Source organism: Mobula hypostoma, chromosome 2 (genome assembly GCF_963921235.1).
Source record: "Mobula hypostoma chromosome 2, sMobHyp1.1, whole genome shotgun sequence".
Classification (NCBI taxonomy): Eukaryota; Metazoa; Chordata; class Chondrichthyes; order Myliobatiformes; family Myliobatidae; genus Mobula; species Mobula hypostoma.
The window spans coordinates 46,829,279-46,901,367 of record NC_086098.1 but is presented as its reverse complement, the minus strand read 5'-3'; the positions used below and the strand labels follow the sequence as shown (position 1 = coordinate 46,901,367).

Genomic DNA, 72,089 nt, shown 5'->3' with positions numbered 1-72,089 from the left:
CAGCAGAGGCGAGGACACAAAGAGACAAAACCACACAATGATAGACAGTTCTTTTATCTTGGTACGAAGTGGCTCCAAGTAGTGGCAAGCTCTCGACTGGGCCTGGGAACTACAGACTGCGGCTCTAGTCTCACTCCGGCGGGTGAACTCGACAGACCTGCTCTGGCGAGGTAGCATAGCAGGCTCGCTAAGGCGCGGTAACTTGACAGGTTGGCTCCGGCGAGGGGAGGCAACTTACTGGCACTCGCTTCGGGGAGAAGACTTGACTTGCTCCGGCAAGTTGACTTGCTCGCACTTGCTTTGGTGACGTGAGGTTACGTCAGGTGATGGTCTAGCCCCGAGCAGCTGTAAGCCTGACACGATATACTAACCGTTCAGCTGAGAATCAAGTGCCTTTAATTACAGAGCCCAAGAAACATGGGGAAACAATGAATTACAGGAAAACAAGGAGTCAACAGTCCCAATTGTGACACTAAGGACATTTAAAGGGAACCAGGGGATAACCGATTGGAACCGTGGCATTAAGGCTGTGAAATATCTGACTCACAGGCTGGTTGGGTCTTGATTTCTACTTTATTCATTGTTACATAATGTGAGTAAGATATTGGCTTACAATAAAACCTAGATGTCATTTCAGATCAGTACAAAACCAAGAGTGTAGACAGAATAATGGAAGTGAGCAATAAAGAGCTAGGGTGAATGTTGTGAAGAGGATAGTTTTGTGTTTTTGCCTAATGTGTTCTCACAAGGATTCTTCAGATACATATATCATTTATAATCTTAATCAAAAGGTATGATAATAACATGGTAGGGCAGTACTGGAAAGGTTGAGCAGCTTTAAGCCCCTGGGCATCAACACTTTAGAGGTTCTATCCCCGGCCCAACACATAGCAATCACGAAGAAGTCCCTTCTGCAGTTCTACTTCATTAGCGTTGTAGGATATTTTAAATATCATAAAGAAGAGTACATTTCTACAAATGTATGGTGGAGATATGCCAACTTGATGCATTGTGGAGAGGCTCCAGTGGACGGGATTGAAAGAGGCTACAGTGGGTTGTAGACTCATCGCAGGCCATACCATTGAGGATATCTTGTAAAAGTGCTGCCTCAGGAAGGCAGCATACATCATTCGGGCACCTCATAATTTCAACATGCCCTGTTCTCATCCCTATCATAAGGGAGGAGGTATCTAAACCCACACTCAACAGCTTCTTCTCATTTGTTTCTCTTTTACACTATTTATGAATTCTCTAATTTATATTAATTCTATATCTTAGCATTGCACTGCAGATGCAAAACAAATTTCACATCATAAGTGATAATATATCTTAAAGAAATCACAATTCCACAAAAATTCATTTCCATAAATCTCATGTAAACTCTTCCTTAACTAGTGCAATAAAAATGTAATTGTTTGTACTCTCCTATCTATCAAAGGCTACTTTTTTTGCAATATTTTGTAACTTACAGTAATTTCATGTCTTGCATTGTATAATGCTGCAAAACAGAAAAATTCATGACATATGTCAGTGATAATGGACCCGATCCTAATTCTGATTATGTCGGATTTTTAAGTGTACTGAGGGGTGATAATCATAGAAACCTAGAAAACATACAGCACAATACAGGCCCTTCAGCCCACAAAGCTATGCCGAACATGTCCCTACCTTAGAACTACCTAGGCTTTACCCATTGCCCTCTATTTTTCTAAGCTCCATGTAGCCATCCAGGAGTCTCTTAAAAGACCCTATCGTTTCCGCCTCCACCACCGCCGCTGGCAGCCCATTCCATGCACTCACCACTCTCTGCGTAAAAAACTTACCGCTGACATCTCCTCTGTACCTATTTCCAAGCACCTTAAAACTATGCCCTCTCATGCTAGTCAGTTCAGCCCTGGGGAAAAGCCTCTGACTACCCACACGATCAATGCCTCTCATTATCTTGTACTCCTCTATCAGGTAACCCCTCATCCTCCTTTGCTCCAAGAGATCAGAATAGAAAAAGTGAAAAGATTTTGCAGAGTTATAGTTGTGGAACTGATTACACAAATAATAAGGAGCAAGGTCATCAAGGTGATTTAAATTTGAAATTCAAATCTTTACTCAGGGGTTAAAAAGTCATAGTAAAATTCCTGTAATAATTAGTAATAATTAAGTTAATAAGCACAATGTTGATCAACTAACCACACATGATGCAAGTCAGGGTACAGAATGCAATGTTTTGGATTACCATGTTTCCAAAACAAAAAGTGTTTTGGAAAATTTGATTCTAGAGGTTACCAAGACATGCCTGAACATTTCTGTGGCAGCTGTGTTGAGGCAAAGTTGGACAGAGTTATAACAGTGGAAAGAACTAGTCTTAGTGGTGGTTGTTAATAATTCAGAATTTACGTGACGAACAAGTTGGCAGTGCTAGTTCTTCTGCCAACCATGCCCCTCTGCCTGGCTAGTCACTCCTCCTCATTCTGTCCCTGGTCTAACTTCTCGAGTAGATCTCTCACTTTGCCCTCCCGTTCTGCAGTTCTTTGGAGTTCACCATTTATACACCCCAACAGTAAAACAATCGCTAGTTCGGCTAGTCAAAGCAAGCCCTTCAGTTAACATGCTCTACCGGTTTATAACTTATAGAAGTAAGGATTCTAGACACAGGCATTCCAAACAGTTTCATTTATTTTCACTCACCCCGCTACCTCGGTTTGTAGACACAGAACGACCCCAAAAGACCCGAGGGACAGTTTGTGGCATCCTGTATTAGTGGGAGGAAGCGCATTACCCCCTACGCAGGCAGATTTAAACTCAGTTTGATTTTACTGAGAGGTATGGAGGTTGGAGCGAATAGTTATATTGGAACGTTAAAGACAAAGTGTGTCATGAAGAAAGCCTCTGTATATTTGTACATGTGTATTTTCATTTGTCTGTTTGTAATACTTTTTTTCTTCACAACTTTTGGGCAGCCTTTGCACTTTTTCCTCCTGGCACTAAAGAAAATCCCTTTGCACCAACATGCTGCTGTGGCTTACTATCAGTTGTTTTCAACTGGTAACCCTTGTCGGGCCCGCTTAGTCACACCAGATAGTGAGGTGTGACGATCAGTTCATACATTCCAGACAGTTACCAGGGGGAGGAATGGATTTTGTGCCAAAATAACATAGATCATGATAAATGGTGCACATATTGCCCATGAATTTCATTTGAGTCCCTTTCTGCTAACCCAGTACTGGATGTCAGATAATTAGTTTAGAAACAGAGAGGCAACTGACAAAAAGCTGGTTGTTTAAGCTTGTTTGTGCTTTTCGATGTTGCCATTGTGGAGTAGAAAAAGAGGAATAAGGGAGATGTGCCCATGGACTTCAGAGGCAATGGTGCAGAATGGAGGAAGATGTAATTGTGACTCCCTAGCTGTGACTGAATAAATAGTAATACAATCTGGTCAAAATCATACAAACTGACATTGTACCCATCAGACCACAAGACCATAATACAAAGGAGCAGAAGTCGGCCATTCGGTCCATCGAGTCTGCTCCGCCATTTTATCATGAGCTGATCCATTCTCCCATTTAGTCCCACTCCCCCACCTTTTCACCATAACCTTTGATGCCCTGGCTACTCAGATACCTATCAATCTCTGCCTTAAATACACCCAATGACTTGGCCTCCACTGCCGCCCGTGGCAACAAATTCCATAGATTCACCACCCTCTGGCTAAAAAAATTTCTTCGCACCTCTGTTCTGAATGGGCGCCCTTCAATCCTTAACTCATGCCCTCTCGTACTAGACTCCCCCATCATGGGAAGCAACTTTGCCACATCCACTCTGTCCATGCCTTTTAACATTCGAAATGTTTCCATGAGGTCCCCCTCATTCTTCTAAACTCCAAGGAATACAGTCCAAGAGCGGACAAACGTTCCTCATATGTTAACCCTCTCATTCCTGGAATCATTCTAGTGAATATTCTCCGTAATCTCTCCAACGTCAGCACATCCTTTCTTAAATAAGGAGACCAAAACTGCCCACAGTACTCCAAGTGAGGTCTCACCAGCGCCTTATAGAGCCTTAACATCACATCCCTGCTCCTATACTCTATTCCTCTAGAAATAATGCCAACATTGCATTTGCCTTCTTCACCACTGACTCAACCTGGAGGTTAACCTTAGGGGTATCCTGCACGAGGACTTCCAAGTCCCATTGCATCTCAGAACTTTGAATTTAAATAATAGTCTGCCCGTTTAATTCTTCTGCCGAAGTGCATAACCATACACTTTCCAACATTGTATTTCATTTGCCACTTCTTTACCCATTCTTCCAATCTATCCAAATCTCTCTGCAGACTCTCTGTTTCCTCAGTACTACCAGCCCCTCCACCTATCTTCATAGCATCAGCAAACTTAGGCACAAAGCCATCTATTCCATAATCCAAATCGTTGATGTACAATGTAAAAAGAAGCGGTCCTAACACGGACCCCTGTGGAACACCACTGGTATCCGGCAGCCAACCAGAATGGGATCCCTTTATTCCCACTCTCTGTTTCCTGCCAATCAGCCAACGGTCTATCCACGTATGTAACTTTCCCGTAATTCCATGGGCTTTTATTTTGTTAAGTAGCCTCATGTGTGGCACCTTGTCAAAGGCCTTCTGAAAATCCAAATATACATCATCTACAGCATCTCCCTTGTCTAGCCTACTTGTAATGTCCTCAAAAAATTATAATAGGTTTTTCAGGCAGGATTTTCCTTTAAGGAAACCATGCTGAGTTCTGCCTATCTTGTCAAATGCCTCCAGGTACTCTGTAACCTCATCCTTGACAATCGACTCCAACAACTTCCCAACCACCAATGTCAAGCTAATAGGTCTATAATTTCCTTTTTGCTTCCTTGCCCCCTTCTTAAATAGCGGAGTGACATTTGCAATCTTCCAGTCCTCCGGAACCGTGCCAGAATCTATCGACTTTTGAAAGATCATCGCTAATGCCTCTGTAATCTCCACAGCTACTTCCTTCAGAACACGAAGGTGCATTCCATCTGGTCTGGGAGATTTATCTACCTTTAGAATATTCAGCTTCCTGAGTACTTTCTGTGTCGTAATTGTGACTGCGCACACTTCTCTTCCCTGCCACCCTTGAGTGTCCGGTATACTGCTGATGTTTTCCTCAGTGAAGACTGATGCAAAATACTCGTTCAGTTCCTCCGCCATCTCCTTATCACCCATTACAGTTTCTCCAGCATCATTTTCTATCGGTCCTATATCTACTCTCACCTGTCTTTTACTCTTCATATACTTGCTAAAGCTTTTAGTATCCTCTTTGCTATTATTTGCTAGCTTCCTTTCATAGTTCATCTTTTCCCTCTTAATGACCTTCTTAGTTTCCTTTTGTAAGTTTTTAAAAACTTCCCAATCCTCTGTCTTCCCACTAATTTTTGCATCCTTGTATGCCCTCTCCTTTGCTTTAACTTTGGTTTTGACTTCTCTTGTCAGCCACGGTTGCATCTTTTTTCCATTCGAAAATTTCTTCTTTTTTGGAATATACCTGTCTTGCACCTTCCTCACTTCTCGCATAACTCATCTCTGTGATAGTCATAGTCATAGTCATAGTCATACTTTATTGATCCCGGGGGAAATTGTTTTTTGTTACAGTTGCACTATAAATAATTAAATATTAATAGAACCATAAATAGTTAAATAGTAATATGTAAATTATGCCAGGAAATAAGTCCAGGACCAGCCTATTGGCTCAGGGTGTCTGACCCTCCAAGGGAGGAGTTGTAAAGTTTGATGGCCACAGGCAGGAATGACTTCCTATGACGCTCTGTGTTGCATCTCGCTGGAATGAGTCTCTGGCTGAATGTACTCCTGTGCCCACCCAGTACATTATGTAGTGGATGGGAGACATTGTCCAAGATGGCATGCAACTTGGACAGCATCCTCTTTTCGGACACCACCGTCAGAGAGTCCAGTTCCATCCCCACGACATCACTGGCCTTACGAATGAGTTTGTTGATCCTGTTGGTGTCTGCTACCCTCAGCCTGCTGCCCCAGCACACAACAGCAAACCTGATAGCACTAGCCACCACAGACTCGTAGAACATCCTCAGCATCGTCCGGCAGATGTTAAAGGACCTCAGTCTCCTCAGGAAATAGAGACGGCTCTGACCCTTCTTGTAGACAGCCTCACTGTTCTTTGACCAGTCCGGTTTATTGTCAATTCGTATCCCCAGGTATTTGTAATCCTCCACCATGTCCACACTGACCCCCTGGATGCAAACAGGGGTCACCAGTATCTTTGCTCTCCTCAGGTCTACCACCAGCTCCTTAGTCTTTTTCACATTAAGCTGCAGATAATTCTGCTCACACCATGTGACAAAGTTTCCTACCGTGGCCCTGTACTCAGCCTCATCTCCCTTGCTGATGCATCCACCTATGGCAGAGTCATCTGAAAACTTCTGAAGATGACAAGACTCTGTGCAGTAGTTGAAGTCCGAGGTGTAAATGGTGAAGAGAAAGGGAGACAAGATGGGCGGAAATCTGCTTGGAAAGATCCAGGCACAGACTTATGAGACAGACAAAGATGAATTTGGAAGCTAGAAAATAATCAATGACTTTGAAGAGGAGGTGGGCATCAGTGAATGAAGGCAGTTTGCAGGAAATAAGACAGGAGTTAGATTTTTTTCTACTTAATTCTGAAAAGACTACCACAACTTGGTAATATCATGGAACTGGAAATGATATCTTTACAGCTTATTTCAAATACTCCTTTCAAGTTGATTAGAGAAACTGACCCATATAAACTATAATTCTCCATGATATTCATAAAATGATCTGCTGTTTTATAGTTTCAATAATGCTTTTAAAATACTTTGTGATCATCCAGGGATCCTTTCCCATACCAAAACCAAATATTTTAAATCTTAACAAACATCAAAATGTATCCAAGCTCCTTGACCTTTCACAAAAATTATATGTACCTGAATATGTAACTCAAACTGACCTGCACAGCCCTAACCTTACCTCAGAAATGGAACGTGGCAGAACACCTCTTGCACCACCACGGACTTGACTCCAGTAGTGTTCTTTTTTTTGCACAAACTTGTTTTTCTTTCTCTTCACCGTGTTGCATAATTGTGTTGTCTGTACTGACGTGCCTGTGATGCTGCTGTAGGAAAGGTTTTTCGTTGTATCTGTGCCACACCGAAATGCTTCACATGTCCCAGAATGTGATTGGCATAAACTGGACTCCTACAGCATCCCATTGTTACACCTTACTTTACTTAGGCCATTCAAAGTAAAGTTCAAAGTAAAAATGTACTATCAGAGTACATACATACAATCCTGTGATTCGTTTTTCTGTGGCCATTCTCAGCAAATCTATAGAATAGTAACTGTAAACAGGATCAACAAAAGAGCAAGAGCACAGAAGACAACAAACCGTGCAACTGCAAATATAATTAAATAGCAATAAATAATGAGACCATGAAATGACAAGATAAAGTGAGATCATTGGTTGTGGGAACACCAGAAATGGAGCCTGTTCAAGAGCCTGATGGTTGAGGGGTAGTAACTGTTCTTGAACCTGGTGGTGAGAATCTTTGATGATGGATGCTGCTTTTCTACGACGAAGTTTCACATAGATGTGCTCAATGGTTGAGAGGGCTTTACCCATGATGTACTGGGCAGAATCTATTACCTTTCGTACGATTTTCTGCTCAAAGGTATTGGTGATCTGCCTTGTCCACGCCGTCTCTCAACAGAGATTCCCATCAGTTCCATTCCCTCTCCCCATACTTCTCTGCACTCCCATAAATTATTCTCTCCCAAATACCCATAAATCTTCTTTTTGATTACATAGAAACATAGAAAACCCATAGCACAACACAGGCCCTTTGGCCCACAATGCTGTGCCAAACATGTACTTACTTTAGAAATTACTGTACCTAGGGTTACACATAGCCCTTCATTTTTCTAAGCTCCATATACCTATCCAGGAGTCTCTTAAAAGACCCTATCATATCTGCCTCCACCACCGTCGATGGCAGCCCATTCCACACACTCATCACTCTCTGCGTAAAAAACTTACCCATGACATCTCCTCTGTACCTGCTTACAAGCACCTTAAAACTGTGTCCTCTTGTGTTAGCCATTTCAGCCCTGGGAAAAAGCCTCTACCTATCCACACGATCAATGCCTCTCATCAGCTTATACTCATCTATCAGGTCACCTCTCATCCTCCGTCGCTCAAAGGAGAAAAGGCCAAGTTCACTCTACCTATTCTCATAAGGCATGCTCCCCTATCCAGGCAATATCCTTGTAAATCTCCTCTGCACCCTTTCTATAGTTTCCACATCCTTACTGTAGTGAGGTGACCAGAACTGAGCACAGTACTCCAAGTGGGGTCTGACCAGGGTCAGCGTTGCTTCCTATCAATGTCCCGCTGTAACCTCTGACAGCCCTCCACACTATCCATAATACCCCCAACATTTGTGTCATCAGCAAATTTACTAACCCAACCCTCCATTTCCTTATCCAGGTCATTTATAAAACTCACGAAGAGAAGGGGTCCCAGAACAGATCACTGAGGCACATCACTGGACACCAACCTCCATGCGGATTATGACCCATCTACAACCACTCTTTGCCTTCTGTGGGCAAGCCAATTCTAGATCCACAAAGCAAGGTCCCCTTGGATCCTATTGCTCCTTACTTTCTCAATAAGCCTTGTATGGGGTACCCTATCAAATGCCTTGCTGAAATCCATATGTACTACATCTACTGCTCTACCTTCATCAATGTGTTTAGTCACATCCTCAAAAAATTCAATCAGGCTCACAAGGCATGACCTGCCTTTGACAAAGCCATGCTGACTATTTCTAATCATATTATGCCTCTCCAAATGTTCATAAATCCTGCCTCTCAAGATCTTCTCCATCAACTTACCAACCACTGAAGTAAGGCTCACCTTGCCATTTACCTACAGCGTTGATTTACAGTAAATCGGTGGCGTGGAGAGGGGAGACTTGCAGCACGGTCTTCCAGACAACCTTGCCCAGGTCTGCGCCCTGGAAACCCTCCAAGGTGCAAATCCATGGTCTCACGAGACTAATGGATGCCTAAGGTAAATTAAATAACTTACAGTAATCATTCAAACTACTGACATAACTTTGGGATATGGAAAGAAACCAGAGCATGCAGCAAAAACCGATGGAGTCATGGGGAATGCATGCAAACTCTACACAGATATTACCAGATGCCAGGTACCGTCCCGGTTTCTGGATATCTCTGGCAACAATACTAACTGCTATACCACCGTACTCATATAGAGGGAACTGAGTAAAGTTCCTATACACCTTTCACCACATTAATGGCTGTATCAATTTTATTTATTTAGAGATTTATTTAGGGTTACAGAACCGTAACAGGCCTTTTCAGCCCAGTGAGACGGCACCTCCCAATTACACCCACCTGACTAGTTAATCAATAAACCTTCATGTCTTTGAATGTGATTTATTAGAAGTTATTAAAAGAGCAACTGACTCCAAATGAACATAAGTTTTGCAAATTTTTTTACCACTTTTCACCTCCTTGCTGATAATTTTTTTCCATTTCTTTTCAGTGAAGTTTGCATTCTAACAACAGTCTCTATCTCCACATCCCAACCCCAAGATGCTGTCTTTATACTTATGTGGATTTACATTCACAAACATGTGTACTCTGTTTGTTTGTATAAACTACATTCCCCAGGAGTTGAAAAGCCAATCGGTCACACTATATTTCCTTTCTAGAGAAACATTGCTAGGTTAGAGGTGGGGAGGATGAACCCCAGGCAAACATGGGATTCATCCACAGGCCTCCACAAGCCACTAAAAGTATGAGCAAGAATGACATCAGTAACTTCCAGTACCCACACCCCTTTCCTAACTGTACCACAGGTTTGTGTCTGTTCAGCACGACTTAACTGTGCTTAGAACTTCATGTTTAGTACCTCCATGCCAGTGCAGTCAGATTCACCTCCAATATGAATGGCTGGTGTGAGCAGGAAGCAGGAAGCGGACAAGCGAAAGATGTTTTAGTTAGTTTTACAATGAGAAAATAGTCAATACAGCACAACTAACAAGTACAGTGAAATTGGAAAGGTGAGAGCAGTAAGTGGTAGGGCAATGCAGTCTCACAGCTCCGGTAGCCCAGGTGCCAGCCTGGCATCTGCTGTTACCCATGTGAACTTTACATCTTCTATCTGTACCCACACTGGTTTCCTCTGGGTGTTCCAGAATCTCTCTGTACCCACACTGGTTTCCTCTGGGTGTTCCAGAATCTCTCTGTACCCACACTGGTTTCCTCTGGGTGCTCCAGAATCTCTCTGTACCCACACTGGTTTCCTCTGGGTGCTCCAGAATCCTCCGACATCTGAAAGATGTGTGGGTTGGTACGCTAATTGGTCTCTACAAATTGACCTTGATCTGAGGTGACTGGTAGAAAATGGGAGGGAGAGCCTGTTTGAGTGCACATGATCTATGTCTCCATTGAGAAAGCAATATTGAAAAAGATAGGAGATGGTAGAATTTAAAATTAAAACATTTTGATAATTTATTGTTTATTTTGTATTTGTTTTATAAAAGCATGAAAATGAATAACATTATTACTCAATCAATAAGGTTTATTTCAGCTATAGAAACATAGAAAACCTACAGCACAATACAGGCCTTTTGGCCCACAAAGCTGTGTCAAACATGCCCTTATCTTAGAAATTATCCAGGGTTACCCATAGCCCTCTATAGTATTATATATAAACTCCATGTACGGTGAGAAAAGAGAATAGTACAGCACAGTACAGGCCCTTTGGCCCACAATGTTGTGCCAACCCTTAAACCCTGCCTCCCATATAAGCCCCCACCTTAAATTCCTCCATATACCTGTCTAGTAGTCTCTTAAACTTCACTAGTGTATCTGCCTCCACCACTGACTCAGGCAGTGCATTCCACTCACCAACCACTCTCTGAGTAAAAAACCTTCCTCTAATATCCCCCTTGAACTTCCCACCCCTTATCTTAAAGCCATGTCCTCTTGTATTGAGCAGTGGTGCCCTGGGAAAGAGGCGCTGGCTATCCACTCTATCTATTCCTCTTATTATCTTGTACACCTCTATCATGTCTCCTCTCATCCTCCTTCTCTCCAAAGAGTAAAGCCCTAGCTCCCTTAATCTCTGATCATAATCCATACTTTCTAAACCAGGCAGCATCCTGGTAAATCTCTTCTGTACCCTTTCCAATGCTTCCACATCCTTCCTATAGTGAGGCAACCAGAACTGGACACAGTACTCCAAGTGTGGCCTAACCATAGTTTTATAGAGCTGCATCATTACATCGCGACTCTTAAACTCTATCCCTCGACTTATGAAAGCTAACACCCCATAAGCTTTCCTAACTACCCTATCCACCTGTGAGGCAACTTTCAGGGATCTGTGGACATGTACCCCGAGATCCCTCTGCTCCTCCACACTACCAAGTATCCTGCCATTTACTTTGTACTCTGCCTTGGAGTTTGTCCTTCCAAAGTGTACCATCTCACACTTCTCCGTGTTGAACTCCATCTGCCACTTCTCAGCCCACTTCTGCATCCTATCAATGTCTCTCTGCAATCTTTGACAATGCTCTACACTATCTACAACTCCACCAACCTTTGTGTCATCTGCAAACTTGCCAACCCACCCTTCTACCCCCACATCCAGGTCGTTAATAAAAATCATGAAAAGTAAGAGGTCCCAGAACAGATCCTTGTGGGACACCACTAGTCACAATCCTCCAATCTGAATGTCCTCCCTCTACCACCACCCTCTGCCTTCTGCAGGCAAGCCAATTCTGAATCCACCTGGACAAACTTCCCTGGATCCCATGCCTTCTAACTTTCTGAATAAGCCTACTGTGTGGAACCTTGTCAAATGCCTTACTAAAATCCACATAGATCACATCCACTGCACTATCCCCATTTATATGCCTGGTCACCTCCTCAAAGAACTATATCAGGCTTGTTAGACATGATCTGCCCTTCACAAAGCCATGCTGACTGTCCCTGATCAGACCATGATTCTCTAAATGCCTACAGATCCTATCTCTAAGAATCTTTTCCAACAGCTTTCCCACCACAGACGTAAGGCTCACTGGTCTATAATTACCCAGACTATCCCAACTACCGTTTTTGAACAAGGGGACAACATTCACCTCCCTCCAATCCTCCGGTACCATTCTCGTGGACAACGAGGACATAAAGATCCTAGCCAGAGGCTCAGCAGTCTCTTCCCTTGCCTCGTGGAGCAGCCTGGGGAATATTCCCTCAGGGCCCGGGGACTTACCTGTCCTAATGTATTTTAACAACTCCAACACTTCCTCTCCCTTAATATCAACATGCTCCAGAACATCAACCTTACTCATATTGTCCTCACCATCATCAAGTTCCCTCTCGTTGGTGAATACCGAAGGGAAGTATTCATTGAGGACCTCGCTCACTTCCACAGCCTCCAGGCACATCTTCCCACCTTTATCTCTAATCGGTCCTACCTTCACTCCTGTCAAACAACAGGAATTCTGCAGATGCTGGAAATTCAAGCACCATACATCAAAGTTGCTGGTGAACGCAGCAGGCCAAGCAGCATCTATAGGAAGAGGCGCAGTTGACGTTTCAGGCCGAGACCCTTCGTCAGGACTAGTCCTGACGAAGGGTCTTGGCCTGAAACGTCGACTGCGCCTCTTCCTATAGATGCTGCTTGGCCTGCTGCGTTCACCAGCAACTTTGATGTATGTTGCTTCACTCCTGTCATCCTTTTTTCCTTCACATAATTGAAGAATGCCTTGGGGTTTTCCATTACCCTACTCGCCAAGGCCTTCTCATGCCCCCTTCTTGCTCTTCTCAGCCCCTTCTTAAGCTCCTTTCTTGCTTCCTTATATTCCTCAATAGACCCATCTGATCCTTGCTTTCTAAACCTCATGTTTGCTGCCTTCTTCCACCTGACTAGATTTTCCAGCTCACCTACCTATCCAGGAGTCTCTTAAAAAACCTTATTGTATCCGCATCCACCACCATCGCCAGCAGCCTGTTCCACGCCCTCACGACTCTCTGTGTAAAAAACCTCCCCCGACATCTCCTCTGTACCTACTTTCAAGCACCTTAAAACTGTGCCCATTCATGCTAGCCATCTCAGACCTGGGAAAAAGCCACGATCAATGCCTATCATCATCTTATACACCCCTGTCAGGTCACCTCTCATCCTCCGCTGCTCCAAGGAGAAAAGACTGAGTTCACTCAACCTATTCTAATAATGCATGCTCCTCAAACCAGGCAACATCCTTGTAAATCTCCTCTGCACCTTTTCTATGGTTTCCACATCCTTTCTGTAGTGAGGTGAACAGAACTGAGCGCAGTATTCCAAGTGGGGTCTGACCAGGGTCCTATATAGCTGCACGGGAACGGTACCGGAGGATTGGAGGGAGGTGAATGTTGGTCCCTTGTTCAAAAAAGGTAGTAGGGATAGTCCGGGTAATTATAGACCAGTGAGCCTTATGTCTGTGGTGGGAAAGCTGTTGGAAAAGATTCTTAGAGATAGGATCTATAGGCATTTAGAGAATCATGGTCTGATCAGGGAGAGTCAGCATGGCTTTGTGAAGGGCAGATCGTGTCTAACAAGCCTGATAGAGTTCTTTGAGGAGGTGATCAGGCATATAAATGAGGATAGTGCCGTGGATGTGATCTGTATGGGTTTTAGTAAGGCATTTGACAAGGTTCCACACAGTAGGCTTATTCAGAAAGTTAGAAGGCATGGGATCCAGGGAAGTTTGGCCAGGTGGATTCAGAATTGGCTTGCCTGCAGAAGGCAGAGAGTGGTGGTGGAGGGAGGACATTCAGATTGGAGGATTGTGACTAGTGGTGTCCCACAAGGATCTGTTCTGGGACCTCTACTTTTCATGATTTTTATTAACGACCTGGATGTGGGGGTAGAAGGTGGGCTGGCAAGTTTGCAGACGACACAAAGGTTGGTGGTGTTGTAGACAGTGTAGAGGATTGTCAAAGATTGCAGAGAGACATTGATAGGATGCAGGAGTGGGCTGAGAAGTGGCAGATGGAGTTCAACACGGAGAAGTGTGAGGTGGTACACTTTGGAAGGACAAACTCCAAGGCAGAGTACAAAGTAAATGGCAGGATACTTGGTAGTGTGGAGGAGCAGAGGGATCTCGGGATACATGTCCACAGATCCCTGAAAGTTGCCTCACAGGTGGATAGGGTAGTTAAGAAAGCTTATGAGGTGTTAGCTTTCATAAGTCGAGGGATAGAGTTTAAGAGTCGCGATGTAATGATGCAGCTCTATAAAACTCTGGTTAGGCCATACTTGGAGTACTGTGTCCAGTTCTGGTCACCTCGCTATAGGAAGAATGTGGAAGCATTGGAAATGGTACAGAGGAGATTTACCAGGATGCCACCTGGTTTAGAAAGTATGCATTATGATCAGAGATTAAGGGAGCTAGGGCTTTACTCTTTGGAGAGAAGGAGGATGAGAGGAGACGTGATAGAGGTGTACAAGATAATAAGAGGAATAGATAGAGTGGATAGCCAGTGCCTCTTCCCCAGGGCACCACTGCTCAATACAAGAGGACATGGCTTTAAGGTAAGGGGTGGGAAGTTCAAGGGGGATATTAGAGGAAGGTTTTTTACTCAGAGAGTGGTTGGTGTGTGGAATGCACTGCCTGAGTCAGTGGTGGAGGCAGATACACTGGTGAAGTTTAAGAGACTACTAGACGGGTATATGGAGGAATTTAAGGTGGGGGCTTATATGGGAGGCTGAGTTTGAGGGTTGGCACAACATTGTGGGCCAAAGGGCCTGTACTGTGCTGTACTATTCTATGTTCTATGCTCTAACATTACCTCTCAGCTCCTAAACTCAATCCCATGATTAATGAAGGCCAATGCACCGTATGCCTTCTTAACCACAGAGTCAACCTGCATAGCAACTTGGAGTGTCCTATGGACTCGGACCCCAAGATTCCTCTGATCCTCCACACTGCCAAGAATCTTACAATTAATACTATATCCTGCCATCACATTTGACCTACCAAAATGAATCACCTGACACTTATCTGGGTTGAACTCCATCTGCCACTTCTCAGCCCAGTTTTGTGCTCAATATTTGTGCCCAAAAATGGGAATTAAAGGGTTAAATAAAATTCCTTTCTTGCTATTAATGTGGCTTGAGAAAAACACAGCCACCACACCAACTGTAAACTCTCTCCTCTGCTACATTGATTTGTAGGAACATTACCATATCTCTATGACATTTTTTATAGCAAAGAGTTATCACAAAGCTAAGCCATCTGACCCATTGTGGCTATCCTCCACCCGCGAGGAGCTTGCGTTTCACCCATATCATCGCTCTTCTGGATCAATACTGCCCCTTTCGTTCCCCTACTTGTAGCATGGGCAATACAATGGATGGACAGTATAATGATATCTTTCGTCTATCCACCACAGTAATGTAAAATGATACAGCAGACCTTTCATCCTTTATGCCACAGATTTATCCCACAACTTAACCTGGTTTTGGATAGTTGCATGCTGTCCAACCTTATAACTATTTCCAAAGTTTTTAGTTTTTCCTTGTTGGAGCATATTATACTGCTATGTCAAATCACAAGACAAGTTCGCGTTTCCTTTCTTTGAAAGAGGCCACAACAATGTTAAATACATCTAAAAGAAAGACTGGAAACTCTAGAAAACGTCAGTGCTCGCAAGCACACAAGTCCAGACGATTAAGTATTTCGCCTCGTTCATCTTCTTTCAAATGCAGATTGATAATTATGTAATCTGAATGAGCAGGTTTTCATTTCCGAGCCAGGTGACTAAAGCAGTTGCCGCAAGCAGTTCTTATCTCTAAGTGTACAGTGTGGGCGGGTAGTAGGGTGTGCGCAGTGACGCCGGGAACCGGAGACTATATTAGTTCCGAGCTCTAACATTTTAACTCAGTAAAGGCAGCTCTATATATTGATAAAAGGGGATTTCTTTGCCGGATTTACTTTAAAGCTAATAATGAAGATGTCACGTTTCAGTCTTAAATTTCTCCTGACCCTGGTATTTGCCACCGTCGTGCTGGTAAGTGTTGTAGTTTATTGAACTGATTCCACTACGTGTGGTCTTTGATCGAGTGATTACAGGCTGTCGAGATTGGAAAGCATGGTCTCCGTTTCAGTCAGAATGCGCCGAATCGAGCCCAAACGAGGGAACTGACGTTTAATTGTTCTTTTTAAAACACCGAAAACAGGATCGGATTTAATTCTGGGTTGGATTGTACTTTAGAAACGGATCCCGGATCTCGTCTATGTACTCCGTAGGCAACATTCACCCGTCTAATGCAATGTACCCGCGAAGTTTGCCATTCACACACAACCGAACTCCAGCTAAATTAGTGGTATCGTCTGTTTATGATCTTGTAACATTCTTGTCCCTTTTGTTCACTGTTTAGCTGAGGAGGGAAACAACTTGATTTATCCTTTGATTTATTATTGTCATGTACTCTGAGCTCTGAGACATCGTAGACCTAAACCTAACCATTAATGCCAGAAGCCATTGAATGTAATCTGCACGAGGTACATTTACCTGGAGGATTAAGCCCGAGCCAGGTCTTTTTCCGAATGTGGAACATCGTACTATCAATTGCTATGAAAGGTCTTTCTAAGAAAAGTAAAACCATAAGACACAGTATCAGAATTTGGCCATTCAGCCCATCGATTCTGCTTATTCGATCATGGCTGATTTATTCTCCCTCCAACCCCATTCTTCAGCCTTCTCCCCGTAACCTTTGACGCTCTTACTAATTTTAAGATACGAGGTGATTTTCTTTTATCATCCCCGAGATCCTTGGAATAAATGTATTTAAAAAATATATTGCCGCCTATTTTTGTCAACCTCTATTCCACGTTTTACAAAACTAAATATCAATAACACGATTATATCGACAGTTTTCAAATATAATCTAGACTCTGATTTGAATACTTTAATTACCTACTGCTTGAAAATGACCAGAGCAGCAACTTCATGATGGCCTTGTTCCCTCGATGATTAATTATTATTCATGACAGGGGGAATCATTGGTCTGATTTAATCTTGTTTTGCATAGTTATTTTTTGTACTGAGTTGAGCTGAAGTGATCAAAACGTGATATGAAAAATGTGATTGGAACTTCATAAAGATTAACTTCTAGTTCATCCACCTCCTGAAGATCCATTCAAGTGGCTTGACCAGGGTATGAAGCTAACTCCACTGCAATAGCAGCCGGGATAACCGGTAATGGCTCATTATACAAATGCTCTGTGATCTAATTCTAACCAGATCCATCAAGCGAGAGGAATATGGGCGTGAACGGTGCGTAGTAAAGCATTGATATCAACATTGAAATACATTAAAGGTCCGTCACAGAGGGGCGTTTGATAGTTTAGAGATCAGCCTTTAAATTTGCCATATGATAGGCAAGACTATGAACTGAGGAATACTGACAGTCTGAAAATGGCTGCAGGCTGAATCTGGACCTGTTGCACTGACCAAAATGAAGATAATCCTCCAGAGCTGCATTGGTCTCCAAATACCCGGGGATGTTATTGATATTGTTGAATCTGCCACAAGGTGCAGGTTGTATGAGAAAAGCATTCATAGCTCGCCCCTGCTTGCACATGAACAGTTGCCAAAATTATTGTTTTGTGAAAAGATAATAATTTAAATAAGACGTGCCCTAACACTTCAGAAAATATCCAGAAGTTTGGTCGGCATAAGCAGTAGGATTTTTTGATTAACTTAATGACCTGCAGCTGTTTCAGTCACTTTACAAGTGGGACTATGGCCTTTGAAATTGATATTATTGGATATGATTTGAGAATAATTATTTAAGAAAACATATACGTATTGGTATTAGATGTCTACAAGACCCAATAGTTTAAAACAATGTTTTTCCATCTTGGATGACCCACCGCAAATATTTTACTTTCTTAGTTTCTCCAATATGTAAGGGATTTAATTACGAATAGCCCAAATCCACTTCAAAATGTTAAGAAATAGTACGGTCTTATGAGAAATATCTTTACCAATTTTGATCTAATGAAAATCTTCGTGACTTTGATCTAATGATAGATTAGTACTAAATTGCTATTTATTGGGTATCCAGGAAGTGGGCAACATGCAGTTGATGTTCCAGTGACTGCTCGTTTCCAGTTTTGATCTTAGAATGTAACTTTCACCCTTGTATCATTTTGCTATCGGAGGGGAGCTTTTCATGCATTTGGTTGCAATTAGCTAATTAAAACAAGTTCTACAAAACATTTGCGTGGCAGTAGAATTGACTTGGGTGAAAGCTTTTGAATTTGTATTGCATTTTATAGACAATAGGTGCCGGAGTAGGCCATTCAGCCCTTCGAGCCAGCACCACCATTCACTGTGATCATGGCTGATCATCCACAATCAGTATCCAGTTCCTGCCTTATCCCCATAACCTTTGGTTCTGCTATCTTTAAGAGCTCTATCTATCTCTTTTTTGAAAGCATCCAGAGACTTGGCCTCCACAGCCTTCTGGGGCAGAGCATTCCATATATCCACCACTCTCTGGGTGAAAAAGTTTTTCCTCAACTCCGTTCTAAATGGCCTACCCCTTATTCTTAAACTGTGACCTCTGGTTCTGGACTCACCCATCAGTGGGAACATGCTTCCTGCCTCCAGCGTGTCCAATCCCTTAATAATCTTATATGTTTCAATAAGATCCCTTCTCAGCCTTTTCTGTAGAATTCACTTGAAGAAAAAAAATTTCACATTCTATTGTGTTATTGAACACATACAAAAACATGACATATTCATTTAGATATGACCATTAATCATTAGCGTTTGAATAAGGAGCTTGTAATATTTTTGAAGTTAGCCATGTGTCTGATTGCATACCAGGAGTAGAGATAGTTTGTGTCACTATGTTTGCACTCCAGTGACCATTCTTACTGTTTATTTTGCATGAAGCAGAGTTTTTTTAAATCAAAGATTGTTGAAAAAACTTTAATGAATAATTGTTCTTAATTCTCTTTCTTCTCTGCCTTGGTTAATCAGAACGTACAAAACTTCAGAAATAGACCATAAAGCCCCTCCAACCTGCTTTGAAATTCTGTGAGATAATGGAAGATAATGAGATATGGTTTGATATTCCCACCCATTTCCCATTATCCCCATGAAGAAATCAAATCAATCATTCAGCTGTAAATGAAAAAATGCTTACTGACTAGGAGTCCAAAATTGTTTGGATAAAGTGTTCCAAAGTTTTCTTCTCTGACTCATAAAGGGTCAATATCTCACCCAGCCTTTCCCTAGTTCCATGGACACAGCAAACAGCAGTTGCAATCCAGTCAGTTCTTAAACCCTGAGATAACCTTTCATTTATTTAGGTTATAGTGAATCCTATGAAGACATACCCTAGTGAATGTTCACTGTATTGTTCATAAAGGAAGTGCATCCATTCTTTGTTATAGGAACAGAGTTACACAGTTCTAAAGTTATCGATTTGCCATTTGTAGTAAGGCTCTCTTGATTTTCTACTCTACCCCCTTACAATGAAGCCCAATGAGGTTGTGAATAAATAGATCACAGCAGGCCACAGGCCATTCCCACATCCCCACACCAACAAGTTAAATAGATTATAGATGAGCTTGCATATATTTGCATAATTATCATCATTATATATCCAGTATATACAAAGCTTTCAAAGCTCAAAGTTCAAAATACATTTATTATCAAAGTATGTATACAAGTACATTTATTATTAAAGTATGTATACAAGATACAGCCTTGAGATTCATCTTCTTGCAGGCAGCCACAAAACAAAGAAACACAATAGAACTCCTCAAAAATACACACACAAGGACCGTTAAACACCCAATGTGTGCAAAAAGAAAACAAATCATGCTAACAATAAACTATAAACAGATAACACACAGAACATTAACCACAGAGTCCCTGAAAGTGAGTCCACAGGCTGAGGTGAATGAAGCCAATGGCTGCAAGCCACAGCCACGGAGCCAGTTCAGTGCTGTGTCGAGTACTGATGGTCGCAGGCCACAGCTACGGAGCCAGTTCAGTGCTGTGTCGAGTACTGATGGTCGCAGGCCACAGCCACGGAGTCAGTTCAGTGCTGTGTCGAGTACTGATGGTCGCAGGCCACAGCCACGGAGCCAGTTCAGTGCTGTGTCGAGTACTGACGGTCGCAGGCCACAGCCACGGAGCCAGTTCAGTGCAGAAGTGCCTTGATCAGATCATGTAAATAGTAAAAAAAAAAGCAAACGAAAACACATGGAGACTCCCTGAAAGTGAATTCACAGCTATGGAGCCCGTTCAGTACTGAAGGGAATGAAGTCCATTCAGCAGCCCAATGACTGCAGGGCAACAACCGCTCCTAAACCTTGTGGCGTGGACCCAAGAATCTCGCACCTTGATGGTAGTAGCATAAAAAGTCTAACAAACAATATGCAAAAGAAGGCAAATCGTACAAATAATTAAAAAAGTAAATAAATAATACTGAGTTGTAGAATCGTTGAAAGTAAGCCAATAGGTTGTGGGCTCAGTCCAGAGTGGAGGCGAGTGAAGTTATCCATGCTGGATTAGGAGCCTGATGGTTTTAAGGTAATAACTGTTCCTGAACCTGGTCTTAAGGGATCTAAAGTTTCTGGACCTTCTATCGGATGGTCGGAGCGAGAAGAGAGCATGGCCAATATGATGTGGGGTTTTCACTTCATCTGCACAGTCCTGATGCCAACAGAGCAGTTGCCCTACTTACCTGTTATTTGTTATATGTATTCTGTCTCCATCAGTACTATGCATCAACATTTACTGTCACCATTCTATTCTTCCTAGCAGGATGATTAATTTCACATTGCCTATACTGTATTTTCTTTTTAAATTTCTTCTTGCCTACTCATTTTATTTGTCTTTGTATCTTGTTGCTCACTTTCTGAACTAGCATGGATACATTACAGTAAGCTATTGTATTTCATGGTACTCACAAACTTTTTTGAAAAGGTTTTTCTACACAGTCTCCCACTAGAAGAGATGCGGATGAAACCTTGTAAGTAAAGCATTTTAAGGTAACTCTGTATGTTAATATGTGCTGATGTTTTACTGTTTCGTGTTCATTGCCAGAGGCATGTTCTATCCTTTCAATCTTCTATAAGGGTGTGGTGGCTAATATAGCATTAAGAAGTTTCCACGCAAATGAGTATTTATTTCATTGCTACTAGCAACATACAAGTCCTGATAAGTTGACTGAAAAAATTGCATCAAAGTAAGACCAATATTGGCTAATCTATGGTTGCCTAAGAAACTGCAGAGCTCACTTGCATGCTGTATTTGAATATGTTGTGTTTGTACAGATACCCCTGCTGGTATAATTAAATTTTAATACATGTTTTAAAATTAGGTAATGTACTGGAAGGTGAAGAGTTATGGTAAACTATGGTAAATACAACATAGAATGCTTCTGATTTTCTATCTGGCTTTCATACTTGTGCTCCATGTTTTTTAATATCATAATTTACTGTGACTAATAGTAAAATTACTATGTAGTGAAGTATGAAAGGACTCTGTAGGATATCTTTAGCAAGCTGTGCTCCTGGTATGGAGCCTGGCTTAAAAAGAAGATAATTCTGACAATGTAACTTAGTGTCTTAGATTTTTGTCTTCACCGTTTTCACATACTTTTCTCTAATTGCTACATGTTTGTTAACGTTTCAAAAGAATTCTGATCACCATTTTCCAAACTAAACAACCTTACCCAAAGGCTTCTAAATCATGCTAATGAGAAATTCAGGCGAGCAGGTGTTCTGCCTGACACCATTTTCATCTGTCACTGGGATTGGTCAATGATGGTTCCTGCCCACCTTCACTCATTTGGCCCAGATGTGGATGGGTAAACTCAGTGGCCTCCTGCCTTTTCCAGTTAAGTGGCCAATGAGTCTTCAGAGGATGAAGTGCTGAGGCACTAATCTCAAATGTCCCTAATGGGTTTCAAAAAAGAGGAAAATTGGTGGTAGAGTTTTGCTTACATTTTATTTACCTTCTCTTGTACTCTAATGGCCAAGAGCCCCCACTGATTTCAAAGGAGATGAAATGGCATGGATAAGAGAGGTGACCTCACATGTGTTATGTTGAATAATGGACTCGATGCGGAGTCTAGGGGTGGAGTGTGCTGACGGGAGCTGCACCATAAATCACTCAGTAATCTTGAAGTTCCATGTTTGGCAGTGGATACTTGAAGGTCCAAGACTTGTTGAAGTTTCCATGGCTGAAAGCCAGCAGTTCTAATGGAACCACTGACTCCAGCCCAGCAAGAACTGGAATTCAAGTGCTTGTCTAAATGCTTCTCTCTTTGGTCCTGATCCAATACCAGTTAAATGACATGAATCCCGTTTCAGCCACCCCTACAGCCAGCAATTCCAAAATGTGACCACCCTGCAATTCTATTCTCAATGTTCTTTTCCTTTGTCTGTCTTTTGTTCAAATGTTTCAACTGAAGTTTCTGCTTAAATGTTAAATGTGGTCACTGTCAGAATATTTTAAATTTTAAAAGAGCCTGATTGATTTGCAAAATGCTTTGGTAGTGATAGTTGAACAATAAATGCAACTATTGAATCTCCTGTCTCTAAGATTTCTTAATTAGCAGTAATGAACAATTAACATGGAACAATCAACATAATTATGATGAAACCATAGACTAGTTTGGGAGCAATTCTTCATAGTTAATTGTTCCCATAAGTGCTTTTTATGCAACGTTATAGTTATAAGACTAGTATTAAGGTCACTGAATAGACAAGTACAGCTTTATGTGGCACTTCACTTTTTAATTTGAACCATGTTTCAACACGTTTCAGTTATACAATGTTAGCGATCTGTATCTCACAGGATGAGTCAAGCAGAATTTTACCTTGGACATCGGTGGAAAAAAAGATACTCTTATAAATGAACAGAGTAGGACAGAGAAATTCCATCCAAGAATAATCCCATTTAAATAGAAACCTAGTTTTCCACTATGAGGACTTATTTTCTGAATAGGCTTTTGCTGGATCAAAGGATGGCTTCCTCCAAGTTATTTGCAGTGCACAGTTGTTAAGAATCTAAGGAATTCTGGGATATTAGATCAACGCAGGATGGTGCAAAAAGTACAAGATCAACTGTGATTTGTTTAATTAAAATCTGATTCAAGGAGATGAGGTCTTTTTTTTACTTCTTACATTCTTACATTATTATATTGTAGATTAATTCTGAATCACCAACAGCATTCTTAATAAAAGATAAATTTTACACATGCAGATGTATATTTTATGCAGTCCTCAGTTTTCTTTTATTTGGTCTTTCCAAGAGACTTCTCAGAATCAATCCACATTGGGAGCAGTTGGAAACGCATAAAGGACCCCATTGTCCCTTTAATTGTGACACCTTTTCTTTTGTTTTTTTTTTAAATAATATTTCCTGCAGTTTTTTTTCATGTAGAGTTCTTGGTAAGTGTTGCAAGCTGTTGCGCTGTGAAATGTGGCATCACAGTTTTTGCAAAGTAGTTTTCTCTTGTCAAGAAGTGTGTATGTTTGCATTTTTCAGCTGACAATGGCTTCACTCTGGCCATGGCTCAGAGTCCTAACTCAAGTGAATGCTGTTGCTACTACCAGGGTGATGGTGCTTGGGAAACTGAAAGGTCTGAAGGTAGAAAAGTCACCTGGACCTGATGGACTACACCTCCAGGGTTCTAAAAGAGGTAGCTGAAGAGATTGTGGAGGAATTAGTAATAATCTTTCAAGAATCAATAGAACATAGAACATAGAATAGTACAGCACAGTACAGGCCCTTTGGCCCACAATGTTGTGCCGACTCTCAAACCCTGCCTCCCATATAACCCCCCACCTTAAATTCCTCCATATACCTATCTAGTAGTCTCTTAAACGTCACCACTGACTCAGGCAGTGCATTCCACGCACCAATCACTCTCTGAGTAAATAACCTTCCTCTAATATCCCCCTTGAACTCTCCACCCCTTACCTTAAAGCCATGTCCTCTTGTATTGAGCAGTGGTGCCCTGGGGAAGAGGCGCTGGCTATCCACTCTATCTATTCCTCTTATTATATTGTACACCTCTATCATATCTCCTCTCATCCTCCTTCTCTCCAAAGAGTAAAGCCCTAGCTCCCTTAATCTCTAATCATAATGCATACTTTCTAAACCAGGCATCATCCTGGTAAATCTCTGTACCCTTTCCAATGCTTCCACATCCTTCCTATAGTGAGGCGACCAGAAATGGACACAGTACTCCAAGTAATACTCCAATAGATTCTGTCATGATTTCAGAGGATGGCTAATTGCAAATATCACTCTTCAAGAAGGGAGGGAGGCAGGAGAAAGGCCAGTAAGTTGGGAAGACGTTGGAGTTGTTTGTTAAGGAAGTGGATGGAGGCACATGACAAAATAGTCCAAAGTCAGCAAGGGAAAAACTTGCCTGGCAAATCTGTTAGAAATTTTTTGAAGGAATAACAAGCAGGTTAGACAAGAGAGAATCGATGGAGGTTGTGTACTTGGATTTTCATTAGGCCTCTCACTAGGTGCTGCACATAAGGCTGCTGAACAAGATAAGAGCCCAGGAAAGATTCTGGCATGGATAGAGCATTGGCTGATTGGCAGGAAGCAAAGAATGGGAACATAAGGATCCTTTTTGGATCGGCTGCCAGTGACTAGTGGTGTTCCGCAGTGTTTACATTGCATGTCAACGATTATATTTACATTGTATGTTGACAGTTTGGACGATGAAATTGATGGCTTTGTGGCCAAGTTTGCAGACAGTACGTAGATAGCTGGAGGGGGCAGATAGTGCTGAGGAAGCAGAGAGGCTGCAGATGGACTTAGACAGATTCGGAGAATGGGGAAAGGGGCAAATGGAATACAGTGTTGTGAAGAATATGGTTGCGCACATGGTAAAAGGATTAAAAACAGAGACTATTTTCTAAGTTGGGAGAAAATTAAAAAATCTGAGGTAATAGCATAGGGAGTCATTGTGCAGGATTCCCTAAAGGCCAATTTGCAAGTTGAATTGGTAGTGAGGAAGGCAAATGCAATGTTAACATTCATTTCCAGAGGTCTAGAATATAAATGCAAGGATGTAATGCCCAGGCTTTATAAGGCACTACTGAGGCCTCACTAGGAGTACTGTGAGCAGTTTTGGGCCCTTTATTTAAGAAAGGATGTGCTGGCGTTGGAGAGGGTTCAAAGGAGGTTTACAGAGATGTTTCTGGGAATGAAATAGTTAATATATGAGGAGCGTTCAATGGCTCTGGGTCTGTACTCACTGGAATTTAGAATAATGAGGTGGGATCTCATTGAAACCCATCAAATATTGAAAAATCTCAATTGAGTCGATGTGATTCCTTTGGTAGGGGTGTCTAGGATCAGAGAGCCTTGAAATAGAAAGACGTCCATTTAGAACAGAGCTGAGGAGGAGTTACTTTAGCCAGAGTGTGTTAATCTGTGGAATTTATTTCCAAAGGTATCAAAGGACACTAGGTCACTGGATGCATTAAGGGCAGAGGTTGATAGGTTCTTGATTAGTCAGGGCATGAAAGGTTATGGGGAGAAGGCAGGAGGATGGAGTTGAGGAAATGGATCAGCCACGATGAAATGGCAGAGCAGACCCGATGGGCCAAATGGCCTAATTCTGCTCCTATATGTTATAGTCTTATTTTTCATATTTGCACTCTTAAGGACAGTTGTGTCCCAAATTTTTGTCCTAGCTCATAATCTATGTGTTTTACTTTAAGACCTTCTTTACCATACAACACAGGTATCATGGTTAGTATTTCAGTTAGCAGCATCCTGACATGCAAAAAACATTGTTCTTCACTCCTGTACATCACCAAAGGGCAGCTAAGTGGACCAGGTCATGGGACTCTGAACTATGGCAATGCGTCTGCATGTAAAGTCAATCATGCTAGAAATGTTGGTTTTGGGAGGTAGAGCAATCCTTTCCCTCAAAACCACTCAGAAAAATGCTGACAGTTATTCCCTTATCAGAATCAAAATCAAGTTTAATAAGACAGGCATACTGCTGTATGTCAAATTAAATTAAATCAGTAGTGCAAAAAGAGAGGGAAAAGAAAACAGAAGTAGTCTTCATGGGTACATTGTGCATTCAGAAATCTGATAGCGGAGGGGAAGAAACTGTTTCTGAAATGTTGCATGCATGTCTTTCTGTGGCATCACCTTTTGAAGATGTCCTCGATGCTGGGGAGAGTAGTGCCCGTGATAGAGTTTCTGCAGCTTTTTCCAATCCTGTGCAGTGGCCTCTCTGTACCTGATGGTGATGCAACCAGACTGCTCTCCACAGTGTACCTGCAGAAATTTGCAAGTGGCAAGTGTCTTTGGCGACATAGCAATTCTTCTCAAACACCTAATGAAAAAATAGCCATTGCCGTACCTTTGCAATTGCATCAATATGTTGAGCCCAGGATGGATCTTCAGAGATGTGGACACCTAGGAACTTGAAACTGCTCACCCTTTCTTGTTCTGATCCCTCGAATGAGGATTAGTGTTTGTTCCTTTGATTTCCCCTTCCTGAAGTCCACAGTTGATTCCTTGGTCTTACTGGCATTGAGTGCAGGGTTGCTGCTACAACACCACTCAACCAGCTGATTTGTCTCACTCCTGCATGCCTCCTCATCATCATTTTAAATTCTGCGTTAATATTTGTGTCATAGGCAAATTTATAGATGGAATTTGAGCTGTACCTAGCCACACAATTGTGGGTCTAGCAAGTGGAACAATGGGCTAAGCACACATCCTTGAGTTGTGCCAGTGTTGATTGTCAATGAGGAGGAGATGCTTTTTCCTGATCCTCACAGACTGTGGTCTCCCGGTGAGAAAGTCAGGGATCCAGTCGCAAAGGAAGGTACAGAAGCCCAGGTTTTAAGCTTGCTGATTAGAACTGAGACTATGACTTTGTTGAAAACTGAGCTGTAGTCAATGAACAGCAGCCTGGTGTAGGCACGACAATTGTCCAGGTGATCCAAGGCCAAGTGAAGAGCCAGTGAGATTGCATCTGCTGTAGACGTATTGTGGTGATAGGCAAATTACCAGTGTGTCCAGATCCTTGCTTAGGCCGGGGTTAATTCTGGCCATGACCAACCTCTCAAAGCTCTTCATCATACTAGATGTGAGTGCCACTGGATGGTAGTCATTGAGGCAGCTCACCCTGCCCTTCTTTGGCACTGGTATGATTGTTGCACTTTTGAAGCGGGTGGGAACAATGTTCACTCTATTTTGTAATGACCAGTGTGCACAAAAATCTTGTGCTGTGCAATTTTTTTTTTGCATAGTGACAACAACAGGTTCACACTAAATTTTTAAGTGGGTGTAAACCTGAAGCTATTGTAAGGATAATAAGCCATTCTACTTTAAGCAAACTAGCCATTCTTTTGCACTTCACGGCCTTTGCTTGTTTGGAATTTGACATAGTGAATCAATAATTTCTTCAATAAAAACAGTATAAATAAGTCAGTTCTAAAATCTGTAGACAAATCATTGCAAACTCAACATTGTCAACACCATCTGCATCTGAAACCGGAAGAGGAAATGTGATTGTGTATGATTGTGAAATATACTTAACATGCCAACAAGGTAGAGGGTGACAAACTTTTGTGCACAGTTTAAATTGCTTTGTGCGCGAGTAGCAAAAGATGTGTGCATGCACACAGCTTAGAGGGAACGTTGGGTAGGAACCTCTGACAGCAGTAATAAGAGATTGACGATGTCCTTGAGCACTCCCGCCAGCTGGTTGGCACAGGGTCACCAGATGCTGCAGGGATTCACAAAGGAGTAGTTTTATTCTCCCTTTCAAAACGTGTGTAAAGCCATTGAGCTCATCTGGGAGTGAAGCATCACAGCCATTCATGTTGTTAGGTTTCGCTTTGTCAGAAGTAATGGCCTGCAAAAGCTACCAGAGCTAATCTGCATCCAATTCTGTCTCTAACCTCAATTATGAGGGGGAGAGATAGAGTTGACGTGGATAGGCTTTTTCCATTGAGAGTAGGGGAGATTCAAACAAGAGGACATGAGTTGAGAGTTCGGGGGCAAAAGTTTAGGGGTAACATGAGGGGGGACTTCTTTACTCAGAGCATGGTAGCTGTGTGGAACGAGCTTCCAGCAGAAGTGGTAGAGGCAGGTTCGATATTGTCATTTAAAGTTAAATTGGATAGCTATATGGACAGGAAAGGAATGGAAGGTTATGGGCTGAGTGCAGGTCGGTGGGACTAGGTGAGAGTAAGCGTTCGGCACGGACTAGAAGGGCCGAGATGGCCTGTTTCTGTGCTGTAATTGTTACATGGTTATATGGTAATATAGATAGGATAAATATTTAGAATGAAAATTGAAAAATCACATACTTTTGATTTTATTTATTAATTGAAGGATATGAAGAAATACAGTGCAATAAAGCAAATCTTTAATGTTTTATAAACTTTTCAAAATTACATAAAAGAAATCCAGCTTTGCAGCAACAAGAGCTATGTGTGTGGGAGCATTTCAGTAACCGTGTGGCCGCACACCTGCGCAGCTTAGAGGAAACAGTGACCATCAGGCTCATTCGCCACTACTCCGATCAAATTCTACAGTCTACAAGCTCACTTTCAAAGATTCTTTAAAACTCATATTCTCAGATTGTAATTTTATCTGCACAGTTTTTCTTCTTTTATATGTTGTTCATTTGTCAGTCTTTGTTTATGTATAGTTTGTCATAAAAAATCTATTGCATTTCTTTTTTTCACATAAATGCCTGCAAGCAAATGAACTTCAACATAGCATATGGTAACAGATACACATTTTGATAATAAATTTACTTTGAACTTTGAACTTTAAGTTCAGCAATGGAACACAGTCATGAAAATGCTGGTGATCAGCTTCCAGAATACTGGGACTTTCCTAAACAGACACATACTTTTAGGGTGCCCAAACTTACTCGCACTTGTACTGGGGAATGCTGGTAGTTCTCTATAGCACTGCTGACATTTGCCAAACAAATACTGGAATTGTATTTGACTTGTAAAAGCTTTGCCTCATCTTGTAGCGTTGAACTTTATTATTTTTATTACATTATTTATTTATTTAAGTATTAAACGATGGGCAGGTAAAGTTACTAAGACACGTTGTGATAATGTACATATTAAAGGTCTTCTTTCTCTCATGGTTTTCAGTTTTTGCCCGTGTCCTTTAACATGTATGAGGAATGTCGTTTTCAATAATTGTGGAATTGGCTGTTTGCCTTTAGCATTTGATTTCAAGGACACAATATTTTGATTTGTTTTTAAACAAAAGTTTAAAAGCTGAGATGTTGGTTGTAGATATTTTGCTATTCCTCTCCGCGCCTTATGGCGAATTGGGTGGCAACCTGGCTGTTTGTTTAGCATTTTGTCTGTTTTTTTCACATGGCAGAGTTGCTAGTTCAATGCTCAGCTCAGCCCAGCAGGGATGGAATGCATGCAAGGAGCCAGCCTTGCACTCGCCTCGGTGTCTGCTGATGCCACTGCACCAATGGCCATAAGTAACTTGTAGGGTTTATAATTTCTGAAACTAGGGCTGATATGGTGGCTGATGAATGCACAAAGAGAATCAGATTTGCTCTCAAACACTAGGCCGTTAGCTCTGTATAATCTGAACTGGTTGAATCAACATTGTTTTCCCAACTTCTGGAGGGACAAGAAGCTAGTTACAGCATCCATTTGCCAGTTTGCCATTCCATAACTTTACTGAACATTGTTTCACTTCAGAAAGTATCAATTTCCCATTTGAAATGCCCCAATGTTGAGCTTATGATTACTTTACTGAACCCTTGGTTTTCCTTCAAACGAACAAGGAGCATGGGTCAGTAGTATAAATAGACAGACCATGTTTATAAGTTAGACATTATCCCATTGCAAATAAAGCAAGTAACTTTTAATTGAACTTCATAGTTTTTTTTCAAGTAGCTCTAATGTTGAGTAGCAGCCATTACTATAATCAGCGTATAGGAGCACAGTTCAAGAAAGTTATTGTGTACGCAGATGTGTTACCACTGGAGCTGAGCATATTGCAAAAGTCTGAGAGTACTTGTGATAAAATCACTTTCAAAATATTCACTTTCTTTCTCTTCTTCTGCTTCAACATGCTAGAAAGATTATTGGGCAACATCTCTTCCTCTTAAGAGAAGCTGGTGTGTTTGGGCAGGTAGATAGCTGTCTGTAACAAAGCCTCCTGGAATTACTCAGAAGACAGCACCTGATTATTTGATTTTAGGGTTGGGAAAACAGGAAGAAGAGGAGGAGAAACAGTTTCTGAATTGTTGATTCACCTTTTTAAATTAATATATGATGTGTAATATCTTTCTACCCATTAGTGGAATGGTGTCACATACACCACTCTGACTAAAACTAGTTTATAGTCTTTAAAAGTAATCATTCAATAAGACTAAATGGCTTGAGATTACTGTAATTTAAGGGTGCTTGATGTTAGTAGAAATGTCGTGTATCTGACAAATATTTATATTATAACTTGAATGGGAACATTTGTTTGGAGAGTACTTTGACTCGTAAACCAACTATTGCCAATAATATGCCTCTGTAGTCATTTTGTAGGGCAAAATAAGTAATTTCAGCCTTTGCCATTTTGTCCTTATTAAGAAACTATTGGCAAGCAATTCATGAAATATTGCTATTGTTCCAATGCAACAATAATCACAACAATCCATTTTATATGCATAAAAAGTAACATCTGGAAAGATACAACTTATGGAACTGGTCTTTAAAAAAGGTTTAATTTTCAAAGGAATTGCCAGTCATTTGAACTATAAGACTTAACCTTAAGTGCTCCAACTTAACTGCTATTACAAAAAATGCAATTTAAAATGGAAAGAAAAATATATCTAAACATTTGGACAGGTTTTTAAAATGTAAGATTTCCCCAGTAAGTGGATACACAAAGAGAATAAGATTTCAAAAAAATATTCTTTCAGTTAGTTTAAAAGCACTTGTACTCAAGTCATTGGAAGAACACATCTTGTTTGCATCAGATTTGATTAGTGTCTGCGGTATGTACTGTTGCATTAGGATTTGTAACACAGATCCACAGGCCAAATGCATTGTCACCAGAGGAGGTCTGAAATGAAATTTGACTTGCTGCTGCTGGAATCAGGATTAATATACCACAAGGCATCAAAATGAAAATCTGACATAACATATAATTTCCTAGGTTGGGTTTCAGATTCCATAATGATGTCCTCATTAAACCTGCTTGGGGCTCTTTGGAGGTTAAGTTGTTAACATGATCATTCAGCATTTTCCCATTTTCTCAACAATAGCAATTAAAAACTGCAAGGATATTTTATAGTGTATTGTTACTTCTATGAATCTAAAATGTATACTCATTGATGCACATTTGAATCATACCTTCAAAATAAAATGTTAAATTTTACAAAATTTGTGGAATAATTTTTATTTCCATATCTCTTGTTTTACTACCTAAATCAAATCTATCATTTTGCAAATCAAATCTGCAGACCTATCTGAAGACTAAGCAGAAATCTGGCCCAATTTCACCATGCAGCTATTATTTCACACACATGTTTTTGAAGGACTCCTCTTTTGTATCTGACCCAGACATTAGCTTTGTCTCTCACCTGCTTCATCACTGGATCCCCAGCTCAACCAGCCCACGCTCTCAGCCCCACATGGCTGACCTTGAAAGCATGTGGATCTGTACATTGTAAGTGGTGCACATCCAATGATTCATGAAAGCAGTAAGAGAGATAGATGAGGTGAAGAAAATATTTTGGGGGTTTCCTAATTTCTAAAGACATAGAATGTAACAGCAGTCAAAGTCAAAGTATATTGATTATCAAAGTATGTATATGTCGCCATATACTACCTTGAGATTCATCTTCTTGCAGCCTTTAAAGGAAAATCAAGAGATACAATCGAGCTTATGAAAAACTATACATAAACAAAGACTGACAAATGACCAATGTCAAAAGAAGATAATTGAACAAATAAAACATAAATAAGTATTATTAAGAACATAAATTCTAGAGTCCTGGAAAGTGAGTCTGTAGGTTGGGAATCAGTTCAGAGTTGGGGTGAGTGAAGTTTAGGGAGTTTATGTCGAAATAATATGAAACTCAATTTGTACCACCTGAGGAGTATTGTACTCATTTCTTTTTCCTGACATCTTCAGAATAATGTGATTGCACGAAGACCTTCTAAGGCTGTCTCATGGGATTGAAAGTGACTTGCTTCCATTCATGTATTGTAGGTTCTGAGATGACTGATGAGGTAAAATGGAAACAGCAGACTCTGGGATTGTAAGTGCCTGATGTGGTAGGTGCGTGATAGCTGGTGAAGTGTACATTCCCTCTGCTGTTACGAAGGATACCCATGGTCTTGAAATTCTCAGCACCATCCCAAATGTTCCTCCTTCACCATGACAGTCATGGGCCAAAAATTGCTAGGAGTCAGTGAGGATGTTGCATATTTTTCAATTAGGCTTTGAGCACATCCTTGTGTCTTTTACTCAGCCTGCCTAGTAATCTCTCACAGTGCCAGTGGTCTTCATTTTAAGGCTCTGATATCAGGTTGCGAACAACGTGGCTGCCCATCAAGGCCGAATGAAAGCAACTAGGGATTCAACAGGTGGGCTGTTGGCCTGAGAGAGGACAATGATTTAGGTTTAATTATCCTCCAATGACTTGGCAGCATTGGTGGTATTTTCATTGTGTTCAAAATGCCTGCTCTGGGTAGTCAAAGTCTTACAAATACACATATCGTTGAAATGAGAGGGCAGAGTACAGATTTAGTTGAGGAGTGTAACACTTGAGTCCAAAAAGAGTGATTAAGAATAACCTCTTACCCTTAAGCAGAGAGGTTAATAGCAGACCTAAGTGAAGTACATGGATTAGAGGGTCCTGGGGGTCAGAAACCCTTTTTCTAAAAAGACAAAAGGAGCAAGAACAACCTCTACATATTTAAAAAAAAAAGTTAGGTTTGCAGCTGAGGTGCTGTGACTTGCAGGGACATTGCTGTGGAGCTGGAAAATGGGTATTGAACTGGGTGGGTCTGTTTCTGCCAGTACTAACATGATAAGGTAAAGTGACCTCATTCTGCACTAGAACTGCAATGGATTCTATGTTAGGCTTTAACAGTATGTACCAGATTTAATCTAGGGAATTTAGATGACTGATTCTTACATTTCTTCTTGGCAGAAATTTTATTGCATTAAAGAGCTCGGAAATTGGGCAGTGGCAGTGCGCTTCCATTTCACAGCCAATTGTACTGTTTAGAAGTTCTGAAATCCACACTATGTTCACATCTCCGCCTATTTGTTCTGGAAAACACATAGTGATTACTCTCTCAGTTGTTTGCCAGGAATCTCACTGGGTTAAGGAGGCCTTAAAATGACTGGCTTGTTAATGGAAGTTTGGTGCCTAAAATGCAGGTTTACACTGGGATCTTTAAGTCAAATAGAATCATGAGAGGTGGGCTATCATTGCGATTACAATGTTTCCTCTTGTCTAGAGGTGTAGATGAAGAGTTTCTGTACAAAGACTCACAATGATATGCTCTAACTTTAGGAAGTTCTTTGGTTTTGATATGCTACTTTCCATCAGAAGCTTTTGTTCTTTTGTGGATAGTGAAGTCAGCTCTGCAAGTCAGAGCTTGAGCTCCCTGGACTTGGTGAAACTGAGTTTCTAGGTAAGAATCAGTGGGTAATACTGATACAAAAGGATTCTCCTTGTGATGAGGCCTCAGAGTTCCAGTGCCATTGTACCAGAATGTGAGGGCAAGAATTCCCATTGCAAGTTCAGAAATTTGGGTGTAAGTGAAGAGTTATGATGCTCTAGTCAGATTTAGTTGAACTTTAAATGTTAGTTTTTAATATCTTAGCCCAAGATTCTTTACAAATATATTAACAGAACTTCACCCATCTCCCATATCAAATGCTAATGTAGTTCACATAAACTTCCTCAATTTTTCTCAGAATGATTTGAAGACCCATTTATGATTTTTTTATATTTCAGAAAATTCCCTCCTGAGAACCAAAGCAGAATTTTGAATGCCTTTGTTGGATCAGCATGACTCTACCTAATGGGTATAAATAGTGGCTTCAGACTTTTGCTTACAGAATAAGGGAACTGGAGAGGGATTTAGGAATGAGTTTAACACTTTCCTCAGACTTTATCTGTTCTGTGCTCTTCACCATTAATTTCAGAGTTTTGGCAAACTCGTCATCTGGAAATTTGCATAGCTCCTTGGTTGTGCAGTATTAGGAAATTTGTAGTTTCCTCATCAGCTTGTATCGGAAACTCCTTGAACATGTTTAACTACTTCCACAAATGCCACTCAGCTGACTTTAAAGCTGACAACAATGAAACTGGTCTTTATTAAGAATTCATTATATGTAACCAGAACATACTTTAGGCCAATTTGTCCTGGGTTGTTCAAGAGAATGTTAGTGCACAAGAAATATTAATGTCATTCTCAGCAATGAATCGCACAAAATATGCACTGCTGGTGCTGATCGCTGAGATGTCAAAATGACACCATCTCAAATCTTGGGTTATTTGGAAAAGAGGAAAATACAGTTGTCTCTGATGTCTTGGACCTTTGGTCAATGTTTCTAAAACACTGTGATCACGATCATTATTTATTTTTGTGGGTACTAGCTGCTGACTTACAGAAGAGGCCTCAATACATACATGCTTCATTAGCTTTGAACACTTTCGATTGCTCTAAAAGTGAAGTGAAAGGTTTTATATAATTGCACACATCATTTTTCAGTCATGCACTTTCAGAAATACATAGAACAGTACAGCACCGGAGAGGCCATTTTCCCTCAATGTTGTACCAATTTTGATGCCGACTTATACTAAATTACCTCTTCCCATGCAGCATCCATATCTCTCCAAAAATACTCTGCAGATGCTGGGGTCAAAGCAACACTCACAACATGCTGGAGGAACTCAGCAGGTCAGGCAGCATCCATGGAAACGATCAGTCAACGTTTCGGGCTGGAACCCTTCATCAGGACTAGAGAGGGAAGGGGCAGAGGCCCTATAAAGAAGGTGGAGGGAGGGTGGGAAGGAGAAGGCTGGTAGTACCAGGTGAAAAATTAGTAAGGGGAAAGATCAAGGGGTGGGGGTGAGAGAGGGGAAGCAGGGAGGGGATAAGCAGGAAAGGTGAAGAAGGAATAGGGGAAAACACGATGGGTAGTAGAAGGAGGTGGAACCATGAGGGAGGTGATGGGCAGCTGGGGGGGTGCTAGTCTAGGTAGTCTCCAGCCCCCTGGTATGAACATAGAATTTTCCAACTTCTGGTAATTCCCTCCCCCTCCCTTCCCTTATCCCTATTTCACTCTGCCCCCTCCTCCAGCTGCCTATCACCTCCCTCATGGTTCCGCCTCCTTCTACTACCCATTGTGTTTTCCCCTATTCCTTCTTCACCTTTCCTGCCTATCACCTCCCTGCCTCCCCTCCCCCACCCCTTTATCTTTCCCCTTACTGGTTTTTCACCTGGAACCTACCAGTGTTCTCCTTCCCACCCTCCCCCCACCTTCTTTATAGGGCCTCTGCCCCTTCCCTCTTCCGTCCTGACGAAGGGTTCCAGCCTGAAACGTCGACCGATCTTTTCCACGGATGCTGCCCGACCTGCTGAGTTCCTCCAGCGTGTTGTGAGTGCTCCATATCTCTCCATTCCCTTCATATCTCTGTGTCTATCTAAAAGTCTTTTAGACGCCACCAAAGACACATTTAGTACAAATCTGTCTATACTTCTTGCTGCCTCAGTAATCCAATTATATTCAAAGACCTCACCCACAATGGATATTTTCTTTTCAGCCCTCTTCCAGTGGGAAATGAGATAAACTGTAAAGCTCGGGTGGAAGCGGATACAATAGGGTCTTTTAAGTCACTCTTAGGTAGGTACATAGAGCTTAGAAAAATAGAGGGCTATGTGCTGGGGAAATTCTAGGCAGTTTCCAGAGCAGGTTACATAGTCAGCACAATATTCTGAGCGGAAGGGCCTGTAATGTGCTGTAGATTTCTATGTTCACAATACACCTCGTTATGATCTTGAAACCTTATTGTTTAAATGCACTGCACTTTATTCTGCATTCTGTTATTGTTTTAACTTGTTCTTCCTCAAAGCACTGTATAATGATTTGACCCGTACGAACAGTATGCAAGACCAGCTTTTCACTGTGTCTTAATATACACTTAATGGCCACTTTATTAGGTACCTACCTAATAAAGTGGCTATTGAGTGTATGTTCATGGTCTTCTGCTGTTGTAGCCCATCCACTTCAAGGTTTGATGTGATGTGTGCTCAGAAAGGCCCTTCTGTTGTGACGTGTGGTTATTTGAGTTACTATCACCTTCCTGTCAGCTTGAACCAGTCTGCTCTGACCTATCTCATTAACAAGGTGTTTTTGCCCACAGAACTATCACTCACTGGATGATTTTTTTTTTGTTTTTTCTTACACCATTCTCTGTAAACTCTGGAGACTGTTGTATGTCAAAAGCCCAGGACATCAGCAGAATCTGAGATACACAAACCATCCAGTCTGGCACCAACAATCATTCTACTGTCAGAGTCAGTTAGATTACATTTCTTTCACATTCTGATGTTTGGTCTGAACAACAATTGAACCCCTTGATTATGCCTGCATGCTTTGATGCATTGGGTTGCTGCCACATGATTGACTGATTAGATATCATCGAGCAGGTGTACATGTGTACCTAATAAAGTGGCCACTGCGTGTATGTGACAATAATATTCCAATTTCAATTCCAAACTGCCTGATTCCATTACTATCCCTGGAAAATCATTTCAGGCATCTGCCACTCTCTGCATAAAACATTTCTACCCAATGAACAGATTCTGACTGTCTCCACTATGTCTCTTACAATTTTAAAAACCTCTATCAGATTTCCCTTTGCAGTCTCTGATGCTGTAAGAACAATCCAAGTTTGTCCAACCTGTCCTTATAGATAATATCCTGTAATCAAGGCAGCATCCCGTTAAACTTCTTCTGCACCTTTTCCATAGTTTCCATATCCTTCCTATAATGGGGCAACCAGAAATGCACACAGTGTGGGTCAGACTAAAGTTTTATATAGCTCTAGCATGATTTCTTACTCTTTCTTCCAATGAAGGCAAGCATGCCATATGCTTCGTCTTATTCACTTGTGTGAACTGTGTATCTCCCTCTGTGCTTCAACACCATTGAGGGGTCTATTAGTAATCGTACACTTTCTCCTTCCATTTGACTTCCCAAATTGCAACGCCTCACACTTGTCCAGATTAAACTTTATTTGCCACTTCTATGCCCATATATGTGACTGATCTATACCCCACTGTATTCCTTGATTGTCCTTTACACTACAACACTAATCTTGGTGTCTTCCACAAATTTGCTAATCCATCTGTTTCCATTTCACTGAAATCACTGATATATATCGCAAACGATATTTTGTGATATTTTGAATTGCATGGTAGTGTAGAGTTTAGCACAACATTTTACAGTACAGGCGACCTGGGTTCAATTCCCACCACTGCCTGTAAGAAACTTGTACATTCTCCACATGACAATATGTGTTTCCTCCAGGTCCTTCAGTTTCCTCCCACAGTCCAAAGACATACCAGTTGGTAGGTTAATTGGGCATTGTAAGTTGTCACGTGATTAGGCTCAGATTAAATCTGCGCTGTATCTCAATAAATAAATAAATAACTAAGTAGATATTTAGGACAGCATTTTGGTTCATTTTTGCTTCCATTTAAAAGACAAAGACAGCTTATCATCACTACAAAGATTTGTCCCTTAGTGTTTTGATATTATATTGCAGAGCAAAGAAATGAAATTAAATTTAATCCAGGACATTAATATCAGAAAGGCCAAACACATGAACTAGAAATTTAACTGCAAGTTTTTAATGGAAAAGGTACTTTAAAATAATTCATAATATATCACTGTACAGAAATGGACCATGTCTTTCACTAGGTCAATGCTATTGGTTTTTATTATTATACCAAGATAGCAACTCTTCGGTTAAGATAATGTATGGTCTCTGCTTCCATATCTGCCGTAAACTATTCCTCATGCACTTTATTTGTAGTGAGTTATTTGTCCCCACTCCTATTTTCCTCATTGTGGGTGGGCGCGGGAAAGAAGTGAGGAGCTATGGTTTTAAAGATATCCTTCCTTGATACAGTTAATTTGCTCTCTAACTGTGGAATAAGTGAAAAAGTGATATGAGTATTTAAATTTTTGCAAGCCAGTACAAGTTCTCTGACAACTGGGTGTTGGCGGAGAAGTTATGATTGTGAAACAGAAATCGAATCTTGTAGGCTAGGAAGTACTGTAACAACAATCCACCCAAGAAAATGGCTTAAGTATCAGAATTCTTAGTCAGTACCATTACTTCCATTATCCTAATGCGGCCAGGTGACCTGAATTAACAGTGGCTATTGTAACAGACTCTGACTTGTGAGTATAGGTGTATATTTGTTCTAAAGGCAGGTACATTTAGGGTACTCTTGAGGCTGCTTGATGCTCCAGTTAATCAAAAAAGGTTGGTAAGATCTAATTTACTTGCAAAGGCATGTCCCAAATTTCTGTGCTAAAATATGACTGTACTTTATATGAAGAAACTTAAATTTCTGCAGTACAAAGAGTAATGTCTTTTCAGGACTGATATTGTTGTAAATCACCCTACAGCTATATACAAGATCTGACAGTTTACCAGGACTTTTTTAGTAAGCCACTCTCCCAATGTATTCATATTTTCTGTCTCCTTGGTAATAGAGTCCACAAATACGGGATATACCAGTTGGGTCAAATGCTCTGTTTCTGAGCTGTAAATTCTATGTAAATTAAAGTGGAATTTGTAATTATGAGGCTTAGACTAATGTTTTAATCAGGATGAAGGATTCAGTGTCTGTAATATATAATGCCTGTAAAATAAGGACATATCCCAGGGAGTTGGGTGCTTGTGTGTGTGAAGGGAAACTGAATCAGAGAGGGTAAGGAGAAAAAAATATCAAAATTTGGGGTTTTATGTTGAGGAGGCAGAGAGCTTTAGTTAGGAAGGAATTTCAGAATAGTAATTAATAGAGGGGCAAGATGGATGTGCTCAAAAAGTTGGACATTTTGAGAGTTTGGGGCCAGGGCAGTTTGGAATGCAAATGGGTAAGATTGTGAAAGTACTGACTTAGCTAGAAAGGCAACCACCCTATTCCAATATTTTCCATTGCAGCTTTGTGATGGAGAGCAGTCGGTGAACACACTCCTTACATACGTGCTCTCTCTCTCTCTCTCTCTCTCACTCACACACACACACACACACACACACACACACACACAAACATACTCTTTACCATTCTACTGTCATTGTGCTGAGAGTACAGTGTCTTCCCTGGTATGTTCTCATAATGGGTCCTAAACCAAGCCGGTGCTCTTGTGTTGGCTTTGTGGTGCCTTTCCCATCATACATGATGGAATATTCCATTTCTTTAGTGGTGGGGATGTGTAAATGTCTATATGTTGTTTAGATACTGTATTTATGGTTTATTTTGCAATATGATTGTAACTACATTGTAGGGTGCATCATATTCTAATCCATATGTAGTCAAGTTAACTTTGTTGGTAATTAAAGATGGTATGCCCTAGTGCCAAATAAAAAACGAGCTCATCACTCAGTGACGGAGAGATAGGGGCTGTCAGGAGTACACACTGGGCAAAAGTACATATAGTAGAGAGCTATAATTGCGTTTTCTGGGCAATACCTTTTTGTAAATATTGGTAGTTGTCGCTATTTTCACTAGTTTTTGTAAGTTTGATTTTTGATGCACCTAATAAACACTCTTGCACTAAAGTGGTAAGCGATTCCAGCCATCTTTTCTTTTGGTCATAACCCCACATATCTCACAATGCACATCAAAGTTGCTGGTGAACGCAGCAGGCCAGGCAGCATCTCGAGGAAGAGGTACAGTCGATGTCTCAGCCCGAAACATCGACTGTACCTCTTCCTAGAGATGCTGCCTGGCCTGCTGCGTTCACCAACAACTTTGATGTGTGTTGCTTGAATTTCCAGCATCTGCAGAATTCCTCGTGTTTATATCTCACAATACCTTTTATTTCCCAGAATCAAATCTAAGTAAGTAATTTTTGAAGTAATGACAAGATTCTACTTGAACTTGACTAAATTGCAGCTGAGTTGCAGACAAAACAGAAAAAAAAAAGATGTCATAGAAAAAGAGAGTTAATCTTGTGAGGGCCTGAACACAGTAATGAGCAAGTGGAACAACAATTCCCTTTTTCAGCAATCGTCTGTTGCACTATCATTGGTGGTTACCAAGGGTAGGATTTCATTTTCCTCCTGAAAGAGCTGATTCTTTATTTTGCATCTTCCAGCATGTTTCCACAACTTTCAGACAGAAAGCTGAGATACCAAGATGTGAGCACAACCACTCCCATGCCACAGAACTTCATAAAGCTTATCATACATCACTACTCGCCCCCACAAAAATCCCTTGAGCATTGAGTGGCATTGGATTAATAGTGTTTGTGCAGAACTTCATGGCACACTGCTCCTTGATGGTAACACAGGAATGTGTTTTATGCTATGGCATGGTTTTTGATTTGTCTAGGCTTCTTACACTGTTTAGAGAGTTCTCAATGTACCTTGGCAAAGTTTCAATTCTAGAATGAGCAAAGTAATGAATCTTTTGGAATTTGACACAGAATCTGCAGGTAATGAACATCATTGCTGTCATTCAAGGATGTCTTACTTTTTATCCCTGCATAATATAGAAATTTGCACGTGGATATGGGAGCCAGTGTATTCTCTATGTTTGACTCCTATTGAAGAGTTATTAATTAAAAACACAAGAAAAGCCTCTTTTAAAGTAAAATTTGGGAACCTAAAGCAAGCTAAAGTTGTTGGGAGAGTGCCAATACTATAAACTTTGACATTTTTTGGAAATGCTTTAAGTATGTGCTAGGTCGGCTCTATAATCTGTGTTTTCAGTATTATTTATTTCTTGTTTGATTTTTGTGTTTGCACATTTTGTCTTCTGCACATTGGCTGTTTGCCAGCCTTTTGTGCATAGATTTTCATTTATTCTATTGTATTTCCTTGTTGCAATGTGATTGCAAGAAAATGAATCTCAGGGTATATATATACTTTAATAATAAATTTACTTTGACCGTTTTATTTGTATGAGTAAAGGGAATAATTTTGCAAGACTACAAAATGCTGCTAAACAGGGATCTGGGCTTCCTTGAACATGAAGCACAAACATAGTGCAGATACAACCAAGTAATTAGGAACACAAAAGGGATATTAGCTCTTTTGCAAATTAGATGAAGGATAAAATGAGGAAATCTTGTTACAGCTGCACTGGCAATTGCTGAGACTATGCTTTAAGTTCCCTTTTATTTAAAGAGGATTTACATTAAAGGCATTTCAGCAAAGATTTGCTAGGTTGATTCCTGAGATAAAGGATTATTATTTGTGGAAAGGTTGGTCCTATACTGATTGATGCTTAGAAGAATGAGAGATTATCTTACAGACATGCAAAATTCTATGGGGTTTAACAACCTGAGAGGATTCTTCTGTTTGTGGGAAAATCTAGAGGTAGGGGATGTAGAAGTGGATGGTATAGCATTGTAACATTTAGCACTCTTACCTCCCTGCCCACCAACTCTGGTTTGATCCTGATCTCCAGTGCTATCTATTTGGATTTTGCACCTTCTCCATCTGTTCTGGTTCCTCCCTACATCTCAGAAACACGCTGGATGGGTAATTGGCTGCTGTAATTTACCTCAAGTGTAACTGGCAAAAGTATTAGGAGGGTATATGGGAATGTGAAAGAGAATGGATTACAGATAAGTAAGTGAGGGAATTAGATTGCTGAGATTATCCTGAAGAATTGGCATAGAATAAGATAAGTAGACAAAACAAAAATTTGGATCTGTCAGGAAATGTCGAGGAGGCTTGACCCAAGAGCAGAGTAGCAGAAACAATTTAGCTGTGAACAATAATTTTCGCAATAAACTGCAAAATAACAAGCCACTAGGGGCCACCAAACAAAAGAGAACAGATACTGAGCACAACTAGGCTAAAAGGAAACTAAGCGATAGTAGCAACTGGTTGAGGCTGGCTGGTTCAATGAGTGAACAAGGATTGTGGCTGAGAGCCAGGTTTAAATAGGTTGCAGGAGATGAGTTGGAAACGAGTGACGGGTGATTCCAGTTAGCTGGATGGAGATAGGAGGTCCTTCACCATTTGCTCTTCCGTGGGGAACAACGGGGTTTGGTAGCCATGAAGCGATTCAAAGGGTAACATAGCTGTGGCAGAGGAGGTTTGTAAATTGTGGGGCAGCTCAGCCCAGAGCAAATACTTCTTCCATGTGGAAGGGTTAGAGGCGGCAAACCTCGCAGAAACTTCTCCACTTGCTGATTGGCACTTTCTGACAGCCCATTGGTCTGGGTTTGATTGCCAGACGACAAACTCGCCAAGTTGCTGAGAACAGAAAAGAAGCCTCGCCAGAAGCGGGAGATAAATTGTGAGCCCCAGTCCGACACAATGTCCTGAGGGAAGACGTGGAGGTGAACTACATGTTGGAGAATGGTCTGCCATCTCAGCAGCTGATAGAAATTTGGAGAGGGGAATGAAGCGGGTCGCCTTGGAGAACCACTGCCATGATCACCATAGCCACATTGGAAGGTGGCAAACCTTTGATGAAATCCATGGTGAAGTGAGACCACAGGTGTCAAGGAACTGATAGGAGCTCAGAGGGCCACTGCTTGGAGAAATTGGACTGGGCACACTGAAGGCAGGCAGCAACGAACTGACATACATCTGTAATCGTGGTTGTCCACCAGAACCAGCGTGGCAGAAATTCCAGAGTGCATTGTGTACCTGTATGGCCAGAGAGGGTGAGGAATGGGGCCACTGGAGTGCCTCAGAGCGCACAGGCACCGGCACATATATGTGGTTGTCAGGGGTATTGGCCAGAGCAGCCTCGTGTGGTAAGGCCTGGCGAATCTAGTTCTAATGGGGCAGGATCTGGGAGAATGGAATGATGGGCTGAGGGGCGTATGCCTTGGTGTTCTTGGAGCTGGGTCAGTAGAAAATGATGGTTGAATTTCTTGAAGAAGTGGGCGTAGCAAGACTAGTGAGGGTTGAGTTGGCATGGTGTGTAATATGGATATGAAGTTCCAGTGGTGAGTTCAGAACAGGAAAGGCCCAGTGGTTCCCATCAGTCAATTCTCTATTCCTCCAAGGCCCATTTGATGGTGAGTAGCTCTTCGTCTCCTACTCCATAACGTGAGAAGAAGGAACAAGGGTGTGTCCTCCCATCTGGTCCTTACTGGGAAAGGATGTCTCCAATGCCCAAGTCAAATGCATCCATCTCTACCATAAAAGATGGCAGGGAGGAAGGAGGACAGGGAGAGTAAGTCGGGCTACGGCGCCGGAACGAGGAGGTTGGGCACAGCTTGCCAGGTGGATGATCCCTTGTCTCTACCTGGTGGTGCCATTTCCCGGACACAGTGGGCATTTGATGTGTGAGAGATTGGCTGCTCCACAGTAAGTGTTGTTACGTACCCCGTAACTGAGTTACCAAACCAGCAGAAATGGATCACTCAGTTAGAGTCTGGATTACTAGAACTAAGAAAGTTTTATTAAAGAAACAAGCAACACAGTAATCGAAAGGATAATAAATGCAACAGTTCAGCAATGATAAACCCACATGTGCACAGAATTAAGATAACAGCATCAATCAAGCTCTATCGTTGTCTAGGGATAAATGACCAATTTCAAAGTGACACAAAGTTCAGTCCAATTTAGTTCAGTTCGCAGTAATCGTTGCCATGGCGATGGACAACGTGGGGGGAGAGAGAGAGAGAGAATGGGAACGACTGATCATTCAGAAACGGCTTCCACTCACAGACCGGCGATATTGCTCACAAGCAGCTTTCCGGGCGGGTCCTTTGTGATGTCACCTGAGGTCACCGACTGTGACCCCTCCTCCAGATGCGGTCGATCCTCTGCAGTGAACCCGGCACCCAAGCGAGGGTGGACACACACCGGGTTCCCGCTGATCGTACCTTTCCACCCTGTGCATTTAAGGTCCGGTACTTCCCACCGACTCGTGAGAGGCGCACCGCTTCCAGGGTCTCGTTACTTCGGGTGTCGTGTGTGTCCTGCCTTAGCGAACCTGTCCCTTTTTATACCCCTGCTGGGGTATTGCCTGTCCATCACTTCAAACAGTTCAGGGTTCAAAGGGGGAGCCGCTCCAGACAGCTCTCTCTCCCGTCCCTTCATTACACATCTCCAGATCGCCTGTCCATTACTTCAAACAGTTCAGGGTTCAAAGGGGGGAGCCGCTCCAGACAGCTCTCTCTCCCGTCCCTTCATTACACATCTCCAGATGCTGCTTCATTGTTCCTTATCTCTCCTTCCCCTGAGGACAGGTGGCAGACCAACTGCTGATGCCACTGATGCTAACCCAGGCCAGCAAACATCTTAATTTTATGTGTATTCTTGTCACAGTGCATAAGTATTTCTCTGTCAATGCTCTCTCTAACAGCATGGGTCTGGAGGCATCGCTGATGAAGGTTCTGCAGCCTGAAATGGTTCTGGGAATGGAACTGGAGTCATGGCTGATGATCTGGAGGGTTGTTCCACAAGCTGCTTGTCAAAACAGAGAGCCAAAGTGATGAGGCTTTTGAGGTTGGTGGGTATCTCTCTGGTAGTTAGCTCATCTTTCAAGCACTCTAATGAGCCATCAGCACTTCCCCATTCCAGCTGCCTTCCGCTTCAAGGGTCCTGATTCCACGGTGTAATCCAGCACCGCGTATGAGCCTTGATATCTGAGCCACTGCCTCCCTTCCATTCCTGGATGGCACATCTCAGCGGTGTAACCCTCATATCTGTTGCAAATAGGGGGAGGTTCTTATTTTTGTAGTTAGTGGCAGCCCAGGTCAAGCTTACCCAGTCAGGAGAAAGATGACAAAAGTAATCTTAGCTCAGTCCATAAAATACAGAGATGGCAAAAGTAATCTTAGCTCAGTCCATAAAATACAGAGATGACAAAAGTAATCTTAGCTCAGTGCATAAAATACAGAGATGACAAAAGTAATCTTAGCTCAGTGCATAAAATACAGAGATGGCTAGAGCTTGAAGTGCAAGAAGCTCTAAGACAGGAAGTTGAGGCATCGGGTTGGGGATCTGTCACAGCGTTTGAACACCAGAATCCAGGACTTCGAGGCAGGAGGTTGACGGGCATGGGATTACAGTATTGAGACGGAGTGATGGTTGAGAGTGCCAGGCATAATGCCAATGGTTTCCTGCCACTTCTGGATCATGTGCTTATGTCAATGGACAAGCAAACTCAGCTGGGTCAGTCACTTGTTCACCCATCCTGTCAGGAAATGTAGAGACGGCTTGACTCAGGTGCAGAGTCGTGGACATGATTCAGCCGTGAACAATAACATTAATATGAAAGTGCTAAAAAACAAGCCATGAGGGGCCACCAAACAAGGGAGAACAGATACTGGGCAACAAGGTACCTGAAGGCTAAGGGCAACTGGTTGAGGCTGTTTTTTTTTTGATGAGTGAACAAAGATTGTAGATGATAGCTGGTCTTAAATAGGTTGCTGGCGTTGAGTTAGAAATGAGTGGCAGGTGATTCCTGTTAACTGTGTGGAAACTGGGAAGCACCTGCCTATGCAAGCCTGACAGGATATACCTACTGCTTGCTAGATTTTGCTCCCCTTGCATTCACCTTTTAATGTGGCTTTCTCTCCTCCATCTTTCCACACAGATGAAGGGTCTCTACCCAAGCTGTTGACTGTTCATTTCCATTACAGTTGCTGCCTAACCTAGACCATATGACATGGGACCAGAATTATTCTCTTTAGCCCATTGAGTCTGCTTCAACATTCCATCATGACTGATGTATTATCCCTCTCAACCCCATTCTTCTGCCTTACCCTTTAATGCCCTTACTAACCGAGAACCTATCAATCTCCGCATTAAATAATCCAATAACTTAGACTCCACAGCTGCCCATGGCAATGAATTCCACAGATTGGCCACCCTCTGGCTAAAGAAATTTTCCCTCATCTCTGTTTTAAATAGACGTCCCTCAATTCTGAGACATTTCTGGCATTCTGTTAGTGTCTTCCACAGTGAAGATTGATGCAAAGTATTTATTAAGTTCATCCACCATTTCTTTGTCTACTATTACTAGCTCCCCAATGTGATTTTCCAGTGGTCTGATATCCACTCTTGTCTCTCTTTTATTCTTTATATATCTGAGAAAACCTTGTATCCTCTTTTATATAATTAGCTAGCTTACCTTCATGTTTCGTCTTACCTCTCTTTATGGCTTTTTTAGTGCCCTTCTGGTGGTTTTTTACAAGTTTCCTAATCCTCGACCTTCTCAGTAATTTTTGCTATACAACATGCCCTCACTTTTTTGTTTTATGCTGTCTTTGACTTCCTTTGTTAGTGATGATTGCCTAATCATCTCATTAAAATGCTTCTTCATCTTTGGGATCTATCTTTTCTGCGCTTGTGAATTTTCCTTGGAAAAACCAACCATTGCTGTTCTGCCATTATCCCTGCTAATGTCTCCTTCCCATCAACTTTGGCCAGCTCCTCTCTCATGCCTTTGTAATTCCCTTTACTCCACTGTAATACTGATATATCTGATTTTAACTTCTCTTTCTCAAACTGCAAAGTGAATTCTAACATATTATGATCACTGTCTCCTAAGGTTTCCTTTACCTTAAGCTCTCTAATCAAGTCTGGGTCATTATATGGCACTGAATTCATAATTGCCATTCCCCTAGTGAGCTCAACCACAAGCTCTCTAAAGAAACACCTCATAGGAATTCTACAAATTCTCTCTCTTGGGATTCAGAACTAACCTTATTTTCCCAATCTACCAGCATATTGAAATCCCCCAATATTATCATAATATTGCCTCTTTAACATGCATTTGCAATCTCCCATTGTACCTGGCAGCCCACATAGAACCATAGAACCATAGAACATTACAGCACAGAAACAGGCCTTTTGGCCCTTCTTGGCTGTGCTAAACCATTTTTCTGCCTAGTCCCACTGACCTGCACCTGGACCATATCCTTCCATACACCTCTCATCCACGTACCTGTCCAAGTTTTTCTTAAATGTTAAAAGTGAGCCCGCATTTACCACTTCATCTGGCAGCCGATCCCACGCTTCCACATCTTTGTTACTGTTTGGAGGTTTGTATGTAACTCCCAAGATCTTTTTACCTTTGCAGTTTCTTAAATCTACCCACAAGGATTCTACATCTTCCGATTCTGTCACCTCTTTCTAAAGATTTGATTTCATTTTTTTTTTCAACAGAGTTACTTCATCTCCTCTGCTTGCATGCCTGTCCTTTCAAAACAACGCGTATCCTTGAAAGCTAAGCCCCCAGCTATGATCTTGTTTTAGCCATGACTCAATGCGAACAGCATCATACCTGTCTAACCTGATGACCTTTTGAAAACTTGCTTCTGAAAAAGGCATTTAAACACAGATTTTAACAGCTATTTATTATTATTTATTAAAATATAAAAAGTAATTTAAACTTTAATTTTGATTTAAAAGTAACCTTAAACTTCCAGAAGTTATTTGAAAACTCAAAAGTAAATTAAGAAAAATAATCTAGGCTGGTGAATCCATTTGAATGAGTGGGGTTATTTTACTGCACATCTGGCTCTTCCACTCAACACAAATGAGTGCCATAAGTGGACATGGGATTAGGTAGAATGGGACCTTTTTGATCAGATGGCCTTTTAGTGGATTGGTTGCAACAAGCATAACATAGGAGAATGTTTTGGACCATTAATTATGGCAAAAACCTGAGACTCAATGTGGAAGGAATGAACACAATTGCTGAGCATTGACAAAGTGAGTCGGGAATGATACCCTTGCTCTCTTTTCTAGCTCACTGAGGTAGAAGGCAAAGCGTGAAAATGAAGTTTCTGATTCATCCTACGTTCTTTGCAAAGTTTTGTTTAAAGAGCTGACATGAGTAATTAATCTCTTTCCTCCCCCTATTCTTTTCAGCAGATATGTCCATATTGCAATACATATTTTATTCTGTTTTAAATTCTGACTACAAGAACCTGAAAAAGCCGTGCATCTGAGACAAAACAGCTGTACCCTCATCTACAATCGTGCATCAATACACTCCCACAGCCCTACCCCAAGCCACAACTTTTTGCTCTGTTCTTTGGTTCATGGCCATCCTGTCAGGGGAAGTTGCTTTTTTGTCTCAGCTCAAACAAAAAAATCTGAATTGTGAACAATCTGATTGCTTAGCCTCTGAATCTTTTATCTATGATTACCAGCACTTCAGAGTAGTCCAGCCTCTCAATTTAATTGAAGTTCCTCCTCTCTGTTACTACTTGTATAGAGCAAGTTTAGAAATAGTGATTACAGGGGCTGGTGATCTGCTATTTCCACAACTGAACTGATACTTGCGCATACATAATGACATGTAACTCATGGTGTCTTGTGGATGAGATTTCATCTTTAGCAATTTAATGATGCGAAGGTAGGACTTTCATAATACTGGAGTAATCACACATGAAGAAGTTTATTTACTGTAGTTGAGTGAAGACATCAGTCAATTTTGTTTGTTTGAAATAATTGAAGTAATTATAGAGTAGTACAGCATGGAGACAGTCTTTTACATCCATAGAGTTTATATAAGCTATTGAGCACTTACTTGTACAGATCCTACACTAATCCCATTTTATTCACACCACATTCCCCACCAACTTTCTCCAGATTCTACTATTCACCTACACATTTGATGCGGCTTACAGTGGCCAATTATCTCACCACCCTGAATGACCTAAGTATGTGGGTGGCGAATAGAGCGTGCAAAGAAAGCTCATGCAGTCATGAGGGAAATGTGCTAGCACCATGTTGCAACATGAGATGTCAGGAATGAACCTGAGTCACCAGAGCTGTGAAGTAACATCTCGATTAACTTTCTTGGGTATCCTCCATAAAGTGCCACAAGTGAAACTATCCAAAGTTCTCTCCCCTCCTGTCAGATTCCTTCTTCCCCAATCCTTTTCCTCTTCCACCTATCACCTCTCAGATTCTCACCGTTCCTCTCTCCCTCACATGGTTTCACCTATCAGTTTCTAGCTTGTATTCCTTCCCCTCCCCATACCTTCTTATTCTGGATTCTATCCTCTTCCTTTTCAGTCCTGATGAAGAGTCTTGGGCCAAGATGTCATCTGTGTATTCCTCTCCATAGATGTTGCTTAACCTGCTGAGTTCCTCCAGCATTTTGTGTGTTGCCTTCAATAATTTTGTTGACTTACTTGAAATCTTTTTTCAGAAAGGAAAATTTGAACAATTTTACCGATTATGATCATCTTCGGATGGTCGTGACTTGCCTCTTATCCTTTTGAAATCACTCAAGGAATCCTCTTTTGGCTTCCGGTCCAACCAAGTGTTTTCTCTTGGTAACGATATGGGTCCTGATTCCATATTGATTCTGTTATTCCATGCCTTTATCTGTTTATCCCAACTGCAATGCAGTGTGTTAAAATTTAAGAGGTTTTAACTTTATCCAGGAGAATATTTTAAACTAGAGATTCTACAAATGCCAGATGGTTGATGCTATAGGGTGCAGAAGACCAATTAGGAAAGTTCAGTGGTGTTCTGCGCTCTGGCGAAAGGTCTAGGTTCAGTGGAGAGAAGGGGCTGGCAGACATGACCAATAATCTAGACCTGGAGTCAGGCAACTAGCAAGGTAATGGATTTGAGATGAGTGATCTAAAGGTATCTGATCCAGAAGAAGGTCTTCAACAAGGGTGAGGATTAGGCAAAGTAACTGTAGAAAACTGGTTTGAATGATGGTGGTGGACGGGAATTGAAGGTTACAATATGGGCCTTTGCGATATTGAGGGAATTTCTAGATGGTCATTCTGGGTTGCCTCACTGATCAAGGTAGAGGAAGTTTGGCACCTGTATTGGAAGGGTTATTAAAAGAAAAATCAAGGTGGGGTATGTTGCTGTAGTGTTGATAGTGGCCTTGAAAAGTCAGAAGTAAGTTTGGAACCTGTATTGCATGTGCTCCAGTTCAGCACTACGTTATTAAAATCAATTTGCCTCAGCAGTACCCACAGTCCCACAGTTTTTCAGTAGAAATGATGCATTACCTATACAGAAAATATATCACAGTATGTAAAGATGGATTCACTTCAGAAATGAAAAAGCCCAAATTTCAAAAGTGTCAAGAAATAAGTGAGAAATAGTCAAGATAGCACTTTTATTTTGAGTAAAATAAATTTTCAATTACTCAGTGGCAAATAACGAACAGAATTATTGTGCATGAATTTCCTAGTCCAAGAAGGTTTAAGTAGCTTTTGGTCTTGACTTGCTCCATTTCTCTACTTCACCCTTCTCAAACTGTTCAGAACCTTGTTGAACTTGTACAAGGCATTGGTAAGGCCAAATTTGGAGTATTGTGTACAGTTCTGTTCAGCGAATTATAGGAAAGATGTCAATAAAATTGAGAGAGTACAGAGAAGATTTACTAGAATGTTGCCTGGGTTTCATCTCCTAAGTTACAGAGAAAGGTTGAACAAGTTGGGTCTTTATTCTTTGGAGCGTAGAAAGTTGAGGGGGAACTTGATAGAGGTATTTAAAATTATGAGGGGGAGAGATAGAGTTGATGTGGAGAGGCTTTTTCCATTGAGAGTGGGGGAGATTCAAACAAGAGGACATGAGTTGAGAGTTAAAGGGCAAAAGTTTAGGGGTAACATGAGGGAGAACTTCTTTACTCAGAGAGTGGTAGCTGTGTGGAACGAGCTTCCAGCAGAAGTGGTTGAGGCAGGTTCGATATTGTCATTTAAAGTTAAATTGGATAGCTATATGGACAGGAAAGGAATGGAGGGTTATGGGCTGAGTGCAGGTCGGTGGGACTAGGTGAGAGTAAGATTTCGGCACGGACTAGAAGGGCTGAGATGGCCTGTTTCCATGCTGTAATTGTTATATGGTTATATAACCTTCATATGACACCATAAATATCATATCTATATCATTTGCCCTCAGCAACAACAGTTGTAAAGAGAAAGGTTTTGTTCTAGTGTTGTGTTCCCCTTCAAGTTTGCATCTCAATCTGCAGCACAAATTGCACAATCTGCAGTTCATGATGATGACTTCATCATAGTTTCCTTCCACTTTTGTCTTGAATTCTATTTTAAGAGTTTAATCCTTGGTCATTTGCTAAATTGACTTCAGCCAGCGAGTAATGTTCGATATGATAAATTGCTTCAAAAGGAAGATTCTGCCTCTAACTTGATTGATAAGGTTGAAGCTCATTGAACATGAAACGGTTTGAGTATCATTTATTAAGACTAAAGTTCATTTTCTATCTCAACACCATTTTCCCGCCCTATCCCCATAGCTTTTCACTTCTTTAATGTCCAAAATTCTATCAGTATCTGATTACTATAAGTAGTTGAAGCTCAACAGCAATCCAGGGTAGGAAATAACTAACATTTTAAATTCTCGACTATCAGTGTCAGGGCACCAGATTGATTGACCCTGTTTATTCTCTCCTTTCGTTAGAACCAGTAGGTCACACTTGCTGCCTCCCAATCTGCAGGAACTATTCCACCTCAGGATTTTGGAAAATAACAACTGGAGCACTCACTATTGCCTAGGCACATCTCTCAAAAGCATGGCGGCAGATTTATCAGGTTCTTGGGGATCTGTTTTCAGATTCAATCATTCAGTAGTAATTGTATTATTTAATAATATTAATTTCTTTTACTTTTGCATCGGCACTGGCCCTGCAGTACTTCTGAAAGAGTTTTTGTGTCCTCGCTGTGAAGATAGAGGTTATTATTTATTTTCTCTGCCGTATCCTTTCTCCCCTGTTTGGCTGTAAGCCACCTGCATTTGCCCTCACGTGTATTTTCCTCTTTATATCCACTTCCAGCTTTGTTCCTCTCTCCCTTGACATTCCTTTCGGGTTCCACACCCCCTTTCCCTCCTCTTCCCCAATCTTGAAGCTAGTTTAACCCTCCTCACACATTCTAGCAAACTTCCTATGATATTGGCCCCAGTCCTATTGAGGTGTAGCCCATCCAAATTGTTCTGCTCCCATCTCCCATACTAATTAGGCATAAAATACTTTAACATGGATTGATTCGGTAAAGGTTAAAGGTGCATTTGAATGCCTTGCACTTACGAGCAACCAAGCAAATTGTAAAACATGAACATTTTGTCTTTATGAAGTCACCTTCCCCTTTCTAGTTTGTGTTTCTTTACATGGACAAACACAACTTACATTGATCATATGATCAGTTCAAAGCTGTCTTAAACCTGACCCCTGGATAGAATGTGTTATAAAAACAGGAACCAAGGTCTATATTTGTTTTGGATTGGATCAGGTAAATTTTCTGCCAATTTCCTTAAGAAAATTTACAGGTATCTGAGTATATAATGAGATAGTTTCATTGTCCATAAAATTAAAATACAGTGTCAGGTGGCAAATGAAATAGATGTGTTAATACTTTGGCTACAACTTTTCAGTTGATTAGTCTTCTGAAAATATCTTTCAGTCATGGATTAACCTCATAGGCATTTTCTATTTTACTGATGTAGGATCTTGACTCGCGATGTTGGCAATTCTTTTCCTTTCTTTCTTAGTGCACGACCTGTTGAGTTCCTCCAGCAATTCAAACTTTACATAATTTTAACTCAAAATTATATTAATGTTGCTTGATTTTTGCTGTCCCCAGTTATGAAAGGTGTTTGTTCTTGAGAACTGGTGATAAAGTGATCTTTTTAAAGTCAGAAATGAACAATTTCAATGTGGGCTGATTAACATAATCACTTACTGTGTGGTTTTCCCTGCGCAGTTACAATAGTACAGGATCAGAAAGTCTCACTTTTAAAGACTGGTTTCAATGGCCTTAAAGTATCAATGGATGTTGTATTGTTTGAAAAAGTATTTTACAAGTGTTAGTAAAAGAAATTGCCATGTGAGCTTCCAAAGCAAATCTCTTCAGTGTCTTTTGCTGTGATCCAGCAGTCTGCCTTTCTATGCTTATCTGACTAGAGCAGGGATGTTATATATGTCTGTCTGATTACAGCAGGGAGGTTATATGTAAACATTTTTTGAAGACCAATTGTATTTTGAATAACTTATTCCATAATGCCTAAAAGTTTTGGAATTTTTTTTACTAACTTTCCTATCTTGAAAAATGCTTTAAAATTTATGAAAGGATTTGAGTAAAATTAGATTTCCATAAGCCATGTCATCCATAATCCCAGGAAATCCCTGTACTGGAATTCAATTCCTCAACAGCACTGTGAGAATAACTTCAAGACCACAATCATGACAAGTCATGAAAGTGGCTCACTTTCTCAGGCCCATTAGGGTGAATGATAGTTATTGGCATTGACGATGATATCCGATATCCTGTAAGTAAATTAGGGTTTCACCCAAAAAGCTTCAAGCAGATTTCAGTGAATTCTTCACAAACCATCCCAATCATTGGCTAAGCATGAAAAGGAAGCAGTGTTACCCCGTGGAATTTGTTAGTGAAGGGCATCTGATAAATTTATGGCAGTCCAGTTCTTAAAATAACTTCAAACGAATATTAACTGTGTTGTGGTTGTTTCCCATTATTTGATTCCCATATCCAAGACTATAACAGACATCCCACCTCTCCTGGAAGTTCCGGGAGTCTCCCGCATATTAATAGTGGCTCCCTGATGCCCGTAAATGATATACAATGTCCCGGAAATTGATTTTTTTGAGAGAGAGAGAGAGAGAGAGAGTTCCAAAAAAAGAAAATATAAAACGTATGTCACCCCAGACTACACTAAAGTGTACCCCTGCCTAATAGGGGTCAAAAATAATGACAGTGTTGCTCGCTGCACTGTTTGCAACAGTGACTTTTCTATTGCCCACGGTGGGTTAAAATGTAAAAGACATGTTGAGGTGAGTTTAACAGGTGTCATTCATTCATTAGCATAGCGAACGTTATTTAAACTAGCTGGCTAGCTGCTAAGGAGCTACTCTATTGCAGACATCCCACCTCTCCCAGAAGTTCCGGGAGTCTCCCGCAAATTGATGGTGCTACCTCCCTGAAATGGTTTTTTTGTCTGCTATAAGCAAAGACACAGGAGAGACTATACAGATAGAAGGAGGAAGAATGTGAAGGTTTTGAAGGTGATCTTGGGATTTTAAGTCAATTCATGGATATACAGTATGCATTAAAGTAGATTTAATGAGATTTTTTCAGTTTGTCTAAGTGCTCAGATATCAGGGATGGATACCTGATATGGAATCCTTGGTAAGGTAAAGTTTCTACATGTCATACTGTAATTCTTCTAAAATGCTGACACCTCAGTATATATCTCATCAAAAGACACCCTTGGATACATAAAAACGACTTAGAATGCTAAGAATGATCATGAAGAAAATTATGACTTGTCTTACAATATTGAAGTTAATCATTTGAATTATTTTAGCATTAACAAAATGACCCTTAAAAACCTGGAACTGTATATCTTGATAAAAGCCCAGTCATGCTAATCCATTTTACAGCCATTTAGGCGAAGGAACTTTGCCCTTACAGAATTCACAAATTAAAACCTGAATATTTAAGATACAGAATAAAGTTTATGTGAAAATAGTAAACTTTATCTTATTTCAACTTGTGTTTCTTGAAACATGTGCAGAACAGATGGCTCCACGTTTTAAAAAATAGCATATAGATAATTTTCTAGGAACACAACCCCATTGTAATGAGGGGGTTGCATGTATTTTTGTTTTGAAATTCATGACTCACCATTAAATTAGGCATGGTTGTTTTATGCACATATTTTGAAATGTAATTAAATGTTCAGTTTTAACTTTTATGACTGCTAGATTTTATATGTCAGCTCACTCTTGAGGCTAAAACTTTAGCCCTTCAGTGGAATCAATTCTGAAATTTAAAGGGATCATTCTGATTCCTGTAGGTATTTCACAGTTCTGGAGAATGTGAATTTCTGAATAATTCGAACCATTTTCTAAATTACAGAACTGCAATTTTATAATGTTAATAATTTCTTCTCCCAAGAGGGAAGAGTTGAAAAGGAATATCTGAAAGAGAATTAGTTCAAGTTCAAGCCTTGTTTGTGCACATTTTCCCTGCCAAGTCAATTCTATTTTACCAAAGCATATGCAAAGTATAAAGTTCAATGGCACTTCTTGCTGGGGAAAAAATAATTTGCCAATTATGTAGAAACATAGAACATATGGAGTAAAAGTTTTTATTATTATCTCACTTAAATTATGTGTACTTCAGTTTAATGTCTGTCTCCAGTTATGTTCAAGGGAAATATGAAGAGGAGTTTGTTTACTCAGAGGGTGTTGAGAGTGTGCAACGAACTGCCAGTGGAAGTGGTGAATGGGGTTTTGATTTTAATATTTAAGATAAGTTTGGATAAGTACATGGATATGAGGTGTATGGAGGCCAATGGTCCAGATAGGACTAGGCAGAAAATAGATCAGCACGAACTAGATGGAGCAAAGAGTTGGTTACTCTGCTGCAGTTCTCTATGATTCTAAAAATCTATGTTCCTTTCAACAGATGACATAACTTGGTGGATGTTTTTAGTGTCACTGTTTTAAAATCTGGACTTGTGCATTGAGCTTCTGAAGAAATAACAGATCTAATATACAATTGAGCTGTTACCTTGTTGCGTTGTGAGGCCTTAATGCAGCCAGAGTAGTTGCCATATTTCCTTCAGAAAGGGAAGTTGGAGTAGGCATCATAATCTCATGCATCAACAGTACCGCCTTCAAAAATACCTTGGTTGATTCTGCTCCAATTCTCTTTCCAACCTAACCCAAATATCCTGATTGCTTGTCCTTTGGTCTAACCCTCAAATATTATCAACAATTGAGCATCCATAGCGCTTTGAGTTGGAACATTCCAGAATATCATGCCCTCTGAGAGAAGGTATTCTCCTCATTTGAAATGGTCCTTAGATGGTGAGCCTTAATCTCAGGATCTCAAATCTCCATCCATGCCTCTCAGTATATGTGTAGTCAATCCCGCTCAGATTTTTTTTATCACTATGAAATTATCTCAGTTGCAGAAAACCATCTTACTCAAATGCTTCTCACACAGCAACCTCCCAAGAGCCAATTGAGTGCATCTAATTCCGAAGGAAGCATATCTTGTTGTAGTCCAAAATTGTATACAATTTCTTTTTAATGGCTTACATGGTTGCAAAAAGAGTTTTGAATTCTGTGTCCCTTATACCAAAGGACAGCAACCTTTGCATTTCTGATTGCATGCCGTACCTGCATGTTTACTTTCTGCATTTTTTGAAGCAATGTATCCAGATCCCATATTTCCACCGTACCAAATTTCTTACCATTCAAAAGTGTTGTTTTTCCATTCTTACTTCACATTTCACAATGTTTTAATTTGTCTTGCCCAACTGTTTTCTTGATCTAACCAGATAGTCACTCAGGATAGAGAATTACATGCTTTTACCTGAGTTCTGTAGTTCCACTGACTCAGATGGTCATGAGGATCCAGACAGGTGGACTTAAGGTTCTCATTTCCATCCGCCATAGGCCAGGATTTCCAACAAGACCGAGTGGATGTTACATATTTTCAAGGATGTTGTGAGAATGTCCCTTTTCCCTCTGTTCACCTGGTAACCTTTGTCATGATAGAACCTGGAGTAAAATGTCTGGTTCAGGATTCCAACGGTGGGCATGAATAATGTGGTCGGCAACTCAAAACAGATAATCCTCTCAGTGCTGTAGTTGTTGACCTAGGAGGGGACTCTGATGTCAGTTCAGTAATCATGCCAGTGGATTTGTAAGACTTTATGGAGAGAGCATTGGTGATAGTTTTCCATGCTCACAGGTATCTCCTGCTGGAAGCTAACGTCTTATAAGTGTTCAGGAAGGCAGGAGTCAATGCTTTTGGTAGAACATGAGCTTTGACCTTGGTCGGAGCTTTGATTTGAGCTTGGTTTGAGCTTTGAAGCACTGTTTTCCCTAGTTGGCTAAAGATAGCACCCGTGAGTGCAAAAGTATTGCATTGTTTATCGACAGAGATTTATCATCACCTTCTGAAAGACAATTAGGCAATAAATGCTGGCTTTGGCAGAACAACCAGATGCCAAAGGATGAATTAATTGAAAAATAATACATCTAGCATTGGTAAACACTTTCTCCATTTCAAACGATTTCTTTTTTGAATTTAACGCTTACAGTATATGGCATAGAGCAAGCAGTTTTAAAAAATATTTTAAGACCATTCTTGGAACTTCAACAGAATCTCGCAGTACAATAACTAAATTCTATGGTGAAGCAAGATGCAGGTATAAGGACATCACAGAAGCTGAAAGTTGAGATGAACAGCAATGCTGTATTGGGCTGTGAGCCCAGATCTTTAATTGTCTAACATCTGGTGTTAAAAGTGGAATCCCGTTTAGTTTACTTCCAAAAGAGCTGGTTTGCCTAATCAGCTTTTTTTCTCGTTAAAACTACCCACTTCAAATATTTATCCATTGTCCTCTTAAAAGCTGTTATGAATTTTGCTCTGGAGAATCATACATCAAACTAAGGGCTAATCAATATCAGACCGTTTACTCTGCGCAAATCCCCCAAAATGAAATCAAATAACATTGCTTCCAATGTGTTTTGTAGGCGGAAGGGGAAATAATGCCGTCAACAGGAAGATATTAGTTTTGAAATGAAACCACATATATTGCAAGCCTCAGCTGTATGATTTTAATTACCAGTACTTTGTTTGAAATGGTTTATTTAATGTCTGCATCTGAACTGTGAAGGAGATCAAGCTATTCTACTCCATTTATGAGTTTATTCAGAAACCTCAAAGGATGTTTAACGGATTCAAGTCCCTTCACTAGAATAGAGAGGAAGATGCCGTTTTCTGTAGCAAGTCAATTTATGCATTTTAATAATCAGAATCAGAATTATTCCTCTATTGTTCTTTGGATGTTTGAAATAAAAATCAAAAACAAGGTAAACAGAGAACAGTACAGTGCACAGACCCTTTGGCCCACATAGTGTGCACGGAACAAGATAACAGAAGTAAACTAAAGCTTTTCTGCTTGTACAGAATTTATATATTCTTCCATTCCCAGCATATCGATGAACAAAGAGTAAAGCCCTAGCTCCCTTAATCTCTGATCATAATCCATACTCTCTAAACCAGCAGCATCCTGGCAACTCTCTTCTGTACCCTTTCCAATGCTTCCACATCCTTCCTATAGTTAGGCGATCAGAACTGGACACAGTACTCCAAGTGTGGCCTAACCAGAGTTTTACAGAGCTGCATCATTACCTCACGACTCTTAAACGCTATCCCTTGACTTATGAAAGCTAACACCCCATAAACTTTCTTAACTACCCTATCAACCTGTGAGGCAACTTTCAGGAATCTGTGGACATGTACCCCCAAATCCCTCTGCTCCTCCACACTACCAAGTATCCTGCCATTTACCTTGTACTCTGCCTTGGAGTTTGTCCTTCCAAAATGTACCACCTCACACTTCTTCGGGTTGAACTCCATCTGCCACTTCTCAGCCCACTTCTGCATCCTATCAATGTCCCTCTGCAATCTTTGACAATCCTCTACACTATCCACAACACCACCAACTTTTGTGTCGTCTGCAAACTTGCCAACCCACCCTTCTACCCCCACATCCAGGTCGTTAATAAAAATCACGAAAAGTAAAGGTCCCAGAACCGATCCTTGTGGGACACCACTAGTCACAACCCTCCAATCTGAATGTACTCCCTCCACCATGACCCTCTGCTTTCTGCAGGCAAGCCAATTCTGAATCCACCTGGCCAAACTTCCTGGATCCCATGCTTTCTGACTTTCTGAGTAAGCCTACCGTGTGGAACGTTGAATGAATACAAGATTATGAAACTTTAAGTGCAAAACTGAAAAAAAATTCTTTTCCTTTGCATTCATAATTGTAAATTTCTGCTTGTCCATATTAGGCTGTCCATTCTACAGAGTGGCCGAAAAGCTCACTGTCCAATGAACTGGAAGCATCTGGCAGCTATACTGTAGATGATGAAGATGATGACTTTTACTCTGGTTCCGGTTCTGGTGGTGAGTGTTTCTTTTTAGTGTCCTATGACTTCTAGACATTTTTATCTGATTTTTTTTTTTTTGCTTCAATTTTTGATGCTGATAACACTTAACCAGAGGTAACTCTTTAAAATTCTCACCAAGTCAAAATATGATAAATGTGCTGATGTGGTGAGCTGTGCTATTACAGGTAGGAAATCAACTTGTCTCACAATTCTACTTTCCTGCCCCTTTACCAGCCAACAGAGCAAAGAGAAGCACCTATTGTTGCCATGGCAAGTAGGAGAATTTTTCCAAAAATGCAATGTGCCACAAATTACCAGCATATTATGTGAGCCAAGAGGAATGTACTGAGGCTTTCTGTAAGGAGAAAAGGCAAAAAGTAAATACAACGGATTCTGGTTAATTGGGCCATTGGATAATTGAGGCAGCCACTTATTTGAGACAACTCTTAAAGAACAAAAACTAATTGAAAAAATTGCCATGATTCCCTTTGTTTATTTAGGACACTATGCTGTTTAATTGGGACAGGAGAATGTTGCTGAACAGGTTCCAACTAGTGTCAGTGCCCGCACTTGTGTGGCCGGTAGAGTGACCAGTTTTTAATAGCACCAGTTGCGTATGTTTGTGTGATTTTTGTCGCTGAGGAATAAGCAGTAAGATCATCAGAACTGTTTTGGTCACTGTGGTTTCAAGTGTTCAGGCTTGGAGATACCAGAAACAGGAGGGAGTGTAAAAATGAAGTGGTATCACTACTTCAGCAAGTTAGGAACTGCGAAGAATTTGAAGGTATCCATCATCATCTTGAATGTAACAATGCAAATGGTGATTTAAAGGTTGCAATCATTGATTACATTGTATGAAGTAGTCTGTTATCTGCACTAGATGTCCACGCTGATTTTGTTCATTCCGTACATTGGATGAATTCCTCTGTAGATTACTAATAGAAAACTAATACACAGGTTTATAAGAGTTAGTAGTACTATTATATTGTTCTAATTTTTCTGTATTTCATTTAAATACATAATTTATTAGACAGCTTGTCTTTTTTATACCTTTTTAACTATTTCCATGAAATTTCAGCTAAAGGGCTAAAACGTACAGGTCCCAATCAACCGGAATCCACTGTAATTGAATTTGTTTGTCTTGTTTGTCCTTAAGTTTGGGTCACCTCAGTACAGGAAGGAAGTGGATACAATAGAAAGAATGCAGAGGAGATTTACAAGGATGTTGCCTGGATTGGAGAGTGTGCCTTATGAGAATAGTGAACTTGGCCTTTTCTCCTTCGAGAACAGAGGATGAAAGGTGACCTGATAGGAGTGTATAAGATGATAAGGGGCATTGGTCGTGTGGACAGCCGCAGGCTTTTTCCCCAGGGCTGAAATGGCTAACACGAGGGGGTTAAGATGCTTGAGGGGGTTAAGATAGTTTTAAAATGCTTGGAAGTAGGTGCGGAGGGGATGTCAAGGGTAAGATTTTCACACAGAGAGTGGTGCATTGAATGCAGTGCTGGCAACAGTGGTGGAGGAGGCAGATATGGTGGGGGCTTTTAAGAGTCTTTTAGATAGGTACATAGAGCTTAGAAATATAGAGGCCATGCAGTAGGGCAATTCTAGGCAGCTTCTAGAGCAGGTTACATGGTCGGCACAACATTGTGGGCCGAAAGGCCTGAAATGTGCTGTAAATTTCTATGTTCTATGTTATGCTTTCTTTGTTTTCACCTTGATGCAGCATCTGCGAACCAGGATGCCTTGGGTATATCCCTTACCAGCATCTGTAGAACATAATTAAGATTATGTGCCTGTAATAAAATGCACAGTTGCAATGATGCTAACGAGATTCTTATTGGTACCTGAGGCATCTGACAACTTCCGATTTGAGGCATAGTTAATCATGCATACTCTGAAACAAGGCTAAGCATCTGAAAAAGGCACCATTCACCATGAACACCAGTTGGACTTTGCACATGTATCCTGATCCAGCTAGATTTGATTGCCCCAAATTTTGATTAAGATGGAGGTTTGTTTTGAATGAAAGAATCCTGAGGAGTTGGTGTACATAGTACTCAGCAATGATTATGTTTACTGACACCATGTGATAGGGCAACTCTACACAATGATTTTTGGACTTCATGCTCCTGGTAACCATGTGTTACGTCACGTTTAATAAAAGATTTCCTAGCAACTAGGGAACTAATACCTCACCTCTTGCCCTTCTACCATCAGCAGAGCTTAAATGAAGATTGCATTCTAACTTTGCACCAGTTTTATTATTTTCTTTTGTTTTTTTTTGCAGATGGCTTTATGCTGGAAAAAAGCTATTCTACTGCAGAGTATACAAAAACAGTGCCCTCAACAGCTCCAAGCAGTTCACACTACTCAAGCCAAGTACCTGTAACTGAGATCTCAAGCCAAGATGTGTTGAAAGATTTAAGCACAGTGCAAGTACATCCTGATGTGTTGGTTTTTAACACCACTACTGACACAACATTGACCACCACCCCTATGTCTTCCACTACTGTTTTGAAAAACTTTTTTGAGCCTGTTCCTGAATTCACAGCTAATAATTTCCAGCCACGGGATGCTAACGCCAACTATGACACTACTGCTACTGTTTCTCAAATGCATACAACTAGATCTAACATTGCACCCAGGATACTTAACCATGCAACTACTGTCATCAAAGAAGAATCCTCTACTGTGTCAAGTGTGATTGCAGCAAATGAAATAACTACAACAGGACTAACGGAAGATAATGAAACTCAAGAGGTGAGCTTTGAAAGAAAACTGAAGTTCAGATTACTTTTGTTGAAGAGATTATTCTTATTTAAATGAATCAATCCCACAATGGAATATTAAAGCCAGCTAATAAAAGATCTTGGCCACTTTAGCCAAAAATTTAGTTTGTTGTAAATTCCTCTAAAGTAGTAGAAAGTAATTTAATGTTTTAATATAAAACATAAAATGGCTATCTGTTAAATTAATCTGTAAATAACAGTAATGATAATATACTTCTCCGGTCAGAAGTGCATCAAAATATTCAGATCAGAAGGATGACAATTCTGTATAAAGCATCCTGACAACATTTTGATTTAAGGTGTAGAACATAAAGCAAACTTGCTTTATAATTTCCCCTCCACCCCTCCACTTGGATCCGCACTACACGTCCACTCCTTCAAGCTGCCTGACTGACTACTAGCAGACCTCCAGTCTGACACACAAAGTAATCCTCATTCCAAAGTGAGAGTATCAACAGGTAGATAAAGACATGGGCCCATGTTTAACTTTGGCTGCAAATTTGTCCTCCAGTCAAGACCACCAAGCCTGACATTTCCCTTCGCCTTTTACCCTCCACCCCAGCCACAAATGCTATGTAAGGCACTCCTGACAGGGTCAGGCAAAGTGTCATAACCAAATGACATCTTGATCTGAACAGTGTCATAGTAAGATGCAAATTCAATTGTTCAGTCAGCTTGTTAAATTAAGAGGCGTAGACTGATATCTCATGTTCACTAATGAAAATACATTTCTTGATATTGGGATGGAGTTTATACATTGGGTATTATGGCTGATTTTACTGCAAAGTATGCCCATTTTGAAATTTTCTTCCTGAATCTGATTTGTCCATTATCAAAGATTAAATGAGCTTAATGAAAGAGCATGCTACAGTTTTTTTTAGTTTTCTTTAAACAGATTCCTTTTTGCTTCAGGACGTAGAGTTTGATAAATAATGATCAGCACAAAATTCAAACAACTTTCATCAATGTCAGTTGAGTAATCAAAACCAGACTGCTAAACTTTTTTAGATATGTTAGCAAACTGAAGTTGCTTCATTTGTGAACTTAAAATACTCTTGTAAAATTTCTCGTTGCTGTAGATCCAAAAAGTCTGTTATACTTTTTGGAGGCAATTCAAAAACCTCCATGGAAATCCAACTAGCAATGGAGATAACTTCACATTAGGCTTATTGGTAGTTTTGTGGATGGGGTCTACCTTAATTATGTGGATATTAGAACTAGCATAGAAGCATATAATATTTAAGATATTTCTCTTTTATGATACAGTGGTGTTGAGCTTTGAGTTTACACACTGAAACTTCTGTTGCATTAGCAACTCTGGTCACAAAACCACCTTTTACTAGTTTAGTATTTTGTGTAAATATGAATAGTTGCATCAACGACTAAAATATGTGATCTTGAAGTATTCTTAAAGCGATGTAAAAATAAATTCAGCAAAAGATTATTGCTAATTAAAATCTTAAGCGATCTGAACTGCTTTATTTAGGATGCAACAATAATAGTGGATTTTGACAGTCAAACAGAGGACTATTTCATCAGTGATGTTAAGAAAGAAACTTTCGTAAACGCTAAGCCAAGTTTAGGCAAACCAGCAGAAGACATCTCGCCTGATTACAATAGATCTCTGAGTATTTTGGAAAGGCGTGAATTATTGGCAGGTATGTGCTTTTCATTTCCTATGGCAACCATTTTTTTAAAGTAGCAGATAAATACAGAAACTTCTGCAAAACTGCACATGATTTATCAGCACCCACAGAAGTGTACTTACATCTTCTGATGAAGACACAGCTTTTCAGAAAGGAGCAGTATTGCTGAAATTCTGGTTTCAGGTTTGAATAACTGGCATTAAAATAGACTCAGTGGCAACTTTATTAAGTACACCTGTACATCTGCTTGATAATACAAATATTTAATCAGCCAATCATGCGGCAGCAACTCAATGCATAAAAGCATGCAGACATAGTCAAGACGTTCCTTTGTTCAGACGAAACATCACAATGAGGAAGAAATGTGATCTAAGTGACTTTGATTATGGAATGATTATTGGAGCCAGGCAAGGTGTTTAAGTATCTCAGAAACAGCTGATCTTCTAGGATTTTCATGCACAACAGTCTCTAGAGTTTACAAGAAAAACAAGAAGAGAAACATCCAGTGATCAGCAGTTCAAACTGACAGGAAGGCGGGAGTGACCACACATTACAACAGTGGTGTGCAGAAGAGCATCTCTGAGTGCACAGCACATTGAACCTTGAAGTGGATGGGCAACCGCAGCAGAAGACCGTGAACATACACTCAGTGGCCAGTTTATTAGGACAGGAGGTATCTAATAAAGTGGGCCCTGAGTGTATTTTTCTCTATTTGAATACAAGAGCCATTCACCAAAACTGTTGTTAGTCACTCAGTCAACATTGTTTCCATGTAATCAATGTTCCTTTTATGCTATATATTTCAACCTTGCTGATAACTCTGTTATGTGTCACCTTATCAAAAGCTTTTTGAAGTCAATGTACACCATATCAATGTATTATCTTAACTGCATTCTCTGTTGCATCAAAAACACTCTATCAGATTGCTTAAATATGATTTTCCTTTAACAAATCCATGCAAACTTACAATTTGACTCTTAAAATGCTTTAGAAGTCTTGAAACAATCCTAGGATCTAGTCATTCCTATCTTTAAACCCTTCCAATTGCACTAACTAACTTATTCTATGTGGTTACTATTTTCTGCCTTCAGATTATGAGGGCCAGTAGAACAGGAAACAGTGATGATAATGATTATGTAGTGACAGATTGGAGGAGTATTATGCATGTATTGTGGCTAAGGCAGCTCAAATTTGGGGTGTGGGATTTAATAATTATGATATGTTCTGTGGATATCAGAATTTGGAACATCATCCAGTATTACAAAATTCTCTGAGTTAATTAACAACTACATCTTTGCCTTTTTACCTTCAAGGTGCTGTTGCTGGAGGACTCGTGGGACTCATGATTGCTGTTTTGCTGATAGTAGTGTTGGTATATCGAATGAAGAAAAAGGATGAGGGAAGCTACACATTGGATGAATCTAAGCAACCTAACGGAGGGTACCAAAAGCCACAAAAGCAAGAGGAGTTCTATGCCTAACTCAGTCTTACAAGTTCTGCATCATTCTTTTATGCCATAAGATCAAGTTGTATTTTTTTCCTTTCTTTTCGCCTGCATTACAAAATGAATCGGAAAACTGCCATTCTAATCTTGATCTCTGCGATAATTGTACTTTCTGACATTTTTGAGACAGGCAGAGATAATGTACTTGTTTAATGGGAAATATTGCAATTTGGCTTCTTAGGCAAGAAGGTTTAGTTAAACTTTCACTTCAGTTTTTATATTCTGGTAGATAACAAAGTTAGGCTTTAATTTGAATAAAAAAAGTTGGGCATCTACAATACTAAGTTGTAAAGCTGCAAAATGTCTACACATGTAAATTTTTGTAATGTAAAAATATTTACTAAATGGGAGGGATGGAAGGCGACAGAGATACTGATGTGATTTCAAACTATATGAAAGCTTATGATATGTATCTAATTATATAGGTATATAATACAGAGAAGACTGTGCTTGGCTATGCATTTGTTTATATTTTGTGTTGTAAAATGTTATTAACTGAGAACATGCATTACCTTTTTAAAGAGCTGATATATGAATTGATATACTAATTTTAACAATTTCTCTGGGTTTTTTTTGACAATTGAAGGATTAATTGGAAAATTATGTCCTTATCAAATTGTCCAATTAATCAAAATAGGATGGCAGGAACAGCTGACATTTTCTTGAGTTACATTTTTTTTAATCCTGATGTTTTTCAGCTTCATTCCTGTCATCATTATGTTTATTGTAATATAACTAGTCATTGAAGCACCTGATCTATTTTAAAGAGCTGGATCTCAAAGTTTGTATAAGATGCAGTAGTTCTTGGATGATCCCTCCCAACTCCACCACCATTTTGCACAGGCAGGTTTTTTTTAAAATTCCTGAACTTCACTTTTCTTGGTGATATAACTTAACTAAATAAAGTTGATACATTTTTTTCAGTTATACCTTTTGTCTGCTTACTGTAAGTATACTGTAATTTCCTAATCTAGCAATACAGCTAGTTTATGCTGAGACTTTGAAAGGTCTGCAAACAGAGTCATTTACTGAATGTGACAAGCAAAGAAGAAGTCAAGCACCTTTCTGTATAGATGGATATATAAGAGTGGAACCTTGAACTGTGTTGGAGAGGTTTCTTTTTCAACTGCCTCCCCAGTTCCTAAAAAAAATTAATATGCATGATGATTTCCTGATTTTTTTTCTTATCAACGTCATGCATTTTGAAGCTGTCATGAAATTGTGAGCAAATGATTTATTAAGTAAACAGTGGTGTGTGCCTCATGGTTCCAGCTAGTCCACTTAATTTAAATTAGGCTGTGAAATTGAGCTGTATTCACAACCTGATCCCTCTGCAGGATGAGATCTGCAGAACACTTCTAAGGTAACAAAGATTAAAACATACAAATTTTTTTTGTACAACAGAAATAGTAGTCAATTTGAGGATTGAACCATTTGTAACTACCAAAAAAAGGCTAGTTATCAAAAGATTTGGTTAAACATAGGGATCGTCACTTAGTGATTAATTCCTTCAGTGTTGAAGTATGTATGATGGTTTCTATTTATTACCTGTGCTATTTCTATATGTATCAAGCAATAAAAACACTTTGGCACACTAACTACTGCAATTTGGCCACTGTTCTGGATTTTTTTGTGTTTCTTAAAGCATTTGCAGGAGGAAATATCTTCATGGAAACTTAAAATTGATAATATAAACTGGTGTAGATCGGTAAAGCATGTCAGGTTTCTGGAAATTTTATCTGATGTAAGCAGTATCTAAATTGCAAGCGTGCTGTGGATCTTACCCATTGGTTGCTGCAAGGATGAAATTTGGCCCAGCTTGGAAATGTCTCAGAACAGACTGTCTGTAAAGCCATGTGATAAGTGATTTGAAATGTTACCACTGTACCAAATAAGCCGAGGAGCAAAATTTTGTTTTTAAACTCCGACTTAGCCGATTGCTATTAAAAGCTCCAAATTCCAAAATTTTCTGACATTTTTTCTATGTAGGGATAGCAGGTGTGAGAGGCTGCACCAGTCTTCATACTTGTATGCAGGCTGAGGGAGGGCTTGGAGCAGGTCAGGTTGGTGTCTTATTTCTGCTTGTTCCAAAGCATTTTTTTTACCATGTCTCAATTGCTTTCATTACCCCTGATATAAGGCAAAAGAGAATCAGTCTGGTTCATAAAGATTATTTACCAATAGATTAGATGCTGTTCAATAATTAGCCAAGAATCTTTTTGCAAAAGATGCACTCCAGTAAGTTACAGTAAATATTCTAAATTAAATTTTGGACATCAGACTTAAGACCACAAAAGAACTTTCCACACCCTTGTCGGTACAAACACTTTAATTTTATGCAGCAAAGCATTAATACCCAAAATATTCCTGCTTATTGTATTGCAAGAATGATTGCATAGGTTAATTTAGCAGAAACTTCAAGTTCAAGTTCATGTTAGAACATGGAACAGTACAGCACAGAAACAGCCCTTTGAACCACAATGTTGTGCCAAACCAGCTCAAATGTAAATCAAACCCTCCCCCACCTCATAAAATAATTTCTCCTACCTACACCGTCTATATTCCTCTATCTCTTCCTCATATTCATGTGCCAATCTAGATGTGTCTTAAAGCCTCTGAAGTATTTGCCTCTACTACCACACCACCATTCCAAGCATCCACCACTGAGTAAAATACATACCCTCACATCCCCTTTGAACCTACCCCCTCTCACCTTCAATGCATGTCCCCTAGTATCAGCCTGGGAAAAAGATACTCCCTGTCTACTCTATCTTATAAACCTCTATCAGATCTTTCCTCAGCCTCCACCACTCCAAACAAAACAGCCCAAGTTTGTCCAGCCTCTTATGACATTCTCTAAACCAGGCAACGTCCTGGGAAACCTCTTCCACGCCCACTCCAAAGCCTCAACATCCTTCCTATAGTGAGGCAACCAGAACTGTATGTAATACTCCAGATGGGGCTTACCCAGAGTTTTAGAAAGTTGCAACATAACCTCTTTACTTTTGTACTCAATGTCTTGACTGATAAAAGCAAGCATTCCACAATCCTTCTTAACCACCTTATCGACCTGCATAGCCACTTACCTGGAGCTATGAACTTGGACCCCATGATCTCTCTGCTCAGCAACACTGTTAAGGATCTTCCCCTTAACAGTGTGCTGTCTCCTTGCATTTGCCCTACCAAGGTACAACACCTCACATTTCTCGGGGTTAAACTCCATCCGCCATTTCTCTGTCCATATCTACATTCAACCAAAGACATGTATACCATCAAATGAAGCAATTTCCTCCAGACCAAAGTGCAAAACATAGTACATATAAATCACACACATAACACATAAAGTAATACAGATTACCACAAATAAGGTGCATACAATACAAGCTAAAAAGTAAAGTATAAACGTTACTGATGTTTCATGCATGGTGAGACCCAGGTGATGCCAGGGAGTTCAGTAGTCTTATGACTTGGCGGAAGAAACTGTTTCCCATCCTGACAGTTCTTGTCCCTCCTGCCTGATGTATGGGGTCAAAGAAATTATTGGATGGATAGGAGGGCTCAATGACAATGTTAAGGGCCCTGTGTATGCAATGCTCCTGATAAATATCTCTAACGGGTGGAAGAGAGATCCCAGTGATCCTCTAAGCAATCCTCACAACCCTATGTAGGGACTTGTGGTCATATGCCTTACAGTTCCCACACCAGACAGTGATTCAGCTGGCCAGGACACTCCTGATGGTGCTCCTGTAAAAATTGATTAAAATGGTGGCTCAATCTCCTCAGAAAGTGGAGATGCTGCTGTGCTTTCTTGATGAAGGAGGTGGTGTTGAGGAACCAGGTGAGATCATCCAGAAACCTGGTGCTCTTAACAGTCTCCACAGAGGAGCCACGCATGTGCATACTGCACCTTCCTAAAGTCCACAATCATCTCTTTGGTCTTATCCACATTGAGACTCAAGTTGCCGTGCTCACACTATTCTACTAGCCACTCTGCCTCCTCTCTGTATGCCATTCTCGCGTCGTCGTTGATGAGGCCAGCCACTGCTGTGTCATTAGCGGACTTGATAATTCAGTTTAAGCTGATCAGACAGTGCAGTCATGTATCAGCAGTGGGCTGAGCAGACACTGGCGTTCAGTGTGATGGAGCTGGTGATGCTTCTGCCTACGTGGACTGACTGTCGCCTTTCTGTCAAGAAGTCCAGGATCTGGTTACAGAGGGAGGTGTTGAGACCCAATGAGGACAGTTCACCCACCAGCTTCTGAGGGATGATTGTATTAAATGCTGAGCTGAAATCGAATAACAGCATCCTGGCATATGAGGCACCATTTTCCAGGTGGGACAGGACGAAGTGGGGTGCAGAGGCTATAACATCATCAGTGGACCAATTTGAGTGATAAGCGAGCTGGAACAGGGTCCATTGTAAATAGGAAGATGGGATTTAATGCAATCCATAACCAGTAGCGTAAAGAACTTCATTATTGTTGAGGTTACTACCGCTGGACAGTTGTCATTGAAGCAGGTTACTAGTGCCCTCTTGGGAACCAAGATAATGTTGGCCGCCTTGAAGCCTGAGGCGACAGTAGACTTTTCCAGAGAGATGTTGAAGATGCCTGTTAGAACCTCAGTTAAATGGGCTGCACAGTCCCTTGGCACCTGACCAGCTATGTAATCAGGCCCTGCAGCTTTACATAGACTGACCCTGGCTAAGGTCTTCCTGGCATCAGCTGCAGCCAGAAAGGGTTCCTGTTCCTGGGGGGTGGCGGGGGGAGTCCTTCCTTGTCAGCACATTGTCTCATGCATCAAATTGATTTTAAAAGACATTCAGCCTATCAGGAAGAGAAGCACCAGTGTCATCGACTAGCAGGGTGGACTTGTAGTCTGCTATGGACTGAACGCTCTGCCACATGCACATTAATATCCCTGGTGTCATAGAGATGGCTGAATACTCTCTGTGAATAATCCTGTTTTGCCTTCCCAATAGTGCAAGTAAGTGCATCTCTTGCTGGCCTGAGAGCTGTCTTATCCCCTGATCTGAAGGCAGAATCCTGATCTCTCAGTTGGACCTGGTTCTTAACAGTACTTAAACCAACAAGCCAGACCAACAAGTTCAGATTTCACCATAGGAGTTCTGGAATGCAAATTCAGTTGATTAATTTATCTTATCTTAAAATTAAAATAAAAGCACTCTTCTGATTCACACATTAGTCTTAAAGAGAGGACATCTGCCATTCTTACTCAGTCTAACCATGTTGATGCAACCATTGTTGGTAGAATCTCAGGTGGTGACGAGAGGGCATACAGGAGTGAGATATACCAACTAGTGGAGTGGTGCCACAGCAACAACCTGGCACTCAACGTCAGTAAGATGAAAGAGCTGATTATGGACTTCAGGAAGGGTAAGACGAAGGAACACATACCAATCCTCATAGAGGGATCAGAAGTAGAGACAGTGAGCAGCTTCAAGTTCCTGGGTGTCAAGATCTCTGAGGATCTAACCTGATCCCAGCATATTGATGTAGTCATAAAGAAGGCAAGATAGTGGCTATACTTTATTAGGAGTTTGAAGAGATTTGGCATGTCAACAAATACACTCAAAAACTTCTATAGTTGTACCATGGAGAGCATTCTGACAGGCTACATCACTGTCTGGTATGGAGGGGCTACTGCACAGGACCGAAAGAAGCTGCAGAAGGTTGTAAATCTAGTCAGCTCCATTTTGGGCACTAGCCTACAAAGTATCCAGGACATCTTTAGGAAGTGGTGTCTCAGAAAGGCAGTGTCCATTATTAAAGACCCCTGGCACCCAGGGCATGCCCTTTTCTCACTGTTACCATCAGGCAGGAGATACAGAAGCCTGAAGTCACACACTCAGTGATTCAGAAACAGCTTCTTCCCCTCTGCCATCTGATTCCTAAATGAACTTTGAAGCTTTGGACACTACCTCACTTTTTTAATATACATTATTTCTGTTTTTGCACATTAAAAAAAAATAATCTAATATACGTAATTGATTTACTTATCTATTATGTTTTATTTTATTTATTTATTTTTCTCTCTCTCTCTGCTAGGTTATGTATTGCATTGAACTGCTGCTGCTAAGTTAATAAATTTCACGTCACATGCCAGTGATAATAAACCTGATTCTAATTCTGATTCTGATTCTAAGAGTCCAGATTCACAGTAGTTCTAAGTGAGTCTTTAAAAATTTCTGAACTTCCATTTGGTTGTATCAAATAACAAATATGCTGAAGCAAAATAAGAATGATCTATCCTTGTGTGTCCTGTCCCAGTCCCAGGACAGACAATGAGAGAATGTATTCAGGGAGAGGGAGTAGCCCTTGGAATTTAGAACATTGTTTTCGGATCCTATGAAGAGTCACGGCATTAGGTGAAACATGGGTGAAGAAATCTCTTCTTATTGCAACCTACTGTGGAATAAACAGTGGGAATAAAAGGACCACAGGATGGATTCTGGATGGGGTGCTTCAATGTTCATGATCATAAGTAAATTGGTATCTCTACAACTGATAGAGCTAGCACAACCTGACCAACATGAGAGATAAAGTAGATGTACACAAATCTTATTGTTCTAGATGCTAATATTGGTAGACGTGACCATGCCATCGAGCTATGGAACCATTTTTATACAGCAGACGCTCTCCATCCTGTTGTGTATAATTGTTATTGTGCTGTTAGAGGATAGACACAGAATAGATCTGACCATTCAACACTAACCACCTGTGAAGTCTTGAGGAGAATCAGCAGCATCAGTAGAATTGTATGTCATCCTGATCTGCTATTTCATAATACACCACATTACTCTCCAGGATTACATCAAAGCCAGGGCATTAACCTCAGATGAATGAAGAGACAAAGCTATA

At 40.6% G+C, this 72,089-nt stretch overlaps 1 protein-coding gene across 1 annotated transcript; it reads left to right on the top strand.

Annotated features, from left to right (window-relative positions):
- Positions 1 to 15,941: 15,941 nt before the first annotated feature.
- On the top strand, positions 15,942 to 67,131 carry LOC134358651 (syndecan-3-like). The gene is made up of 5 exons (XM_063071109.1): positions 15,942 to 16,117; positions 59,167 to 59,281; positions 61,556 to 62,028; positions 63,544 to 63,715; positions 65,017 to 67,131. Exons 1-5 carry the CDS (start codon positions 16,055 to 16,057, stop codon positions 65,181 to 65,183), a joined length of 990 nt encoding a protein of 329 aa, XP_062927179.1. The 5' UTR covers positions 15,942 to 16,054; the 3' UTR covers positions 65,184 to 67,131.
- The last annotated feature ends 4,958 nt before the right edge of the window (positions 67,132 to 72,089 follow it).

Excerpts from the sequence above, each read along its gene's own strand:
- LOC134358651 (XM_063071109.1), top strand. The coding sequence starts at position 16,055 with ATGAAGATGTCACGTTTCAGTCTTAAATTTCTCCTGACCCTGGTATTT. Across the intron at positions 59,282-61,555 it reads CTCTGGTTCCGGTTCTGGTG|ATGGCTTTATGCTGGAAAAA; the intron begins GTGAGTGTTTCT and ends TTTTTTTTGCAG. Across the intron at positions 63,716-65,016 it reads AAGGCGTGAATTATTGGCAG|GTGCTGTTGCTGGAGGACTC; the intron begins GTATGTGCTTTT and ends TTTACCTTCAAG.